Source organism: Oncorhynchus mykiss, chromosome 29, assembly GCF_057628025.1.
Source record: "Oncorhynchus mykiss isolate SJ-2025 chromosome 29, ASM5762802v1, whole genome shotgun sequence".
Taxonomy (NCBI): Eukaryota; Metazoa; Chordata; class Actinopteri; order Salmoniformes; family Salmonidae; genus Oncorhynchus; species Oncorhynchus mykiss.
In genome coordinates, this window is record NC_143050.1 from 32,110,846 (window position 1) to 32,182,934 (window position 72,089).

Below are 72,089 nucleotides of genomic sequence, written 5' to 3' on the forward strand. Positions count from 1 at the left end.
TAACTAGCCCCTCAAAAGTCTTCAAGATGACAGAAGTGAGTGCTCCCTGATGATAGTCATTTAGTTCAGATAGCTTTGCTTTCTTGGGTACAGGAACAATGGTGTATATCTTGAAGCAAGTGGGACAGCAGACTATACATTGATTGTGAGGTATTCTAGATCCGGTGAACAAAAGGACACAATCACACCATGAGTAGTTAATCATGAAACATACACCTTTCTTCTTCCCGGAGAATTCTTTATTCCTGTCTGCGCAATGTACTGAGAACCCAGCTGGCTGTATGGAGGGGGACAGTATATCTGGAGAGCGCCATGAGTCCGTAAAACAGAGTATGTTACAGTCACTGATGTCTCTTTGGAAGGATAAGTCAGTTAAGGTGTTTTGGATGCTAAGCTTATGGTCATGTTGCAGCAGTGTGTAGGAAGGAGATTCCGAGATGTGCGAATCAAATCAAATGTATTTATATAGCCCTTCTTACATCAGCTGATATCTCAAAGTGCTGTACAGAAACCCAGCCTAAAACCCCAAACAGCAAGCAATGCAGGTGTAGAAGCACGACGCAGAAGTGTGCATGAGGGCATGGAAAAATGGAATGTCTAGTATTGGTGGAAAAAACTGTGTGTCAATTGTGTGGGTACTCATGTTGCTGGAGATCAGAAGTTCCCGGTTTGAGAGAGACAGGTTGCCAGGGTCAGAGTAGAACAGAAGGTGTCGTATTCTGAAGAGAGTAGAGGAGGATGGGTCAAGGGTGAGTAGTAGTCCTAGGCCAATACAGAGTGATAAAAATGTGTGCTTCAGTAATGTTGGCTTCTTAGCATTCATTGTCATGGTTATCAACTGTACCACAGCAATGGAACGTAAATCACAGAGAATAGATGTGGTGGTGGCAGCTGCAGAGAAGTACTTGGGTGTAGAGGTTTTACTGCAGAGTTACAAGGTGTGTTAAACAAAAGTGTCCCATTGTCCCAGGCCGTCGGCCTGGTGTAGGATCAGTTAGGGTCAAAGTAGTGGAATGGGGTGTTTTTTTTATTTATTGTATTTTATTTGTAATTATTATATATATTTTTAAATAGTGCTATTATAGGTGTAGGATTGGTTGGTAGTTCATTTTCATTTCACAAAGTGTAACTTGATCAATAGGTGGCGGCATGCACAAACAAATGTGCGAACGCCCTGATACCGAAGAAGAATTATTCTCCTCCACGCCCCCAACCCAACCCCTGGCTCCTTGGATAGTAGTAACGTTACCAACACGGCGATGACCCACGGACCTTACTATAACTTCTTGAATAACTTATTCATTTCTCGATAGCTTCTATTATAAAACAGTAGTCATAGTGCGGGTCTTCTCATTTTTAGGCTACCATTTGTCATAGATTTTCAAGAATCCTTTTGACTTACATGGTAGGTTATTAGAATGTTTTGCCGAAATCAGGTGTCGAGAACCACGGTAGCAAGGGGGTCAGCATTGGATCTGGAAATACGACGACGGGGGCATTTCAACACTCTTACGGACACGGCACAGGTGAGTGGAGAGCTAACGTTTCGCTCCACAAAGTGATCATCCCGGCCTGTGTTATTAATGCGTTATACCATATTTTCCTGTTTTCTGCTGTTGAAGCGGTGTATTTGAGTTCTCTATGATCAATTGGATCACAATATATCAGGCTATTTGAAATAAGTAATGTGCTCTGCTCATAACAACTATAATGTAAAGGGGCAACTCGCATTTGAAACAATAACAAAGGGCACCGCCGACCCCTGTTTGGATTTAAAAAAAGGAAGGGATAAGCCTGGAGAAATGTTAGTCTTAAATTCATAGACAGAGCTATTGATGAAAGGACTGATCATCCAATATATCAAAGTTATAGTTCTAATGGGCTAGGTCAGTTGAACTAAGCTCATGAGTCATTTAGAAGTTATATTCTTCAAGAGTCAATGAGTGTATATCATGTATAAGTCCTGCAAAAAAATGTACGTAGCAAAAGCAGATTGCCCCTTTAACAATATTGCTTAGATTTCTTTTCCCCCTGAGAAAAAAATTATTGTGGCTTTTGGTGATTGATACAATGACATCACATACTGGAAATGACAAAATCCTAAATGGTTCTCAGAACTTGTGAAATGACTCATACCTGAGTAATCTAGTTGGAAGGTACATATTGCTTCCTGGTCTTGAAATGATATTGTTTGTCTTGAGTAACAGTAACTCTTTAAGTCACTAATAAGAGGCGATACGATGCTTGAAATAATTTATAGTTCATATACACATTCATTCTCTCGCTCTCCATTCCTCCCTCCCATGGGAAATGAGACGCTTTTATTCCGACGTTATGTCATTCCCCCCCCCCCCCCCCCCCCCAAGATCTTTGCCCTCTACTCTTTATACCTTGGCACAGCCAGATTTCTTATCAGACTCATTTAACACTTTTATCAGCTGCATAAAAACATGGAATGTTTTTTCAGACTCACAGAATCAACTGATTACATAATAAAGTCAACAACCAAGACTTAGACCAAGGTGCATCTTCAGGTGAATTGAAGAATAGACGGAGGGGAGAAGGAGATATAGAGAGAAGATGGGAGATGAAGAGCTGAAATCCCAACACACAAACACCCACACACCTGACCTAACGCCAGGGAGTGGGAGGAGAGCAGACCAGACTGTGACTCATATCATTGCTCAAGTACCGGAAGACCAGACAGCTCCATTTGTCACAGTGAATGATTGATCCATAACTTCTGTTACCTCTCTAACTATGCGGTCAGTCTCCCACAATGACTGTCAGAGAGCAGCTTGGGGTTTTAGCCTGCAGTATATGATGCTGCCATTGGGGAAACCATCCGGTGTCCTCCTGTGTAGTAAGCCTAATATTGACCTAATCATGACCGTCCATGTGTGATGTCCACAAGTTGGTTAAGACATGGGTCTAGGTTAAAAACATTGGTTGAGTTCAAATCTAGCTTTAAGCTAGCTAATTAGCACAGGTAGTCCACTCTGTCTTCCATCTGTTTTCCATAAACAAATGCTGTAACACCTATTAACGTGTGTATCAATTTAACCTTTAGTTTTTTTATTTATTATTTCTTGCTGATATTAAATATATGGTCCTTATGCATCCAAAACCGTACCACACGCAATGCGTGTTAATGTTCAGACCGAACATTACGGCTCTTAACAAAACTCCCCCATACAGAAGACGCCTTCGTCCTATGACTCTTATGTGTAATGTAATGGAACGGAGTCATGATCAAGGGCTAAAATAATCCATGTCCTGTCCTCCTCTGCAGTTGACTGACCTTAGATCAGTAGGCCAGAGTGAGCTATCTTTACCACCTATTAACATCTCTGCATAGTGCTGCAGTGTAGAGAGCCTTGATAATACTGTGGCAGGTTCCAATATCAGATTGGACAGCATTTCATTGTGTTTTTACTGGCCAGTAACCCACTAGGCAGTCCAAATCCTTTTATACATTATTGGCTACAACCCTCCCCCTCTGGAGTTGAATGGATTTGACAATGCTGTCTCACTGCATTGTCAATGCCTGATGTCTGTAAGCATGTGCTCTATGAACGACGAATAGATTGGCCATTGGATGTAGTACAGAACAGTCCAGGAGAGGGCACTGTTACCTAAAATCAACTCAGTTATATTACAGTATAGTACATGCAAATAGTTTAATACTTTGTCTGAACCATGATGAAAACAGCATGCTAACAATAGGTCAGAGCTGAAGATTGGGGTAAGATATCTGTTTATATGACATATGACTATGGCCTGTATATTACATGTTGTCAGGTAAAGGACATCCAGGTATTAGGTTAGTCTCCCCAGATGTGGGACTAGTCTGGGACTTGAAATAACAAGGCATACTAATCCATGTAAAATCCCCGCCTCCACTCCCTGTTGACTGGACCTTCTCTTGTCTCTCTGGCTGACTGTAGCTTTAACTCAAACTAGACTGGACTGTATATTCTGTATTCTAAAACTGGTGGAGTCATTCACAAAGTAGATGGTGGAGCTCTTTGAAGGATCGAGGAACATGGACATCTTTGAAAATAACCAGGTGAGTGTACAGAACAGTGTTGGTACAGAGGCAGTACCAGACCTTTTTACTATAGCTTGGTCGTTGCGTAGGGATGCTTGTAATATATGGTGTACATGTGTGAATATATTCAGAAAATCTTTCTCAGGAGTGCCCATGATCACGTATTTAGGATCATGTATTTATGTGTGTACAAGATGGCTAGTGAAGAATCTGATTGATGTATTGGAAGGAATATGGACTCTAGTCGGAATTTGGGCTGTGTAGACATCTGTTTCAAGTTGGGCCTGGATAGGAATTCTTATGTTTCTGCACAGATATGGTAATCAGGGACCTCATGTCAGGTGTGCTATATCCTGGTAGGTAACTGGTAGATGTTCGAGGGAAGATACATCAGACATAACACAGTTCATTTGGACATGCTTGGACAATTATTATTATTATTTTGAAACCTTTTTGGCTCCTGAGTGGAGCAGCGGTCTAAGGCACTGCATCTCCGTGCTAGAGGTGTCACTACAGACACCTTGGTTCGAATCCAGGCTTTATCACAACCGGCTGTGATTGGGAGTACTATAGGGCGGCGCACAATTGGCCCAGTGTATTATATTTACTATATTAACTGACTTGCCTAGTTAAATAAAAATGACTGTCACATGGGGATTTGGTTGTTCAGAGTTAAGTACACTGAACTAAAGGTTAATGGGGCTCCCGAGTGGCGCAGCGGTCTAAGGCACTGCATCTAAGTGCTAGAGGTGTCACTACCAACCCTGGTTCGATCCCGGGATGTATTGCAACCAGTGGGTTGTCCCATAGGACGGTGCACAATTGGCCCAGCATCGTGCTGGTTAGGGTTTGGCCGGGGTAGGTCGTCAATGTAAAATAAGAATTTGTTCATAACTAACTTGTTTAGTTTAAAAAAATAAAATAAAAAATCGGATCTATCCATACTTATAGAAACACAACATACCATTGAGGGTAATGGTCAAAATACTATAATTAAATCATGTAGCAGCAGCACAAAGCATGATCATTGATCTCTTCCAATCCTCCAATGACACCCACCATCTCAGATTCTTCTGAAATGGTTTTGGTGGTTAAAATGTAATAAGATTAGCATTCCTGCAACATTATTTTGTTGAAATATAATTAAACTAATTGATTGCACCCAAATTGGCCATTTTTATTTATTTATAGGGTTCGTATAATATTCAGTAAATATAATGCACTAAACAAAAATCTAGATGCAAGATGCAACAATTTCAGAGATTTTACTGAGTCACAGTTCATATAAGGAAATCAGTCAATTGAAATAAATAAATTAGGCCCTAATCTATTTGGAATCGTTTCCAGATCCTTGCGACATGGAGCCGTGCATTATCATGCTGAAACATGAGATGATGGCAGTGGATGAATGGCATGACCATGGGCCTCAGAATCTCGTCACGGTATCTCTGTGCATTCAAATTGCCATCGATAAAATGCAATTGTGTTCATTGTCTGTAGCTTATGCCCATACCATAACCTCACCGCCACCATGACGCACTCTGTTCATAAGGTTGACATCAGCAAACCGCTCGTCCACATGACACCATACACACTGTCTGTCTGCCATCTGTGAAGAGCACATTTTTCCAGTGTGCCAGTGGCCATCGATTTTGAGCATTTTCCCACTGAAGTCGGTTACGACGCTGAACTGCAGTCTGCAAGACCCTGGTGAGGATGAAAAGCACGCAGATGAACTTTCTGACAGTGTGTGCAGAAATTCTTAGGTTGTGCAAACCCACAGTTTCATCAGCTGTCTGGGTGGCTGGTCTCACACGCGCAGGTGAAGAAGCCCAAGGTGCACCTGTGTAATGATCATGCTTTTTAATCAGCCTCTTGATATGCCACACCTGTTAGGTGGATGGATTATCTTGCAGTGACTTTTTCAAATTAAACATGCATGCCGCCTATAGCGAGCGCCAACAACTGGCCGCGCATTCTGAAGGATTGATAGCTTATTAAAGCAATTTAAAAGTAAGTATTACAGCCTACATTTCTATGCCAGAGGAACTGTTCAATATTGTGTTTATCAATCGATGATTGTGATCTATCTCCTGCCTTGGTATAGGCTGTGAAATTAAATAGGAAATTATGTTGTGCTTCTATCACACAGCAACACCATGCTGTAGCCTTGTATTGTTGTCAAATATTTAAAATAGTCTACCGGTCTATTTAATTTTGAACATGCTTGAATAAGGGATGGATGAATGATAATATTTGTTGTCGGCCTAGGCTATAGTAGCGGAAATACTGTAAGTCATGTCAGAAAAGGAGAGAGGTCCTGCAATTTGATTTATATAATGAAATGTACTCAGCTTTTTAAAAAGAAAATGAGGCCCCAGGATTGTGTCTCCTATTTCTGTAGCGTGAGGCAGCTTGATGAACAACTACACCCCCTGGACAGGAAGCTAGTCTTTAGAAGGGCCTTACCTCGACTCTATCCCCTTAATGCGGAGTGCAAACAGTGACGCACCGGGTCCCATTTTTACAGTCTATGGTATGACTCGGCCAGGGATCGAACTCCCAACCATTCAATCTCAGGGCGGTTACTCAAATCACAAGGCCACTGAGTGGTAGGGTAGGATAGGAATTTTAAGTGGGTGGGTGTGTCTCTTTCGGATGTCTGACTGTCCTCTGGTGTTCCTCCTCGTTGTCTGACACTGAAGTGTTTTTTTTGGACATGGTGTTTATTATCTGAGTGGACAGGTTATAGAAGACTGTGAGGAGAGCTCAGAGACTACATCATGACCGAACAGACAGCGTTCTTCTTGACTTGAGTCTTAAGTGCCAAACAACAACAAAGCCAGCACCTCGCCACTGTTTTGGTAAACCGCTGAGGAAAGGGGCTCATGAGGCATTTCTAAGTAATATTCTTCAAGAAACAATGGGTACGAGGTTTATGTACACTGATTGTACCAAACATTAATATTTAGTTCCTCAGAGATGCTGACCCATGTTGACTCCCGTGCTTCACACAGTTGTCAAGTTGGCTGAATGGGCTTTGGGTGGTGGACCATTCTTGATATACACAGCAAACTGTTGAGCATGAGAAACCCAGCAGCGTTGGAGTTCTTGACACACTCATACCGGTGCTCCTGGCACCTACTACCATAGCCCGGTCAAAGGCACTTACATCTTTTGTCTTTCCCATTCACTCTCTGAATGGAACACACACAATCCATGTCTCAAGGCTTAAAAACCATTCTTTAACCGGTCTCCTCCCCTGCATATACACTGATTTTGAAGTGGGTTTAACAGGTTACATCAATAAGGTATCATAGCTTTCACCTGGATTCACCTGGTCAGTCTGTCATGGAAAGAGCAGGTGTTTCTAATGTTTTGTACTCTCCGTGTATAATTAAATTAAAAGTCCAAAAAATGTATGTGTAATCTCACATCACAGTCTGTTTAACCCAAGATGCTATTTTGACCGGGTCTATCAGAGTGGACATTCCTGCAGTCAGCATGCCATTTGCATGCTCCCTCAGCTTGAGACATCTGTAGCATTGTGTTGTGTGACAAAACGGCACATTTTTTAAATTGGCCTTTTATTGTCCCCAGCACAAGGTACACCTGTGTAACGATCATGCTGTTTAATAAGCTTCTTGGTGTGCCACACCTGTCAGGTGGATGGATTATCTTGGAAAAGGAGAAATGCTCATTGACGTGGATGTAAATGAATAGCACAAAATTTAAGAGAAATAAGCTTTTGGTGCATTTCTGGGATCTTTTATTTCAGCTCATGTAACATGGGACCAACACTTTACATGTTGTGTTTATATTGTTGTTCAGTGTAATAATAATAATGATTATTATTATTTGGTGGGTGCCTATTTGTCCTATTTCACACAAGTACAAGTGTGTATTATACACGTGTGAATTGAACATTTGTTTTTTGCATCTGTTTTTTGCATTTGTTTTTTGCATCTCAGGGAGTGGGGGTCACGGCTAATAAATATAGTACCAAACCTCCTAGTTGGACCAAACCTTTTCCTGACAACAAATTATGCTAAATGTTTAAGGGGGAAACTGCTGAAAATGATATTACAATCCAGCTCTTAGTGGGCTGCAGGATGGCACTGATGCAGCAAGCTGGGACAAGATCACTCCTATGACTTAAATGACATTTTTCTCACATTTTACCTAATAGCAGGAATGGCATCACCTAGTGGTCAGAACCTGGTAATGTCAGGATGTCTGGGACATAAAATCTAACAACTTCAGACAAATTTCTCTGAACAGTTGGGAAAGAACCATCACCTAATTCACTGAGAATATATTGTATAATTTGAAGAAACTATACTCGGAGCTGCAGCTCCATACTACTTGTCATACACAGAGAACTAATAATGTATACTTGTTGTTGGGGTGGGATTGGTGGGGGTGTGGGAGGTCTGTGGGAGGATTTTAAATTTTGGGGGGGATTCCTCAAATCTTATTAATTGTAAGGGAAAAAGTTTGGACCACATTGGATGTCAGGTACTATATTTATTGAATACTATATGAATCCTATACATTTTAAATGGCCAATTTGGGCCCAATCAATAATCTTAAATTCTCAAGAGATCAGATTATATTCCATCAAAATGTTGCAGGAATGCTTATTTTATCTGTTTCTAACTACAGACACAATTTCAGAACAAACTGAGATGGTGGGTGTCAACCCTCTTTCTTGTGCTGTTTGAAGTGGAAAGCCCAAGCTGCTTGTTTGTCTAGGGTTTCTGGTAAGCAGGACAGAATATATCCTTACTGCCTTCATCCTTCTGACTCGGCCTGGTCCAAGACCTCTGACTTCTGTTGAGTCGGGTAGTGTTGGGAGCTGTTGTTAGATATGGCATTGTTGAATGTGGAGGAAGGGTCACCTAGCTATACACAAACTAATGAGTAAAGTAGAGCCTCTCCTAAGTTTTCTGTAATCTTTCTCTCCCTATTGCTCTTGCTCTCCTCTGTCACTCAACCACTCAGGATGGTGAGGTGCAGCGTCAGATAGACCGCGAGGTGCGGATGCGTGAGGGGGCCAGTAAGCTGCTGGCTGCGTGCTCCCAGAGAGACCAGGCCCTGGAGGCCTCCAAGAGCCTGCTCACCTGCAACACCCGCATCCTGGCCCTGCTCAGCCAGCTGCAGAGGATGAGGGAGGCCCAGGTCCTGCAGAGAGTAGGCCACAGGTAGGAGAGAGAGGGGGTGGGTGGGAGCAGTTTGCTGTCATAACAATTTAGTAAATAAATAAAACCACTGTGTTCTCCGCTGCAGGTCCTGTATTGGTGGGTCACTGGATGAGAGGCTGCCCTGCATGGGTCATGTGGCCATCTCAGGTGAGCGTGTACACATGCGCACACAGACACCATTGTAAGATGGCGCCGATAGATGGCAGCTTCGCTTCAAGTCCTTAGGAAACTGTGCAGTATTTTTTGTTGTATGTATTATTCTTACATTGTTAGCCCAGAAAACCTTAAGTGTTATTACATATAGCCAGGAAGAACTATTGGATATCAGAGATGTCAACTTACCAGCACAACCAACACTACGACCAGGAATATGACTTTCCCGAAGCGGATCCTTTGTCTGCACCTTCCAGGGCATTTGAACTAATTCCAGAGGCCGACCCAAAATAAAGCCGTCGGAGGAGAGGGTGCCGGAGCGGTCTTCTAGTGGGGCTTCGGATGCGCGTACACCACCCACGGCTTCCGAGTATATTATTCGCTAATGTCCAGTCCCTAGTTAACAAAGTCGACGGAATTAGGGAAAGAGTTGCTTTCCAAAGAGATATCCGGGATTGTAACATACTCTGTTTCACGGAGACATGGCTAGCTGGGGACATGCTCTGAGTCCTTACAGCCAACAGGATTTTCAGTGCATTGCGCCAACAGGAACAAACATCTCTCTGGTAAGAAGTGTGGGTGTAATTGTTACAACATACAAGAACTCACGTCCTTTTCTTCACCTGACATAGAATTCCTCACAATCAAATGCTGACTGTGTTATCTCCCAAGATAACTCTTCTCGGTTATTGTCACAGCCTTGTCCCCCCGCAAGCAGATACCAATACGGCCATCAAGGAACTTCACTGGACTTTATGCAAACTGGAAACCATATATCCTGAGGCTGCATTTATTGTAGCTGGGGATTTTAACAAAGCTAATCTGAGAACAAGGCTATCAGCATATCAATTGCAGTACACGAGCGAGGAACACACGTGACCACTGTTACTCTAACTTCCGCAATGCATACAAGGCCCTCCCCCGCCCTCCTTTTGGCAAATCTGACCATGACTCCATCTGTTAGGTCCACAGACGATGCAATCTCAACCTCACTGCACACTGCCCTAACCCATCTGGACAAGAGGAATACCTACGTGAGAATGCTGTTCACTGACTACAGCTCAGCATTTAACACCATAGTACCGTCCAAACTTGTTATCAAGCTCGAGACCCTGGCCCTGTGCAACTGGGTACTGGACTTCCTGATGGGCCGCCCCCAGGTGGTGAGGGTAGGTAACAACATCTCCACCCCGCTGATCCTCAACACTGGGGTTCCACAAGGGTGCATTCTCAGCCCTCTCCTGTACTCCCTGTTTACCCACGACTGGGTGGCCATGCACGCCTCCAACTCAATCATCAAGTTTGCTGACGACACTACAGTGGTAGGCTCGATTACCAACTATGACGAGACGGCCTACAAGGAGGAAGTGAGGGCCCTCAGTGTGTGCCAGGAAAATAACCTCACATTCAATGTCAGCAAAACAAAGGAGATGATCGTGGAAACAGCAGTGGGAGCACCCCCCTATCCACATCAACGGGACAGCAGTGGAGAAGGTGGTAAGTTCCTCGTTGTACAAATCACCGACAAACTGAAATGCTCCACTCGCACAGACAGTGTGGTGAAGGCGCAACAGTGCCTCTTTAACCTCAGGAAGCTGAAAAAATGTGGCCTGTCACCGAAAAGTCCCACTAACTTTTGCAGGTGCACAATTGAGAGCACCCTGTCGGGCTGTATCATCATCTGGTACGGCAACTGCCCCGCCCACGACCGCAGGGCACTCCAGAGGGTGGTGCGGTCTGCATAACACATCACCGGGGGCAAACTACCTACCCTCCAGGACACCTGCAACACCCGATGTCATAGGAAGGCAAAAAAGATAATCAAGGACAACAACCACCTGAGCCACTGCCTGTTCACGCCGATTCCATCTAGAACAGTACAGGTGCTTCAAAGCTGGGACATAGAGATTGAAAAACTGTTTCTCATCAGATTGTTTAACAGCCACCACAAGCACAGAGAGGCGGCTGTCAACCTTCTGACTTGATATCATTGGCCACTTTAATAAATGGAACACTAGTCACTTTAATAATGCCTCTTTAAGAATGTTTACATATCTCACATTACTCATCTCATATGTATATACTGTATACTGTATCCTTCACTATCTATTCTTTACTGTCTATTGCATCTTAGCCGCTCTGTCACTGCTCATCCATATATTTTATACTTATATATTCTCATCCCATTCCTTTACTAGATGGTGTGTATTAGGGTTTGTTGTGGAATTGTTAGATATTACCTGTTAGATACTGCTGCATTGTCAGATCTACAGTAGAAGCATAAGCATTTCGCTACTCTCGCAATAACATCTGCTAAGCATGTGTATGTGACAATAACATTTGATTTGACCAACAGATACGGGTCGGAGTCCTATATCTTACAGAAATGTCTCATTCTCTCTCTCTCGCTGACCCTCAATCCACCCATTCTGCTCCTCCTCTTCCACTCCAGACCTGCGTATCCCACTCATGTGGAAAGACTCTGAGTACTTCAAGAGCAAAGGAGGTGAGTCCCATATAACCTTAAATGGCGCTGCCACTAACCCTGTCATGACGACGCATCATGTGGCAATGCCTGGAAACGCACCATTTTTGGGGGATTAAATCGGCGCTCCTGAACATCGGCCCTGAACATCTCGCATCCAGTAACAACATTGGGCAGTAATAGCACTTGATAGCATCTAGCTCCTAACAATAATGTTTGAATTGAATGGAACAGCCTACCCGGCCGGTACGTCATCAGTTCATCAGAGTTTAGTTTGAGCCATATCTCTCCCACCACTACCAGAGTGGCCTGAGTTCATACATTCCACTGATGCAGTAAATCTAAGGTCTCAATCTATAATCTTGTCTAAACCAGTTACGTGGCTAATCCATGCAGATTATGACTCGTGCATGTGGGGTAAGCACATTCAATTAACCGCCTCCTGTTTGTTTCTAAAAACACTTTTATTATCGTGGCTCCTCTCAGAGCTACATCTGAAATCAGGTCAGATTTAGAGGTCACACCGGTTAATCCTGTAAAGGTGTAGTTATTAGACTCTTATTTAACCTACTACATTCTCACTATTTTTCTGCCAACTCTGTCCTGTTCTCTTTCTGCTCTCTGCCCATCTTCTTTTCTCTAAAACTCCATCCTCTCCATCTCCCACTCTATTCTATTCTATCTTGCTCTTCTCTCTCTCTTGCTCTCGCTCTCTTTCAGAGCTTCATCGCTGTGCTGTGTTCTGTCTGCTCCAGTGTGGCAGAGAGATCTATGACACAGACCTGGTGATGGCGGACAGGACTTTGACTGACATCTGCTTCGAGGACACCATCATATTGCAAGTGACTGCTCGAGTTGCTCTCATTTTGTCTCCGTAATTTATATGACACTATTAGTGCAGGTGATGTAGCATTTTGTCTGTGGTTTTAATATTTGCTTAGAAACGTATAGAGAGCTTCTGTCCTCTTCAGTTTAATTATGTTTGTGTGTAATTCTGTATTTCATTATGTCCATGTTTCTTTGTTAATATTTGTTGCTATATTCATCTGTGTGCGTGTGTTGGTTCTTGTATATGATCCAGTAAGGAGGCGAGCCCGTGCTTTGAGCTCCGTGTGGAGCTGTACAGTACCTGTGTGGTGGAGGACTTCTCTCCGGGCCCAGGGGCACTAGGACCCAGGAGACATAACCGCCTCAGCAGCTCCCTGGGCTGCACCTCTGGGAGGAGGATCAGGGCAGCTCTAGAGTCTGCAGCCTGTGGTACCATACCCAACGTAGAGGGAGGTGATGGAGGAGGAGGGTCTCCACCACCTCTGCTGCCTGCTCTCTGTACAGAGTGAGTGTTGATGTAACAGCTTGCACACGCATGACACACACACAACTGGAATCAAATGCAACGGCGATGCACATAATGTCAACTCAAACTGGCCACACAAGTCGTCAAATACTCACATGCAGTACATTCCGACTAACTGTTGATTGTGTGTGGTTTCTGTTTGCAGGGGGCCAAAGTATCACCTTCTGGCCCACACCACACTGACAATAGCACATGTTCAGGACAGCTTCAGAACACACGACCTGTCCATATCAGCCACAGGTGAGTGGCGACTCCTCTCCTTTGGCTGTTTACTGTCCTTGAATAGCAAAAGCAACAAACTCATCAACCAACATTGTTCCAGAGGACAGTGCATTCTGGCTGCCTCTCTATGGCAGTGTGTGTTGCCGTCTGGCCGCCCAGCCTCTCTGTATGACCCAGCAGGTTATCAGCGGCAGGATCAAGGTGAGTTCACTCTTTGTCATCGCCCTTAGTATCACACCCACCATCATCATTCGCATCATTTGTTTAATCATTCTCAGTTTTAGTATGATCATTAGAGTCGTAATTACAGTGCCTTCGGAAAGTATTCAGTCACCTTGACTTTTTCCACGTTTTGTTTACGTTACAGCCTTATTTCTAAAATGGATTCAATAAATGTTTTTCTCTCAATCTATGCAGAATACGCCGTAATTACAAAATAAAAATAGTTTTTTAGATTTTTTGGTAAATGCATATAAAAACTGAAATATCACATTCACATAAGTATTCAGACTCTTTACTCAGTACTTTGTTGAAGCTGAAAAGCATCCCCACAGCATGATGCTGCCACCATGGTTTCCTCTAGACGTGACGCTTGGCATTCAGACCAAAGAGTTCAATCTTGGTTTAAACAGACCAGAGCATTTTTTTTGGTTCTCATGGTCTGAGTCCTTTAGGTGCCTTTTCGCAAACTCCAAGCGGGCTGTCATGTGCCTTTTTACTGAAGATTGGCTTCCATCTGGCCATAAAGGCCTGATTGCTGGAGTGCTGCAGAGATGGTTGTCCTTCTGGAAGGTTCTACCATCTCCACAGAGACTCTCGGAAGAGTCTTGGTGGTTCCAGACTTCTTCCATTTAAGAGTGATGGAGGCCACTGTGTTCTTGGGGACCTTCAGTGCTACAGAAATGTTTTGGTACCCTCCCCCAGATCTGTGCCTCCACACAATCCTGTCTTGGAGCTTTACGGACAATTCCGTCGACCTCATGGCTTGGTTTTTGCTCTGACATACACTGTGAACTGTGGGACCTTACATAGACAGGTGTGTGCCTTTCCAAATAATGTCCAATCAATTGAATTTACCACAGATGGACACCAATCAAGTTGTAGAAACATCTCAAGGATGAGCAATGGAAACAGGATGCAACTGAGCTCAATATCGAGTCTCATAGCAATGGGTCTGAATACTTATGTAAATAAGGTATCTGTTTTTAAATTTTTAGACATTTGCAAAAACGTCTAAAAACCTGGCTTTTTTGTCATTATGGGCTATTGTGTGTAGATTGATGAGGAAAACAATTAATGTAATACATTTTAGAATAAGGCTGTACGTAACAAAATGTGAAAAAGTCAAAGGGTCTGAATACTTTCCGAATGCACACTAGTTTAGTCAAAAGCATCGTTATATTCATTCCTACCATTCTCATGATCAGCTTGAGAAGGAGCCTGAGTGCTGGACTGACATCTACGGTGTCCTCAAAGGGACAAGTCTTATCTGTTACCACAGTCAAGAGGGCATGGTTGCCCAAGAGGAGCCGTTATTCACCATCGACATCAACAAGGTTTGTTACTCTTGTAAACACACAAGACATGTTCACACTGTCATCCATACACATGGCCAAAATGCAGAGACTGAGACACATTTGCATAAATACTGAACTATAATCCCATTTAGCACCCACAAAAGGACAATATTGTTTTTATTAGAGGTCTACACCCCTTGTGGCAAGCTATAACAGCACAACACCACTCTGTATACAGTCCAGTACATCACTGGGGCTATTCCAGGTGGTGTAAGAGGAAGTCCCTAAAAATGGTAAAAGACTCCAGCCACGCAAGTCATAGACTGTTTTCTCTGCTACCGCACGGCAAGCGGTACCGGAGCGCCAAGTCTGAGACCAAATGGCTCCTTAACGCTTCTACCCCCAAGCCATAAGACTGCTGAACAGTTAATCAAATGGCCACTGGACTATTTGCATTGACCCCCTTGCACAGGCTCGATGTACACTCACTGGACTCTAACCATACACACACACACATGCATATGGACGCCACACACACATAATATGTGGAGACCTTCAAATTAGTGGATTTAGCTATTTCAGACCGAGCCGTTGCTGACAGGTGTATAAAATCGAGCACACAGCCATGAAATCTCCATAGACATACATTGGCAGTAGAATGGCCACACTGAAGAGCTCAGTGACTTTCAACATGGGACCGTCATAGGATGCCACTTTTCCAACAAGTCAGTTCGTCAGATTTCTTTTCCTGCTAGATCTGCCCTAGTCAACTGTAAGTCCTGTTATTGTGAAGTGGAAACGCCTTGGCGCAACAACGGCTCAGCCACACAAGCTCACAGAACTGGACCGCCGAGTTCTTAAACGCGTAGCCTGTAAAAATCACCTGCCCCCGGTTACAACACTCATTACCGAGTTCCAAACTTCCTCTGGAAAAAACGGCAGCGCAATAACTGTTCGTCGGGAGCTTCATGAAATGGGTTTCCATGGGCAAGCAGACGCACACAAGCCTAGGATCACCATGCGCAATACCAAGCGTTTGGATGGTGTAAAGCTCGCCGCCATTGGACTAGGGAGCAGTGGAAACGCGTTCTCTGGAGTGATGAATCATGCTTTGTCATCTGGCAGTCCAACGGACAAATCTGGGTTTGGCGGATACCAGAAGAATGCTATCTGCCCGACTGCATAGTGCCAACTGTAAAGTTTGGCGGAGAAAGAATAATGGTCTGGGGCTGTTATTCATGGTTCGGGCTAGGTCCCTTAGTTCCAGTGAAGGGACATTTTAATGCTACAGCATACAATGCTATTCTAGATGATTCTGTTCTTTCAACTTTGTGGCAACAGTTTGGGGAAGGCCCTTTCCTGTTGGTACCGAGTCAATGTGCAGGGGTATGGGTTAGTCAAGATAATTGAGGTATGTGTACATGTAGGTAGGGTTAAAGTGACTACGCATACATAAAAAACATCTCATTCCAAAATCATGGACATTAATATGGAGTTGGTCCACCCTTTGCTGATATAACAGCTTCCACTCTTCTGGGACGGCTTTCCACTAGATGTTGGAACATTGCTGCTGGGATTTGATTCCATTCAGCCACAAGAACATTAATTAGGCACTGATGTTGGACGATTAGGCCTGGCTTGCAGTCGGTGTTCCAATTCATCCCAAAGGTGGGTTTGAAGTCAGGGCTCTGTGCAGGCCAGTCAAGTTCTACCACACTGATCTCAACAATCCATTTCTGCATGGACCTCGCTTTGTGCATTGTCATGCTGAAACAGTACACCTTGTATATAGCCTCGTTGTTATTTTGTGTTTCTATTTTTGCTATTTTTGGTTTATTGATCACATTTTTTCTTGCATTATTGGTTAAGAGCTCGTAAGTAAGCATTTCACGGTAAGTTCTATTTGGTGCATGTGACATTGAATTTGATTTCTTTGAAGTCTGCTGCATGATCAGTCCACTAGAGAGCACTGTTGAGGTATAACCCAAAGACACCCCTTGCCTGGAGATTTTTTTATTTTATATCACTTTTATTTAACTAGACATGTCAGTTAAAAAACAAATTCTTATTTAGAATGACAGCCTACCAGTAGGCAAAAGGCCTTCTGCAAGGGAGAGGGGCCTGGGATTAAAACTAAAATAAATATAGGACAAAACACCAACACTACATAGAGACCTAAGATAACTCAGCATGGCAGCAACAAATGACAACAACATGGTAGCATCACAACATTCTGTTTTTTGGGGTCAAGTTTAAGGAGCTCCTTTAGCACCTTGGACTCTGACCGCCTGCAGGAGAGACTTTGTAATGTGGCAGTGGAAAAAGAGGGAGGAGCATCGGGGATAGTCGCATTAGAAGGGGTGGGATTTGAGGAAATGTTGGGTGGGTAATAAGGCATGGCTGAGTCAAATAGGAATACTGACTTAATGAAGTGGTGATTTTAAACTCTGCCAGATCAGTCGAACCAGGGGCTGAACCTGTTTTTTAATTTTCATTATGGGCGCGTATTTGTTAACGATACCACCTGAAAATATCAAAAAAGAAGGTCCAAGTGTCTTCAACAGAGGGGATCAAGCTGATTCTATACCAATTTACAGAGGCCAGATCATGAAGGAAGGCTTGCTAAAGAACTTTAATGAGCACGTGTCTATAACAAATCGGGACAGGTCGTTTCACTGAGCAGCCATTACGAACACAGGCTGTAAAACAGTGATCACTGGTGTTTTCTGTAAGGACCTATCAGTATTATTTGTGAGGATAACATCAAGGAGAGTAGCCTTTTCTGGGTGTTTGGAGTCTAACCTTGTGGGATTGGTAAGTCCCATTGCTTTAGGACTTGGTCAGGTGGTTTAGCATGTCCCACTTTAGGTCACCTAGCAGGACAAATTCAGACTTAGTGGAAGGGGCCAGGAGAGCGCTTAGGGCATTTGGGGTTCAGGCCGGTGCTGATGGTGGCCGACAACACCCAGCAACAGTCAACAAAGAGTTAGATGGAAGTTTAATGTGTAAAACCAGCAAATCAAATTGTTTGGGGACAGACTTGATGGAGACAACTGAGCACTGAAGGTGTTCCTTTGTAAAGATTGCTACTCCCCTACCTTTGGAAGATTTGTCTTGCAGAAAAAGGTTATAACTAGAAAGGATAACCTCAGTGTTTCAAACACTCTTTCTTAACCACGTCTCAGTAACGACCAACACATCTGGATTGGAGCTGTGAACCCACACTTTCAATTGATACATTTTAGGTAATAAGCTTCTAGTGCTAACGTGCAGAAAACCCTGGCTTTTACAAGAGGAGAAATCAGTGAAGCAGATATCAGAGCACAAATCAGTAATGGGGCTAGCAACAGTAGAAGGTCCAGGGTGTACATGCACGTTTCCAGATATAATCAGTAGTAATATAATCAGGACACGGCAGAGGACAGGGAGAGCTCTGCAGTGTTGATTTCTAACATTTGAATGTGCATCAGATGACAAAAAGATAATATTGTATAGCAATTTCATCAGGTAACATGAATACAAAGCTGGCGAGAGTTGGTTAGAATGGGATGGGAGGCCAAAAGACCGTGTAACCAATAGAGAGTCAGAGTCCTGAATGTGGGAACAAACACAGTCTGCCCCACGGTTGGGTAAACAAGCAAGTTTAAAGTCAGATCTTGCTTTGAGCATTACAGGAACTGAATTCTGTTTGCTTGCTGTTTAACCCCTTCACGTTCATTCTCTCACAATGAAGCCAACTATTTCATGCAATGTGGTTGCTAATCAGCCTGACAGCAGCTACAGTACATGCACATCAGCCATGTGCACATCACAGCAGCTATGTGCACTAGTGGTGCGCGGGTCAGCTGTTTGTTCACCCGCACCTGCCCGCGTTTGCTAATAACCCATCCACAACCGCCTGACTAGATGTAAGAAAGTGAAAATCTAAGGCCCTTACCCGCTAATATAGAAAATGGGCTGTAGGCTACAGTCAGACACGCGGAAGGATTTCTTTGTTATTTGGTTATGCAATTTCTTTTGTCAACTTGTCTATAATTAGATACATGCAGCTTCTCTTCTGTCATTAGCCTATATGTTGCCCAAGAAGACTAAATAAAACCTTGCTCACCAGAATGGCAAAAATTGATAGAATGAATGCTTCAATCAAATTGTATTGGTCTCACACACACTCATGGTTAGCAGATGTTAATGTGAGTGTAGCGAAATGCTTGTGTTTCTAGTCCCGACCATGCAGTAATATCTACCTATTTCACAACAACTACCTAATACACACAAGTGTAAAGGAATGATTTAAGAATATGTACATATAAATATATGGATGAGCGATGGCCGAACGGCAAGATGCAGTAGATGGTATAGAGTACAGTATATACATATGAGATGAGTAATGTAGGGTATGTAAACATTTTATTAAGTGGCATTGTTTAAAGTGATTAGTGATACATTTATTACATCCAAGTGGCTAGAGATTTGAGTCCGTATGTTGGCAGCAGCCACTCAATGTTAGTGATGGCTGTTTAACAGTCTGATGACCTTGAGATAGAAGCTGTTTTTCAGTCTCTCGGTCCCAGCTTTGTACTGTACTGACCTCGCCTTCTGGATGATAGCGGGGTGAACAGGCAGTGGCTCGGGTGGTTGTTGTCCTTGATGATCTTTTTGGCCTTCCTGTGACATCGGGTGCTGTAGGTGTCCTGGAGGGCAGGTAGTTTGGCCCCGGTGATGCGTTGTGCAGACCTCGCTCCCCTCTGAAGAGCCTTATGGTTGTGGGCGGAGCAGTTGCCGTACCAGGTTGTGCATCTGTAAAAGCCAAATTTCTTCAACTTCTTGAGATTGAAGAAGCGCTGTTGCGCCTTCTTCACCACGCAGTCTGTGTGGATGGAACATTTCAGTTTGTCCGTGATGTGTATGCCGAGGAACTTAACTTTTCACCTCCACTACTGTCCTGTGGATAGGGGGTGCTCGCACTGCTGTTTCCTGAAGTCCACTATCATCTCCTTTTGTTTTGTTGACGTTGAGTGTGAGGTTGTTTTCCTGACGCCACACTCCAAGGGCCCTGACCACCTCCTTGTAGGCCGTCTCATCGTTGTTGGTAATCAAGCCTACCACTAGTGTCGTCTGCAAACTTGATGATTGAGTTAGAGGCGTGCATGGCCACGCAGTAATGGGTGAACAGGGAGTACAGGAGAGGGCTGAGAACGCACCCTTGTGGGGCCCCAGTGTTAAGAATCAGTGGGGTGGAGATGTTGTTTCCTACCCTCACCACCTGGGGGCGTCCCGTCAGGAAGTCCAGTACCCAGTTGCACAGGGCGGGATCGAGACCCAGAGTCTCAAGCTTAATGACGAGTTTGGAGGGTGCTAAGGTGGTAAATGCTGAGCTGTAATTGATTAACAGCATTCTTACATAGGTATTCCTCTTGTCCAGATAGGTTAGTTGACATCGGTAAAGTTTTAAATGTCATATTTGCTTATTCACGAAGCAAAGACATTTAGGGAACAGGGATCAAATGCAACAACAACATGCCTGTGCAAAATGTCCAACTGACATCGGTTTGACCGGTTGTGAGAAAATAGAAAGCTGTGAAAATGACCCAACCTATAAATGACCTTGACTAACCTGTACCCCACACATTGACTTGGCACCGGTTCCTCCCGTATATAGACTCTTTATTGTGTAACTTTTGAAGTATTTAAAAAAAACTTTATTTAGTAAATATTTACTTAACTCTATTTCTTGAGCTGCATTGTTGGTTAAAGGGCTTGTAAGTAAGCATTTCACACATGTGACAAATACTATTTGATTTGAACATGCTTCTGTTAAGATGTCAGTGTGGATTGTGTGTGTTTCTCTCCTTCTCAGGAGACCCGCATCCATGTGTCCGAGAGAGGGCCTCTGCACCATACCCAGAGTATATCCATCAGTACACACACCCGAGGTGACGAAGCGGTCACACACACTCTGGTCACACACACACCCCAGGACACACAGCGCTGGATGGAGGCCTTCTGGCAGCACTTCTATGACATGAGTGAGTCATACTGATACATTTAGTAACATTTGATTGGATTTGATTAAGTTTGATTAAATTCTACTTGGTTATTTATTTGATTTAATTGAAATACTTATCGATTTGCTGTATACTAGTGGACACAATCCCTGGTCCTGCATACTCACAGGCTGTGCAGGTTTTTGTTTTGACCCATTACACGCTACTAGCCCACCCTTCTTTAATCCGACAGGGACAGATAGAAGTGACATTTCCAGTTAAATGATGATCATTACTGTTGAATTGTAATGTTAGGTTTTATCATTCTTGTCTTCATAAGGAGGTCTACACATATACATACACAGTTGAAGTCATAAGTTTACATACACTTAGGTTAGAGTCATTAAAACTAGTTTTTCAACCACTACACAAATTTATTGTTAACAAACTATAGTTTTAGCAAGTCGGTTAGGACATCTACTTTGTGCCTGACACAAGTAATTTTTCCAACAATTGTTTACAGACCGATTATTTAACTAATAATTCACTCAATCACAATTCCAGTGGGTCAGATGTTTACATACACTAAGTTGACTGTGCCTTTAAACAGCTTGGAAAATTCCAGAAAATTATGTCATGGCTTTAGAAGCTACTGATAGGCTAATTGACATAATTTTAGTCAATTGGAGGTGTACATGTGGATTTATTTCAAGGCCTACCTTCAAACTCAGTGACTTTGCTTGACATCATGGGAAAATCAAAAGACCTCAGAAAAAATATTGTAGACCTCCACAAGTCTGGTTCATCCTTGGGAGCAATTTCCAAATGCCTGAAGGTACCACATTCATCTGTACAAACAATAGTATGCAAGTATAAACACCATGGGACCATGCAGCCGTCACACTGCTCAGGAAGGAGATGTGTTCTGTTTCCTAGAGGTGAACGTACTTTGGTGCCGAAAAGTGCAAATCAATCACAGAACAACGGCAAAGGACCTTGTGAAGATGCTGGAGGAAACAGGTACAAAAGTATCTATATCCACAGTAAAACGAGTCCTATATCCACATAACCACATAACCATCACCAAGGAAGAAACCACTGCTCCAAAACCGCCATAAAAATAGCCAGACTACGGTTTGCAACTGCACATGGGGATAAAGATCGTACTTTTTGGAGAAATGTCCTCTGGTCTGATGAAACAAAAATCGAACTGTTTGGCCATAATGACCATCGTTATGTTTGCAGGAAAAAGGGGGAGGCTTGCAAGCCAAATAACACCATCCCAACCATGAAGCACAGGGGTGGCAGCATCATGTTGTGTGGGTGCTTTGCTGCAGGAGGGACTGGTGCACTTCACAAAATAGATGGCATCATGAGGGAGGAAAATGATGTGGATATATTAAAGCAATATCTCAAGACATCAGTCAGGAAGTTAAAGCTTGGTCGCAAATGGGTCTTCCAAATGGACAATGACCCCAAGCGTACTTCCAAAGTTGTGGCAAAATGGCTTAAGGACAACAAGGTTAAGGTTTTGGAGTGGCCATCACAAAGCCCTGACCTCAATCCTATAGAAAATGTGTGGGCAGAACTGAAAAATTGTGTGCGAGCATGGAGGCCTACAAACCTGACTCAGTTACACCAGATCTGTCAGGAGGTATGGGCCAAAATCCACCCAACTTATTGTGGAAGGCTACCCGAAACGTTTGACCGAAATTAAACAATTTACAAGCAATGCTACCAAATACTAATTGAGTGTATGGAAACTTCTGACCCACTGGGAATGTGATGAAAGAAATAATACCTTAAATAAATAATTCTCTCTACTGTTATTCTGACATTTCACATTCTAAACATAAAGTGGTGATCCTAACTGACCTAAGATAGGGAATTTTTACTAGGATTAAATGTCAGGAATTGTGGAAAAACTAAGTTTAAATGTATTTGGCTGAGGTGTATGTAATCTTCCGACTTCAACTGTATATACACTACTGTTCAAAAGTTGTTCAAAAGTTTGGGGTCATTTAGAAATGCCCTTGTTATTGAAAGAACATTTTTTTTTTGACCATTTGAAATTATGTCAAATTCATCAGAAATACAGTGTAGACAGGTACTGGCGTGGGAATCTGTGGGAGGCCATTATTCCTCATGGAGAATAACATTCAATGATTTGCTTATCAATCAAGCCATTGGAACCAATTAGGATCAATTTGAAAATCCATCTAGCAACGCTTTGATTGGCAGCTCTAATTTGTTACTCATGTCACCACAGTTATGCACCAGTTGCAGGGAGAGACTGATCCGTTTAAGCCGACAGTGAAACTAAGCTCATGTCTGGCTCTACCCAATTCCTTTGTCTCTATAATACCTGCTTTATCTTGTCAGTCTGTGAGGAGACGGAGATGAGACCTGTTTTGCTTTAATCTCCTGCTACACACACACACACACACACACACACACATCTCCTGCTGTGCCGAACCCACCACTGGTGTGCGTGACCAAGAGTGTTATTTTCATGTCATCTGACCATAGCACTGGTTTGAATCCAAGTGGCCACGCACACCAGTGGTAGGTTTGGCGAAAGAAGCATGTACATACAGAAGTGAACCCTGTACCTACTGTAAAATATGGTGGTGGATCTTTGATGTTATTAGGCTATTTTGCTTGCACACGGCACCAGTACCAGGACATTTTTTGCCAACAACCTGGTTGCCTCTGCCAGGAGGCTGAAACTTGGCCACAAGTAGATCTTCCAGCAAAACAATAAACCTAAGCAGACATCAAAATCCACAAAGAAATGATTACTTGACCCCAAAATCAACATTGCAATGACCATCTCAGGCTCCGGACTTGAACCCCATTTAAAACCTGTGGTTTGAATTGAAGAGGGCCGTCCAAAAGCGCAGACAAAGGGTATTAAGAATCTGTAAGGATTTTGTATGGAGGAAGGATCTAAGATCACTCCGAATGTGTTTCCCAATCTCATTAAACATTTTAGAAAAAGTCTCCGTGCCATTACCCTTGCAACGGGAGGGTGGAAAACAGGGGTGGCAATATTCTTTTTAACCTTCATTCATTTTCTTGAAAATATACGAATTGCTAAGCAATCTCTTTCTCCGAGCAATCATTTTATTATATCATATATTTTTAACAATCAATTGAGCATAACATGTCAGTTTTTACTGTACACCGAGCGATTCATTCCCAATGATTTCCCTCAACATCAAGCAACCAAATTATCTCAGGATCCCACTCCTTGTAGTACACACAATCCAGTTACTCACTCACATAATTAACACGATATACAATCCCAGACACTGCACCAAGCGTTTCATTTCTTTCACTTCCTCCGATTCTAGAAGAATGTCTGTGTGGACGACACTGGGAGAATAGAAAACCTGTCGTTGTGATTTGTCCCTTTTGTGTGAACTGTGTGTGTGTGTATTTGTAACGATTGAGAAATGCTATTGTTGAGCCTCAGTCAAATTTATAAAGATGAGTCACCAAACACAACACACACACACTGTTCTGCTGAGAGGGTGAGGTTGGGTAATTAACCTAAATTCCATGTCTATCCTACACACAATTTTCTAAAATTGTGGCCAGATGGCCTGTAGCCGTCTGCAGGTTGATGTTTATTGTCACGAGTCTGCCCTGGAGGCAGAACTGAGCGGTGTCAGCTGCAAAGTCAAAATGGTCTATATCTAAAAATGAAATATGAAAACAAAAATGTAGCTTTTGGGTTAAGCATGAAGGTTAGCAGTGGAGTTAGGTTTAAATTCAGATTTGATTACTTTGGGTCTGTGCCAGCTAGTAACCACTCTGCAGTGCTGCCTCCAGGGCAAGACTCATGACAATAAATGCCAACATGCTAGCCATGTCTGTAAGTCATAGTATACAGTACACACCTATGCCTAGTAAACACACCTTTAGGTATTTTATCAGAGAATACAGTATTAGGGCCCATCGATCAAATATGGGCCCTAATACTGTAATACTGTTGTTTATTGTGCAGTAAGATTGTGGAAAATCCAATCCAATTTTATTTGTCACATAGTCTACACCCGTTTACGAAGTAACGGTGAAATGCTTACGGGCACATCCCAAAAATGCAGAGACATAAAAAAAGAGGCAGTATAATTGAAAAATAATAACTAGCAAAAAATACACAATGAGTAATGATAACGTGGCTATATACAAGGGGTGCTAGTACCGAGTGGATGTGCAGAGCTACAAGGTAATTGAGGTTGACATTGTATGTACATACTGTAGGCTGTGATAAAGTGACTAGGCAACAGGATAGATAATTAACAGTAGCAGCAGCAGCGTATGTGATGAGTCAAAAGAGGTTATTTATTTAACTAACTATTTAACTAACTATTTAGCAGTCTTAGGGCTTTGGGATACAAGCTGTTGAGGGTCCTGTTGGTTCCAGACCTGTTGCATCGGTCTTTGACAATTTTTAGGGCCTTCCTCTGACACTGCCTAGTATGATGTACAGGGCCGTACGAACTACCCTCTGTAGCGTCTTGCGGTCGGGTGGCAAGCAGTTGCCATACCAAGCGGGGATGCAGCAAGTCAAGATGCTCTAAATGGTGCAGCTATAGAACCTTTTGAGTATCTGAGGCCCCATGCCAAATCTTTTCAGACTCCTTAGGGGGTAGAGGCGTTGTCATGCCTTCTTCACGACTGTGTTGGTATGTGTGAACCCTAACAATTCCTTAGTGATTTGGACACCTAGGAACTTAAAACTCTCGACCTGCTCCACTGCAGCCCTGTCGATGTGTGTGGGTGCGTGCTCTGCCCTCCGTTCCTGTAGTGCACGATCAGCGCCTTTGTCTTGCTGATGTTGATGGAAATGTTGTTCTCCTGGCACACTGCCAGGTCACTGACCTCCCTATAGGCTGTTTCATTGTTGTCTGTGATCTGTCGTCTGTCTTTGACCAACATACCATCAAGCACAAGTTTTCTTTTAGATGGTTGCTTATGGGCTTCACATATTTTGGCATAATGGTGGATAGTAACCTGAAGAACCTCTATCTATTTAGTCAGCCACCAATTGTGCAAGTTCTCCCACTTAAAAAGATGAGAGGCCTGTAATTTTCATCATAGTTACACAAAATGAGGGAAAAAAATCCAGAAAATCACATTGTAGGATTTTTAATGAATTTATTTGCAAATTATGGTGGCCCATTCCTCCATGCAGATCTCCTCTAGAGCAGTGATGTTTTGGGGCTGTTGCTGGGCAACACGGACTTTCAACTCCCCCCAAAGATTTTCTATGGGGTTGAGATCTGGAGACTGGCTAGGCCACTCCAGGACCTTGAAATGCTTCTTACGAAGCCACTCCTTCGTTGCCCAGGCGGTGTGTTTGGGATCATTGTCATGCTGAAAGACTCAGCCACGTTTCATATTCAATGCCCTTACTGATGGAAGGACGTTTTCACTCCAAATCTCACAATACATGGCCCCATTCATTCTTTCCTTTACACGGATCAGTCGTCCTGGTCCCTTTGCAGAAAAACAGCCCCAAAGCATGATGTTTCCACCCCCATGCTTCACAGTAGGTATGGTGTTCTTTGGATGCAACTCAGCATTCTTTTTCCTCCAAACACGGCGAGTTGAGTTTTTACCACAAAGTTATATTTTGGTTTCATCTGACCATATGACATTCTCCCAATCTTCTTCTGGATCATCCAAATGCTCTCTAGCAAACTTCAGAGGGGCCTGGACATGTACTGACTTAAGCAGGGGGACACGTCTGGCACTGTAGGATTTGAGTCCCTGGCAGCGTAGTGTGTTACTGATGGTAGGCTTTGTTACTCTGGTCCCAGCTCTCTGCAGGTCATTCACTAGGTCCCCCCGTGTGGTTCTGAGATTTTTGGTCACCGTTCTTGTGATCATTTTGACCCCACGGGGTGAGATCTTGCGTGGAGCCCCAGATCGAGGGAGATTATCAGTGGTCTTGTATGTCTTCCATTTCCTAATAATTGCTCCCATAGTTGATTTCTTCAAACCAAGCTGCTTACCTATTGCAGATTCAGTCTTCCCAGCCTGGTGCAGGTCTACAATTTTGTTTCTGGTGTCCTTTGACAGCTCTTTGGTCTTGGCCATAGTGGAGTTTGGAGTGTGACTGTTTGAGGTTGTGGACAGGTGTCTTTTATACTGATAACAAGTTCAAACAGGTACCATTCATACAGGTAACGAGTGGAGGACAGAGGAGCCTCAAGAAGTTACAGGTCTGCGAGAGCCAGAAATCTTGCTTGTTTGTAGGTGACCAAATACTTATTTTTCCACCATAATTTGCAAATACATTTATTAAAAATCCTACAATGTGATTTTCTGGATTTTATTTTCTCATTTTGTCTGTCATAGTTGAAGTGTACCTATGATGAAAATTACAGGCCTCATCTTTTTAAGTGGGAGAACTTGCACAATTGGTTGCTGACTAAATACTTTTTTTGCCCCACTGTATATAATGTTTAACACGTAATGTATAATATGTAGCTTACGGCAGGTTATTATTATTTTTTATTTTACTCTTTATTATGACTTATTGTATGTTTGTATATATAATCATTTTATTTTTATGCTCGTCTGCTACTGTCACTTTGTCCTATTGCTGTATAAAATAAAAAATATATAAATAAAAAATAAAAAAAGATATATGGGCCACATGATCCGATTTATAGACTATTGATGATCAAACAAAAAAGCTTGCGCTCTGTTCCGTTCCTCAGGCTACACACGCTGTTCTCATCAGGTGATCATATTTTCACACATCAGACTATTCTCAATTTAAGCTGGTCTTTACTAAATATGTACAGTAAAATGTTTTTCGATTTAGGTAGATAAAGTGCATTCTTAAAGTATTCAGACCCCTTCCTGTTTTCCACATTTTGTTACATTACAGCCTTATTCTAAAATGTATTACATACTTTTTTGCCCTCATCAATCTACAAACTATACCCCATAATGACAAAAAAACAGATACCTTATTTATATAAGCATTCAGACCCTTTGCTATGAGACTCGAAATTGAGCTCCTGTACATCCTGTTTCCATTGATCATCCTTGATGTTTCTACAACTTGATTGGAGCCCACCTATTGTACATGCAATTGATTGGACATGATTTGGAAAGGCACACATCTGTCTATATAAGGTCCCACAACTGACAGTGCACGTCAGAGCAAAAACTCAAAGTCATTAGGTCGAAGGAATTGTCTGTAGAGTTCCGAGATAGGACTGTGTCATGGCACAGATCTGGGGAAGAGTACCAAAATATTTCTGCAGCATTAAAGATCCCCAAGGACACAGTAGCCTCCATCATTCTTAAATGGAAGAAGTTTGGAACCACCAACTCTTCCTAGAGCTGGCCGCACAGCCAAACTGAGCAATTGGGGGAGAAGGGCCTTGGTAAGGGAGGTGACCAAGAACCCGATGGTTACTCTGACAGAGCTCCGGAGTTCCTCTGTGGAGATGGGAGGACCTTCCAGAAGGACAACCATCTCTGAAGCACTCCACAAATCTGGCCTTTGTGGTAGAGTGGCCAGACGGAAACCACTCCTCAGTAAAATGCACATGACAGCCTTCTTGAAGTTTTCCAAAAGGCACCTAAAGAACTCAGACCATGAGAAACAAGATTGACTGTCTGGTCTGATATAACCAAGATTGAACTATTTGGCCTGAATGCTAAGTGTCACGTCTGGAGAAAACCTGGCACCATCCCTACAGTGAAGCGTGGTGGTGGCAGCAGCATGCTGTGGGGATGTTTTTCAGCAGCAGGGACTGGGAGACTAGTCCGGATCGAGGGAAAGATGAACGGAGCAAAGTACAGAGAGATACTTGATGAAAACATGCTCCAGAGCGCTCAGGACCTCGGACTGGGATGAAGGTTCACGACAACAACCCTATGCAGCGATGCTCCCCATCCAACCAGACAGAGCTTGAGAGGATCTGCAGACGAGAATGGGAGAAATTCCCCAAGTATAGGTGTGCCAAGCTTGAAGCGTCATACCCAAGAAGACTCAAGTCAGTTATTGGAGTAAATGGAGTCATTAAAACTTGTTTTTCAACCACTCCACAAATTTCTTGTTAATAAACTATAGTTATGGGAAGTCGGTTAGGACATCTACTTTGTGCATGACAAGTAATTTTTCCAACAATTGTTTATAGACAAATTATTTAACTTATAATTCACTGTATCACAATTCCAGTTGGTCAGAAGTTTACTACATACACTAAGTTACGCTAATTTCCGATTTATACGAAATTGTTTGACTACAGAGGTAGCAAAACTGTACTTCAAATCTATGATACTCCCCCACTTAACATACTGCTTGACTAGTTGGGCCCAAGCTTGCTGTACAACATTAAAACCTATTCAGTCTGTCTACAAACAGGCTCTCAAAGTGCTTGATAGGAAGCCCAATAGCCATCATCATTGTCACATCCTTAGAAAGCATGAGCTCTTGAGTTGGGAAAATCTTGTGCAATATAATGGCCTGGCTCCCCCTCCACTCAATATTTTTGTTAAACAGAAAACCCAGACATATGGCAGCAGATCCACAAGGTCTGCCATGAGAGGTGACTGTATAGTTCCCCTAAGGAAAAGCACCTTTAGTAAATCTGCATTCTCTGTGAGAGCTTCCCATGTCTGGAATACACTGCCATCAGACACACATAACTGCACCACATATCACACTTTCACAAAATGCTTGAAGACATGGCTAAAGGTCAATCAGATTTGTGAACATGGTCCCTAGCTGGGTGTTGCCGCTTTCCATGTTGTCTGTTGTCTGTAGCTTGTGAGGTGTGGAAACACTGTTGCTTTTATGAATTTTGTCTTGCTGCTTTTTGTTTTATGTTGCTCTGTCTGTATGCTACGTCTTGCTTGTCCTATGTTGCTCTGTCTGTATGCTATGTCTTGCTTGTCCTATGTTGCTATGTCTTGTTTGTTCTATGTTGCTATTGTCTATATTGTAATTGTTTTTAATAACCTGCCCAGGGACTGCGGTTGAAAATTAGCCGGCTGGCTAAAACCGGCACTTTTACTGAAACGTTGATTAATGTGCACTGTCCCTGTAAAAATAAAAAATAAACTCAAACTCAAGTTGACTGTGCCTTTAGTCAGTTTGGAAAAGTCCAGAAAATAATGACATGGCTTTAGAAGCTTCTGGTAGTCTAACTGTGGATGTATTTCAAGGCTTACCTTCAAACGCAGTGCCTCTTTGCTTGAAATCATGGGAAAATCAAAAGAAATCAGCCAAGACCTCAGAAAAAATATTGTAGACCTCCACAAGTCTGGCTCATCCTTGGGAGCAATTTCCAGACGCCTGAAGGTACCACGTTCATCTGTACAAACAATAGTACGCAAGTATAAACACCATGGGACCACGCAGCCGTCATACCACTCAGGAAGGAGAGGCGTTCTGTCTCCTAGAGATTAATGTACTTTGGTGCGAAAGTTTAAATCAATCCCAGAACAACTTCAAAGGACCTTGTGAAGATGCTGGAGGAAACAGGTACAAAAGTATCAATATCCACATTAAAATGAATCCTATATCGACATAACCTGAAAGGCCGCTCCGCAAGGAAGAAGCCACAGCTCCAAACCGCCATAAAAAAGCCAGACTACGGTTTGCAACTGCACAAGGGGACAAAGATTGTACTTTTTGGAGAAATGTCCTCTGGTCTGATGAAACAAAAATAGAACTGTTTGGCCATAATGACCATCGATATGTTTGAGGGAAAAAGGGGGAGGCTTGAAAACCCCCAAAGAACACCATCCCAACTGTGAAGCACAGGGATGGCAGCATCATGTTGTGGGGGTGCTTTGTTGCAGTAGGGACTGGTGCACTTCACAAAATAGATGGCATGGTGAGGAGGGGAAATGATGTGTATATATTGAAACAACATCTCAAGACATCAGTCAGGAAGTTAAAGATTGGTTGCAAATGGGTCTTCCAAATGGACTATGACCCCAAGCATACTTCCTAAGTTGTGGCAAAATGGCTTAAGGACAACAAAGTCAAGGTATTGCCGTGTGGAAGGGAATTTGCAACACAAACAAACATGGAGAGTGAACGTGACACAGAGCACGGAGACACAGAGCACAGAGACACAGAGCTCGTACCTAAAAGAGGGGCTACTTCGGTAACATGGACGTGGTTCGGATATGAAAAGTTTGACGCGGACCAGAAAATCGTCCTCTGCAAAATATGACGGGCTCAAACACCAATAACCTCTTTTACCACCTACGCAAGAATCATGTGAAACAGTAAGTAGAGAGTCTACGGATGAGACCCAAAAAAGTACAGTCGAGTGCTCAAAAAAGACTCAGACGTTGCAAGAGGCTTTTGCCCGCGGCACACTATATGGCAAAGAATCACAAAGATGGAAGAGATAACAACTGCCGTTACAACATCTGCAAAGACATGGCCCCAATTTACACGGTGGAGAAACGGGGGTTTCGTGAGTTGGTGCTAACACTTGACCCTAGGTACCATATGCAAATTAATATGTGACACGTATTAATGCCAAAATAACATGCAAAACAGGCAAGCCCCCAAAAATAAATATTTATTTATTTTCGGCCTATATTTAGTTTGTTTGCAACTAAAGTTGAAGTGTTTTCTATTTACCTTTTTAGATTTCATACGTTATTTTATATTTTGTTACATGCTTATTTTTAAATTTATACAGAGGTTCAATATAAAAGGAGAAATAATCAAATATGAGTAAGTACCTTTTTATTTGTTGAGTTTAATTCAAAATGTAAACTATTTATTCATTGAATTTACAGAAAATGTGCTGTATCGTGATATGTATTTTTATCGGGATATGAAATGACCTAAATCGGGATATGAGATATTGGCCATATCGCCCAGCCCTGTGCGGCAGGTAGCCTAGTGGTTAGAGCGTTGGACTAGTAACCGAAAGGTTACAAGATCATATTCCCAATCTGACAAGATAAAAATCTGTCATTCTGCCCCTGAACAAGGCAGTTAACCCACCGTTCCTGACTTGCCTAGTTAAATAAAGGTAAAATAAAAAATAAACATGCTGCTTATAGCGAGTGCCCAACACTGGCCGCACATTCTGTAAGATTGATTGCTAATTCAAGCAATTTAAAAGTAAGTATTACAGCCTACATTTCTATGCCAGAGGAACTGTTCAATATTTTGTTTATCAATCGACGATTGTGATCTATCTCCTGCCTTGGTATAGGCTGTGAAATTAAATAGGAAATTATGTTGTGCTTCTATCACACAGCAACACCATGCTGTAGCCTTGTATTGTTGTCAAATATTTAAAATAGTCTACCGGTCTATTTAATTTTGAACATGCTTGAATAAGGGATGGATGAATGATAATATTTGTTGTCGGCCTAGGTTATAGTAGCATAAATACTTAAATATAGTCATGTTCTACACGCCCAGTTATGCGATCTCTTACAAACAGCGAATGTATCTTTTTTTAACATGCTGAGAGAGGCCTGACTTCTGGAATACAGGGCAATGCATGCACAAGGCCATGCCGATGCATATTAATTAGAAAAACCTGGCTGGAGAATGTGGCTTGATTTGGCATTATACTGAAATTAAATAATCTTGCCATACTACTCACTTTTTTCTACCTTCTTGGACAAAGGGATGGATTGTGTGGGGTAAAGAACAAGTAAAGAACACGCAAATTAACTATATTTAAATTGACGTGGGTTAGGGTTACATTTCACCAAGAAGCTGAACATAATAATAGTAACATTTCAATAAATCTATTTTTACAAAGACATGTCGACTTTTCACTCTACAGGTCAGTGGAAACAGTGTTGTAATGACCTGATGAAGATCGAGGTACCCTCTCCCAGGAAATCCCATTTGGTCACAGCGAAGCAGGGGTCGCTTTACCACGAAATAGGTAACTATTCAATAACACACACCACCATCACATAGGTCTATACGCTCACCTACACTTACACAGTTTGAATGATTCTAATATTAGTTTGCAGACCTGCTAGAATTCTCTCTAAATTATTAGACAAATTGGATGCTTTCGCAACTGTCGGGAAATAAGATTGCTCTCAAAGGATTATATTGTTGTCATCAATACTGTAAGTAGTCCTTCTGCAACAGCGCAGCAGTGCGACCTCTTAGTAAATAGATATTTTGCGACTCATCTAAACTAACTTTCCCCACACACTCTAAATAAGTGAAAATAGCATTGATCACCATTACCACAAATTTCGGGCTTTAAGATAAAGGGATAGAATAATCATAAAAACAGATGAAAGTCTCCATATCTCCTCTGTCTACCCTTTAAGGAAGATGGACTGAACAAAACCTGCTCTGACACACACACACACACACAGACAGCATACATAGAAGCACAATGGTGGCATTATCACCAACACCTGTTATGTATACCACAATGACTCAGATGGATCAAGGCACTATTCAGGAATTTGAGAGCGAGACGGAAATAGAGATAAGAAAAAAACGAGGAGAGGAACCAGATGTGAAAGATGATGGGTAGAGAAGAATGCAGGAAAGAGGAGTTATTGCAAGGAAATGGTCGAGGGGGAAAATGGATCAGAATTTCTTTGTTCCTTACGCATGCCTGCGTCGAACCAGAAGAAAGTGATAATAAGTTTGGGGCTATTTTACTTCTTCTCTCCTTTCTTTCACAATAATCCATCTATCCCTTTTTTTATACAACTCTACTATACCTCATCACACACTCCCACTCTACTCATCATCCCCTTCTTCCTTCCTCTCCTCCTTTTCCCCAGTCACTCCATCTTCCCCAGGTGAGAGTGTGGTAATCCAGGATAACTCTGTGTCTGCTGAAGTGTGGGCCTGATCTCCTCTTACTGTAACCACAGGTAGAGTACCACCAACTGTAACAGCCCCCCCCCCCCCCCCCCCCCCCCCCCCCCCCACACACACACACACACACACACAGACAGAGGAAACCGGCACTTCAACTTCACAACATGAGTCACAGTGGTAGTGTAAATGATGTCCCCGGAACAATACACCATTTTCACCTGCCATGCCAACCAGTCTTGGCATGGCAACCACAGACATACTAGAATCAAACCACAAAGGACTAATGGGGTGATTATAGTTGGGACTTGTGCCCATGTGGAATATGTAAGGTAAGGGAACCTGCCAAAGCCAGGCCTCATTAGAACACTCCATTGACACTCAAATCATATTGATATGATCATAAATGTTTCTTCAACTGTCTGATCTGTCAGCCTAGCAGATTGACACTAATCTCTAGAATATTACTACCGCTTTGTGAGACAGCTACTGCACTGGGTAGGTTCATAGTTCAGTTGGAGTTCTACTGTAGGCTTGTGTTCTGACCTGCTAGTCCTGGAGAGCTTTTATTTCAGCCCAGCGGTAATACCCCTGATTCAGCTAATCAAAGTATTGGTGATCAGCTGAATCAGTTAGTGTAGAATATTGACCTGTAAACTGGCGTACACTTTTGACCCGCATTGAAACAGGTCAGGTCAGTAGCAGCTGTGGTTTCCTACATTCATCTGACAGGAGCCTTAACAAATAGCTCTACGGTCAACAAACCCCTGACACACTGTCCCTGGGAGACTGTACAACATCAAATGTCAACTGTTCTGTTGGCAGAGTGTTTGACTGACTCAGTCATGGTAAACACTAATTAAGCCAGGGTATAATCCAAGTCAATGTGCCAAACTCTCAAAATATCTCACTGATGAATAGCTGATGGATGTTTATAGAGAAAAGCCAGGGTTGGGTCAAAATGTTTACCAAGTAAAGGTCGACCGATTAATCGGAATGGCCGATTTAATTAGGGCCGATTTCAAGTTTTCATAACAATAGGAAATCAGTATTTTTGGACACCGATTTGGCAGATAATTTTTTTTAAATTTACACCTTTATTTAATCTTTATTTAACTAGGCAAGTCAGTTAAGAACACATTCTTATTTTCAATGACGGCCTAGGAACGGTGGGTTAACTTCCTCGTTCAGGGGCAGATTTTCACCTTGTCAGCTAGAGGGATTCAATCTTGCAACCTTACAGTTAACTAGTCCAACGCTCAAACCACCTGCCTCTCATTGCACTGCCTGTTATGCGAATGCAGTAAGCCAAGGTAAGTTGCTAGCTAGCATTAAACGTATCTTATAAAAATCAATCAATCAATCATAATCACTAGTTATAACTACACATGGTTGATGATATTACTAGTTTATCTAGCGTGTCCTGCGTTGCATATAATCGATGCGGTGCGTATCGTTGCTCCAATGTGTACCTAACCATGAACATCAATGCCTTTCTTAAAATCAATACACAGAAGTATATATTTTTAAACCTACTTATTTAGCTAAAAGAAATCCAGATTAGCAGGCAATATTAACCAGGTGAAATTGTGTCACTTCTCTTGCGTTCATTGCATAGTGTATATGCAACAGTTTGGGCCGCATAATTTGCCAGAATTTTACGTAATTATGACATAACATTGAAGGTTGTGTAATGTAACAGGAATATTTAGACTAATGGATGCCACCCCTTAGATAAAATACGGAACGGTTACGTATTTCACTGAAATAATAAATGTATTGTTTCCGGATTCGACCATATTAATGACCTAAGGCTTGTATTTATGTGTGTTATGTTAGAATTAAGTCTAGGATTTGATAGAGCAGTCTGACTGAGCGGTGGTAGGCAGCAGCAGGCTCGTAAGCATTCATTCAAACAGCACTTTCGTGCGTTTTGCCAACAGCTCTTTGCTGTACGTCAAGCATTGCGCTGTTTATGACTTCAAGCCTATCAACTCCTGAGATTAGGCTCGTGTAACCGATGTGAAATGGCTAGCTAGTTAGCGGGGTGTGCGCTAATAGCGTTTCAAACGTCACTCATTCTGAGACTTGGAGTAGTTATTCCCCTTACTCTGCATGGGTAAAACGCTGCTTCGAGGGTGGCTGTTGTCGTTGTGTTCCTGTTTCGAGCCCAGGGAGGAGCGAGGAGAGGGACGGAAGCTATACTGTTACACTGGCAATACTAAAGTGCCTATAAGAACATCCAATAGTCAAAGGTTAATGAAATACAAATGGTATAGAGAGAAATAGTCCTATAATTTCTACAATAACTACAACCTAAAACTTCTTACCTGGGAATATTGAAGACTCATGTTAAAAGGAACCACCAGCTTTCATATTTTCACATGTTCTGAGCAAGGAACTTAAACTTTAGCTTTCTTACATGGCACATATTGCACTTTTACTTTCTTCTCCCACACTTTGTTTTTGCAGTATTTAAACCAAATTGAACATGTTTCATTATTTATTTGAGGCTTAATTGATTTTATTGATGTATTATATTAAGTTAAAATAAGTGTTCATTCAGTATTGTTGTAATTGTCATTATTACAAATACATTTAAAAAAATCTGCCGATTTTAATCGGTATCGGCTTTTTTAGGTCCTCCAATAATCTGTATCGGCGTTGAAAAATCATAATCGGTCAACCTCTATTACCAAGTCTTAATTATGTCATAGTTCATAGCGTCTGTTGCATTGGTGTGTTGTACAGGAGTTGATGTAGTGCATACGAGTGGCTGTGTGTAGGCTGTGCGTTCTTTATATTGCATCATGGAGTTCAATAGTGTCAAATGGTGCCTTTATTGTTATGATGGATTAAAGTTAACATATACAAATATTGGATTCAATACACTTCTTAATTCCTTAATCTTGATCGAATCACATTAACTATAGTTCTGAGCTTTGTTTTACTTGTCTGTCATCTAATTATTTATGTACTACCTTGTCCCACACATTACCCCTGAGATGTGCCATCTACTCTGCCTATCTGGCAGATTGCTTGGCATGTTGGCTGTTTCTCAACATCAGTAATCACTGTAACTGGGAGAGTCAAAAGAATGCTGCTGGTCTGAAATCTTACACAAGTACTCCACTGTGTGTGGTAGCAGTTGTGTTGCGCAACGTTCCCATGAAGCCGTTTGGCGAGGTATGCGTTGGGCAGAGTGGGGAGTTGGGCGAGGGCGTGCTTGTGGGTGTATGGAGTGTTTTTGGAGTTGGGGGATTTTTGAGATTGTGATATTCTCAGCTGGATTTAGAGCTCTCAACATGAAGAAATACTAAATAATTTTGTGGAATTGAAACACCACCACTTTCTGAAGTTGAATTTTTAACGAGTCAGCAGACATTCAAATTATCTTTCTGCATCACTCAGAGGAGGTTATATGAAATGGGAGCTAAATTTGTACCATCACGAAATATGATAATATTTATGTAACAGTTATAAGACAGGTGACATCTAATAGAAAGCTGTTTATCATTTGATTGTTACTATATTTAGAAATAATTTTTGTTGCACAATCCAAGTGTAGAATGCTCTTTGAGACTTACCCAGAAAGACTCACAGCTGTAATCGCTGCCAAAGTTGCTTCTACAAAGTATTGACCTAGGGGTGTGAATACTTATGGAAATGAGATATTTCTGTATTTAATTTTTATTACATTTGGGTGAGAAAAAAAATCTATTTGATCCATTTTGAATTCAGGCCTCTAACACAACGAAATGTGGAACACGTCAAGGGGTAGGTATAGTTTCTGAAGGGACTGTATGTTTAATAAAATATATATATGTTTTCATAATATTTGTACTATGTATTTGAGCTTGTGTCCTCAAATGTGAAGTACACCTCAGCAATGTATAACTATTTTTACCAGAAAGGGGAGTTCCAAAACTGTATAGAACTATGCAGCTTTACTAGTCTACTTAGGCAAAAATCTCAATTTTGAAGTAACGTTCAAGAGTTTAACGTCAGACAGAGATGTTTAGCCTTCTGTTTGTGTTATTCTTTCTTACATGTAATTGAATATTGGCGTGCAGCCACCCTCAGAGCTGCACCTGCTATTGTGATAAAGCATGAACCTGTACTCTCCACAGGGCTGGCGTTATGGGTGGGACTTGGGGGTACTGGCCCGTCCTACCGTACCTCCTGCCTGTCCAAATAAAATATTTTAATATTGATAATTTATTTGTCCGAGATGCGCACCGGCAGAAAGACGCATCAATCTCTGATAAAGCATCTGAGCGAACAAAACAGTGCCCATGTATCTGATTCTGTCTGGCCCAAAAAAGTATGGCAATGTGCACACACAGGCGGACCCGTGAAAATAAATTGTCACCCCTATCGATGTCAAATGCCCGTGCAACTGATTTGTTCTGGCACCAGCCCTGACTCTCTGTGAAGACCCTTCACAGGTCCCCCTTGGCACGTGAAGCTAGATGAATCAGTTGGCCAGCCAATAGTTCTTCTCGATGGTATAACTATACTGTTACACATTAAATGGAGTAGAATAATAGGATTTTGATCTTTTTGTTGGTATAACGGATGTCTTTCTCTTTGTCTCTCTCTCTATCTATATATATTAATTCGGTATAGTTGAAGGACCCTCCATGATTGCCAGGTTGTCCAGGTCAAGGGGACCAACATCAGGAAACTGCATCATCCAAGACAGGATCCACCTCTTACCAAACTCCAGCACCCCCCCACCACCCAATTGTACTCCTGCTCTTGGGAGTGACGTGCAGTGACACCCACCTCTCCCATGACACAGTGTCTCTGTACTGTACCTATCCCTGTCCTGTAATTGCACGAAACAGCCACAAGAGCTAGCCATTCCCCTCCAGGAACACATACAGGAACGCCACAAATTGGGGGCTTCAATCACACACTTTTGCTAATTGTAGCATTCCACACTCTTGAGTTATTCTGGTAATGCAGCCTTGAACTTTTCTAGTCCAGGCTCAATGTTTTATAGGACATTTGGCTCTTCTCTTTACTTGTCCATGTCCAAACCCAATTGGCTTTTAACTGCAGTTAATTGATTTTAAAGTTTAAAAATATGTTGGTATGATTTTGGTACTTAGTCGTACTTTTATTCTTTAGCCTTCTCTCTTCCTATTTAAATGAGACCGTTTTGTTTCGGACACAAAAATTCAGGACAAGATAATCAATATGATTGCAATGCGGAGCATGTAACTCAAACTTGAGGATGGCAATAAAAACCTAAAAACCTTTATTTGTATGTCTTCCGGTCATGATTGTTGTCATGAACTGTCATCTCCTTCAGTGGCATGTCAACGCTGTCATTGATGGCTACCCAAATTGTTGTCAATATTCACTGTTCTGCAGTTCATGCATAAACTAATTAAGGACCAGTGCAGTCATAACGTGACTTTCACAGAGAGTGTGCAAAGCTGTCATCAAAGCAAAGGGTGACTACTTTGAAGAATCTCAAATATAAAATATATTTAGAAATGCTTTACACTTTTTTTGGGTTACAACATGATTCCATATGTGTTATTTCATGGTTTTGATGTCTTCACTCTTATTCTACAATGTAGAAAATAATAAAAAAAAATAAAGAAATACCCTGGAATGAGTAGGTGTGTCCAAACTTGACTGGTACTGTAATTCATAACTATGAGGTTGGAATCATACTGTGGAATTGTGAAAATGATAATGCCCTTTTAGGGTAAGAGCTGTCTGAAAAGACAGACATTTCAACCTGTTTTGGTGCGATGGAGTTTTGGCCTGCATGGTAACTTTAATAGACCAATAAGAAAGAGTTCCAAACCTCTCTGCCAATAACGGCAAATATTACATTTTCTCCTACTCACTCAGAACACTCCCAGACGGTCCTGCCAAAATTCTTGCCGGAGAAAATAAATGTGTTTATTTTTGACCATTTGAATTGAAAACAATCACTAATGTATTTCATTATTACCTGGAAATGATTTGATACTGAGGATAAAAAAGCTGCATTGGATCTTAAAAGTATTTACTGTGTTTGACCTAGGGATACTCTTTGCTATATACAGTGCAATCGGAAAGTATTCAGACCCCTTCACTTTTTCCGTACAGCTCAGAGACATGATTGTGTCGAGGCACAGATCTGGGGGGTGGTACCAAAAAATGTCTGCCGCATGGAAGGTCCCCAAGAACACATTGCCTTGTATCATTCTTAATTGTAAGAAGTTTGGAGCCACCAAGAGACTTCCTAGAGCTGGCCGCCCGGCCAAATTGAGCAATCGGGGGAAAAGGGTCTTGGTCAAGGAGGTGACCAAGAACCCGATGGTCACTCTGACAGAGCCTTCCAGGTGGGGGAGCCTTCCAGAAGGACAACCATCTCTGCAGTGCTCCACCAATCAGGCCTTTATAGTAGTGTGGCCAGATAGAAGCCACTCCTCAGTAAAAGGCACGAGGCAGCCTGCTTGGAGTTTGCCAAAAGGCACCTAAAGGACTCTGAACATGAGAAACATGATTGAACTCTTCGGCCTGAATGCCAAGTGTCACGTCTGGAGGAAACCAGGCACCACCTGGCCAATACCATCACTACGGTGAAACATGGTAATGGCAGCATTATGTTGTGGGGATGTTTTTCAGGATCGAGGGAAAGATGAATGGAGCAAAGTACACAGATCCTTGATGAAAACCTGCTCAGGACCTCAGACTGGGACTAAGATTCACTTTCCAACAGGACAAGGACCCTAAGCACACAGCCAATACAATGCAAGAGTGGCTTTGGGACAAGTCTCTGAATGTCCTTGAGTGGTCCGGCCAGAGCCCGAACTTGAACCCAATCGAACATCTCTGGGGAGACACTCCCAATGTAACCTGACAGCTTGAGAGGATCTGCAGAGAAGAATGGGAGAAACTCCCCAAAAACAGGTGTGCCAAGCTTGTAATGTCATACCCAAGAAGAATTAAGGCTGTAATTGCGGCCAAAGGTGCTTCAACAAAGTACTTAGTAAAGGGTCTGAATATATGCAAACATTTCTAAAAACCTGTTTTTGCTTTGTCATTATGGGGTATTATTGTGTGTCGATGTATTATTTTTTTTGTCCATTTTAGAAGAAGGCTATAACATAACAAAATGTGGAACAATTGAAAGGGTCTGAGTACTTTCCCAAACCTGTTGTTAGTGGTATCGTAGTGGATACCAAATTAGCGCTGGAGCATTATATTTTGTTTTTTTTAAACAAATACATTTTGAGATTTGCTTTACATATTTGAACTTTGTGTTGGAATTAAACAATCAAGGCCTTTAAACACTGGTTGGACAATATATCAAAATCCCTTTTATCGAGTCTTACAGAGTTGACATATTTCCAGTTAAGTGCATTTTAATATAAAGCTTTTTTTTTTAATTAACTTGTTGCTCCTTTACATGATGTGGTAGCTGATACTTTGGTCAATAAAAATATCAAATAAAATGCAAATATTTCACATTTTGTTAATAAATGAAATGTGGTTTTTGTCCCGGCTTTCAAGAATGTCTATAGTCTAACATTGCGTGTATGTCAGTTGTTTGTGTTCATATGATTGGCATAAGTGTTCTAGGAGGCAGGTTAACCAGTCATTCCTGCTAAAACTGTAAAGTCCTGAGGGGGGGGGGGGGGGGGGGGGGGGATTATTTAAAATACTCTTTGAATAGTTAAGGTTTCAGATGTTTTCTTAAGCTGGGCGGGGACTCTACTGTCCTAGCTTCAGGGGGAAGCTCGTTCCACCATTGGGGTGCTAGGGTAGCGAAGAGCTTGGACTGCGCTGAGCAGGTGCCAAGAAACCAGAGGTGACAGAACAGAGTGCTCGGCTTGGGGTGTATTGTGTGAGCAAAGCCAGAAGGTAGGGAGGGGCAGTTCCTCTTGCTGCTCTGTAGGCAAGTACCATGGTCTTGCAGTGACTGCGAGCTTCGACTGGAAGCCAGTGGAGTGGGCGGAGGAGCTGGGTGACATGGGCTGGAATTTTCACAATGTTTGGTATCTGAAACTGGTGTACCTTAATATGACCGCATGGTTAATATGGATAGACATGGGATTGACTATAAACCGGTCTGTCTTCTTGCAGTCAGAGGACTGTGTGTAGATCTGTGATGCTGTTTGGTGGTTTTGCTCAGTAAGACTTACTGGCAATGATGATGTTATGTGCCTAGACCTTACTTCCAGTAATAAGGCTACTCACTTGTTTGTGTGTGCATGCACAACTACACATGTACAGTTGAAGTCAGAACTTTACATACACTTAGGTTGGAGTCATTAAAACTAATTTTTCAACCACCTCACAAATTTCTTGTTAACAAGTTTTTGCAAGTTGTTTAGGACATCTACTTTGCATGACACAAGTCATTTTTCCAACAATTGTTTACATACAGATTATTTCACTTACAATTCACTGGGTAATAAATTGCAATGTCTGTACTGTGAGACGCCTAAGACAGCGCTACAGGGAGACAGGACGGACAGCTGATCGACCTTGCAGTGGCAGACCGAGTGTAACAACACCTGCACAGGATCAGGATGGCAACAACTACCCGATTCACACCAGGAATGCACAATCCCTCCATCAGTGCTCAGACTGTCCGCAATAGGCTGAGAGAGGATGGACTGAGGGCTTGTAGGCCTGTTGTAAGGCAGGTCCTCATCAGACATCACCGGCAACAACGTTGCCTATGGGCACAAACCCACCATCGCTGGACCAGACAGGACTGGTAAAAAGTGCTCATCACAGACGAGTCACGGTTTTGTCTCACCAGGGGTGATGGTCGGATTCATGTTTATCGTCGAATGAATGAGCGTTACACCGAGGCCTGTACTCTGGAGCTTGATCGATTTGGAGGTGGCGAATCCGTCATGGTCTGGGGCAGTGTGTCACAGCATCATCGGACTGAGCATGTTGTCATTGCAGGCAATCTCAACACTGTGCATTACAGGGAAGACGACATCCTCCCTCATGTGTTACCCTTCCTGCAGGCTCATCCTGACATGACTCTCCAGCATGACAATACCACCAGCCATATTGCTCGTTCTGTGCGTGATTTCCTGCAAGAGGAATGTCAGTGTTCTGCCATGGCCAGCGAAGAGCCCGGATCTCAATCCCATTGAGCACATCTGGGACCTGTTGGATCGGAACATGAGGGCTAGGGCCATTCCCCCCAGATATGTCCGGGAATGTGCAGGTGCCTTGGTGGAAGAGTGGGGTAACATCTCACAGCAAGAACTGGCAAATCTGGTGCAGTCCATGAGGAGGAGATGCACTGCAGTACTTAATGCAGCTGGTGGCCACACCAGATACGGACTACTTTTGATGATGATGACTCCTTTGTTCAGGGACACATTATTCAATTTCTGTTAGTCACATGTCTGTGGAACTTGTTCAGTTTATGTCTCAGTTGTTGAGTCTTATGTTCATAGAAGTATTTACACATGTTAAGTTGTAATGTTGTTTTTTTGTACCCCTTTTTCTCCCCAATTTCATGATATCCAATTGGTTGTTCTTGTCCCATCGCTGCAACTCCCATACAGACTAGAGAGAGGCGACGGTCGAGAGCTATGCATCCTCCGAAACACGACCCTGCCAAGCCGCACCAATATGTCAGAGGAAACACTGTACAACTGGCGTCACGAGTTAGCGTGCATGCGCCCGGCCTGCCACAAGGATTCGCTAGAGAGCAATGTGACAAGGACATCCCGGCCAGCCAAACCCTCCCATAAACCGGACGACACTCAGTCAATTGTGCGCCCGTCTCAGGAGGCAGGATTTATGACCACAGATGTCAAATCTGTGATCATGGGCAAATTTATATAGAATGATAGGTATACTTACACCTACATTCGGATAGGATTAGTTTTACTGGGGGAAGTCAGGTAATGTAATTATGTGCACAAGCACAAAACACCACATCTGTCATTTTAGTCCCATCCGCCATTTCAGTCATTATTAATATGTGTCACATATCAGTTTGCAAACCATGTTAAAAAAAAAGAAGAAGAGTAATTGAGTTAATAAAGCCGCATTTTTGCTTGCTGCCGTATAGTTACATTAGAAGTGCCCATCCAAGAAGGTTTAAGGTCATTGGCCACAGATAAAAGGACGTCAAATCATGTTATATCTACAGTAGCTTTGATTGGACTGATCATGTCAACATCATACTTTCAAAAGCTTAGCTAGCAGTCATCATCATGAATCAAGTCGACAATCTTTTTAGTCATTGTCATATGAAAATAAACCAGGAAGAGACGTCTAGAAATGGATGACTAGAAAAAGCTGAAACCAAGTATATTCATACAGCTGCGAACACGAGGTATGATTACACAAGCACATATATTTATAACATTCTAATAGGGTGGTCAACTCCTTACACATTTACATAGCCAATACTGTACATATCTTGCTAGGCAGGAACGTAATCGGTTTCTCTCACTGGTGTAGTCATAGCCCTGCCTGATACACGTATGTGTGAGATAGGACTGTAGTGGGAGAGTAGTTGTGGTGGGCCCCTCTGGCCCCCCTACCAAAGGTTTCCAGAGGTTTCTTCTCACTTCTTCTGTTGACTTGACCTCGAGACGCATTACTCGCTGGCTTATCAGAGACTAGCTATCGCCCTTCGCATCCCTCTTTTTAGGAAAATGGAACAGAAATCTGTACATGTAATCAATAACTTATTGTATGGTAACACAAATAAGAATATTTCAAGCTAGAATCCAACAGTGGGAATGAATTGAACATTGCCAAATGCATCATAAAACAAATATTTAATGCAAACCTTCAATGCAAATACATTGGAAAGCAGCATACAACGGAGCTAAACTTTCGGAAATGACAAGTTCACTTAATCATTCGTAGCCTAAAAATGCATATCAGGTGCAAGTGCGCTGTTAACTCACATCTGATGGATGGGGGGTAATTCTGGACTTCTTCTTCTGCGGATCGCGAAAATCGAATGATTATGATCCCACTTCCTCAATTCAAATATTATGGCGACACTATACCAAAGATGGTTTAGAAACTTGGGAATCAAGCTCGAGTTATCAGTGTAGCCCGTTATTGTTTCAGTATGATATGTTGGATAAAGGATTAAAGACAGACACCAATGTCAGGTTCAATAGCCTTGTTTGTGCATTGTACAAATCCCTTCAACTGGAGTCCCGGGGAACAGTCCGGCTAGTCGAATGCCTATCAACTAGACTCCGTAACATCATCCTTTTCAATAGAAAGTGCAAACATAAAGGCATAACATTAAGTTCTTAACAGTCAGGTCATGACAATAGAAAAAGCATGACATTTTCTTTTTACTTCAGTTGTCATCTTCCTTTTTAATTGAATTTAATTATTTAAGAAAATATATATATTTTAATTAAATGAGGGCAAGTTAACAGTCCCTTGCTTACAGAGTAAGCCTGTCCGGTGGCTTGCACAGCCGACCCACCCGTGAGTAAGTATTGGCTCTGACAGGAGGAGGATTAGGGGCACGAGCTGAAGATCTTGGTGGGGTAGAAGCCTCACCTTCAGTTGGCCCATGTCTCAATTCTGCGCCCCTTACCCTTAGGCCTGGACTGTGATCCAGCTCATCTAGGTGAGTGTATGGCGTGTTCTGGTTTGTCTGCTCTGCTACACGCAGATCCACCCGATTGCGACGATAGAGGGAGCCACCAACATCCACCAGGTAAGAACGTGGTGCAACTCTCTGCAGGCATGTGCCCAGCCTCCAAAGTCCTGTGTGGTCTCCCGGCAGCGGTTTCATCCTTATCGTTTCACCTCCAGCTCTGGTAGGTCTCGAGCAGTCCGGTCATAGAAGCACTTAGCGAGCTGCTTTCTGTGACGCAGTTTGTCCATAACGCCAACCATGACGCAGGGCTCAAGTAGCTTGTTAGCTACGGGGATGGTAGTCTTCAGACGTCTGGACAGAAGGCGTTGTGCTGGGCTGCTGTCCATGTTTTCGGTGGGTGTGTTCCTCCACTGTAAGATCGCTTTCCATGGGTCGTTGTTGTCACGCAGGTTTTTTGCAATCTTGACAGCTGATTCTGCCTTGTCATTTGCTTTTGGGTGTCTTGGAGAGGAGGTCACGTGGTCAAACTCCCATTCTGAGGCGAAACGCTTGAACTGTGCAGTGAATTGTGGGCCATTGTCCGTGATTACCTTGTCAGGCTGACCTTGCCTTGCAAACTGCGCCTTGCAGTGCTTTATGACCGTCTCTGCAGACAAGTCAGGGAGCAGTTCAATTTCCCAAAAGTCAGAGTAGTGATCAACGATGAGAAGATAGTCCTTTTTGTCTGTGGCTGAATAAGTCCATGCTGACGATTTGCCAGACCCTTGTGGGCAGTTCATGTGACATCATGGTTTCCTTTTGCTGTTCATGAGCGTACTCGTTGCATGTGGTACAGTTGCTGACAAAGTCTTTAATTTCTGCTTGCATGTTTGGCCAGTATAATGTTTCACGAGCCTGGCGGTAGCATGTGTCACCTACAACGTGACTGGAGTGTATGCGGGTAAGCATCTCTGGACGTAGTGATTTGGGAATAATGACCTTCTGACCTCTGAACAAGACGCCATTTTGCACGCTGATCTCATCTCGAAAGGTCCAGTATTCTCTCACTGTGAAAGTTGTCTCCTCTTTCAGGTATTGCCAACCTGCGAGAGCCATGGACTTCAGTGACTGTAGGTGTTCGTCCTTGTCAGTGTGTTGCCTTATCTGGGCTAGGCGGTGATCTGTGACGTTTAAGTAGTCTGCCTGATTGATCTGTTGAACATCTTGTTGTTCCTGCTGTAGCGAACAGATGGCCTGCCGCTGATAGACAGTGCCTCTGCCTGTACATTGTGTTGTTGCCCTGCTCAGTGTGTCGCTGATGTACATCTCTGGTCCTGGCTTGTAAATGACCTTCAGGCTGTAGTTTTGCAGAGTCAGGAGCATGCTTTGAAGCCTATTGGGCGCGTTGAGGAGAGGTTTACTGAATATGGCAATGAGTGGTCAGTTTCAGCGGTGACCAGCTCTCGCCCATATAAGTAGTGATGGAATCGCTGGCAGGAGAAGACGATGCTGAGGCACTCTTTCTCAATTTGTGCATAGCTTTGTTCGGTGGGGTGAGCGCTCTCGAGGCAAACGCAACGGGCTGGCCTTCCTGCATAAGGCAGCATCCAAGTCCCCTTTGGCTGGAGTCGCTCTGGATTGTGACAGGCTTCATGACGTCATAGTAGCGCAACACTGGCATGGATGAAGCCAGAGATTTAATCTCCTGCACTGCGACCTCGTGCTTGGGTAGCCAGTGCCATGGTGTGTCTTTGTCCAGCAACCGGCTCAGAGGCTCACAGACTGCTGATAGGTGTGGCATGAACTTTGCAAGATAGTTTGCAAAGCCGATGAGAAGCTGTACTCCTTTTGCATCAGACGGGTTTGGCATGTCGAGGATCGCTCTGACCTTGTCTGGGTCCGGCTTCAGGCCTTTTGCCGAGAGAATGTGGCCATGGAAGTGGACGTCTTTCACCTTGAACTGCAGCTTCTTCAGGCCAAGGCGAAGCTTAACTGATTGCGCTGCCTCGCTCCATCAGTGCCAGGAGCTTCACATCGTGGTCGCATTCTGCTTCTTCGTCTGTGTCACTACAGCCTACAATCAGGACATCATCGGCGATGGGTTCAATGCCCTTGAGCCCAGCCAGTAACTTGTGCTGCTTGCGTTGGTATATCTCAGGCGCCACTGAGACACCAAACGGGAGCTTGAGCCAGCGTTTCCGACCCCAGGGGGTTCAGAAGGTAGTCATGAAGCTGCTTTCTTCGTCCAGCTTGCATTGAAGGAATGCATCTCGGGCATCCACCAAGGTGAAAATCCTGGCCTTGGGAAGCTTATAGAGGACATCCTCTAGTGTCGGCATGATGTAGTGGGATCGTTTCAGTGCTTGGTTCAGATGCTTTGGGTCGATGCAGACCCTCAGCTTCTCTGTTTTTTTCACTATGACCATATTGCTGATCCAGTCAGTTGGTTCAGTCACAGATGTCATGTGGCCATCGGCCTCATACTTGCCCAGCTGGGCCTTCACAGCCACTTTCATTGCGAGGAGCACACTGGACTGGAGTGATGCTCTCATCCACTTCAAAGTGTACCTCCCCAGGCACAGATTCAACGGGCATGTTGAATACATCGTCATATCTGCTGAGTAGTTGTTCTTTGGATAGGGGTCCATGCTGGACATGATCCACAATGTGCAGGTCATTTGGTACAGTGAACTGCATTAGTCCCAGGCGTTCGCATGTAGAGCCTGAGAGGAGAGGATGTTGACTGGTTTTTACAATCTCAAACTCCAGCTTGTGTTTGCATCCCCGAATAACACATTCGGTCTCAAAGGTGCCCATAGAGCTCATTAGCTCTCCTGAGTACAGCTTTAGTCTAGTATCGCTGGGCAATAGATGTGTGTCAGGTGCCAGATTGATTTTGTCTTTGTAGCTCATTACGTTGCATGTAGCACCGGAATCCAGTTGACATTATTGTTGCTTGTTGTGTAATCGTAGTGTCACAAACCATTTCTTCCCTCTTGAGTGTACAGCCCCAATGGATTCATGCATGTAAATATCACTTTCACTGTTCAGCTCTGAACATTGAGTGACATCATCAACACAGTGAATCTTGCCCTCACTCACCCTTCTTTTGCTTTTGAGACACACTTTTGCAAAATGATTATTAGTTCCACTGCCCTGCCTTTTCCGTAGGCAGGGCAGTGCTCTTTGCCACGTGTGTGTGTATTCCCACAGTATTTACATGCTACGGGGCTCTCTGTGTTCACCGTTCGTGGTGAATTGCTCTGCCACGATTGGTTTAGTCTGAATGTCTGCCTAGCAACAGCATGAAGAGTATCAACGTCGGAGCGTGGGGTTTCGATTTCCATTGCTCTCATTCTCATGTCAGTGACTTCAGCAGTGCGGCACATTTCGATGGCAGTTACTAATGTTAAGCCTCTCTCTCTCAGTAGACGCCGGCGTGTATCCTCATTTGCAATTCCCAGTACTATTTTGTCACAAATCAATTCATCTTTCAATCCCCCGTATTCACAAGTGGCGGTTTTCTCTCTCAAACAGGTTACAAAGTTGTGTACTGACTCACACTCTTCCTGTTTGCAGCTTCCGAAAATGAACCGCTCGTAAATGAAGTTTCTGGCGGGTTTGAAGTAATTCTCCAATGCATCCAATATAGCCTTTGCATCACACTATTGTCGTGCTGTGAGGGTGAGATTGTGCCAGTAGATATGCCTGCATTCGCTGCCCATTAAACTCCTCAGCTTGTACCTTGTTGGGTTTCTCATGTAGACTGGTCGCCAGCGCATAGTCCTCGAATTCATCCCTGAAGTTGTCCCAATTAGTATTCCAGTCCCCTGTGAGAACCATGGGATTTGGTGGCGGAATGTTCGCTGCCATAGCAATGGAATATGAGATTTATTTGCCTTCAGTCATCGAAGTAGGTAGTGATGCTAGCTAGCCAGCCAACAACGAGGTGATCAGTGTTGTGAGTAGGAAACGGCGGGTGTTCGCATATGGAACGTAACTGCGCCTATACTGTACTTAGCTACAAAAATAACAAACGGGTGTTTTCCGAGCCACTTCTGATACCATGTTTCAGTATGATATGTTGGATAAAGGAATAAAGACAGACACCAATGTCAAGTTCAATAGCCTTATATAAATATATATACACTGCTCAAAAAAATAAAGGGAACACTAAAATAACACATCCTAGATCTGAATGAATTAAATATTCTTATTAAATGCTTTTTTCTTTACATAGTTGAATGTGCTGACAACAAAATTACACAAAAATGATCAATGGAAATCAAATTTATCAACCCATGGAGGTCTGGATTTGGAGTCACACTCAAAATTAAAGTGGAAAACCACACTACAGGCTGGACCAACCTTGATGTAATGTCCTTAAAACAAGTCAAAATGAGGCTCAGTAGTGTGTGTGGCCTCCACGTGCCTGTATGACCTCCCTACAATGCCTGGGCATGCTCCTGATGAGGTGGCGGATGGTCTCCTGAGGGATCTCCTCCCAGACCTGGACTAAAGCATCCGCCAACTCCTGGACAGTCTGTGGTGCAACGTGGCGTTGGTGTATGGAGCGAGACATGATGTCCCAGATGTGCTCAATTGGATTCAGGTCTGGGGAACGGGCGGGCCAGTCCATAGCATCAATGCCTTCCTCTTGCAGGAACTGCTGACACACTCCAGCCACATGAGGTCTAGCATTGTCTTGCATTAGGAGGAACCCAGGGCCAACCGCACCAGCATATGGTCTCACAAGGGGTCTGAGGATCTCATCTCGGTACCTAATGGCAGTCAGGCTACCTCTGGCGAGCACATGGAGGGCTGTGCGGTCCCCCAAAGAAATGCCACCCCACACCATGACTGACCTACCGCCAAACCGGTCATGCTGGAGGATGTTGCAGGCAGCAGAACGTTCTCCACGACGTCTCCAGAATATGTCACGTCTGTCACATGTGCTCTGTGAACCTGCTTTCATCTTTTAAGAGCACAGGGCGCCAGTGGCGAATTTGCCAATCTTGGTGTTCTCTGGCAAATGTCAAACGTCCTGCACGGTGTTGGGCTGTAAGCACAACCCCCACCTGTGGACGCCGGGCCCTCATACAACCCTCATGGAGTCTGTTTCTGACCATTTGACCATGACACATGCACATTTGTGGCCTGCTGTAGGTCATTTTGCAGGGCTCTGGCAGTGCTCCTCCTGCTCCTCCTTGCACAAAAGCGGAGGTAGCGGTCCTGCTGCTGGGTTGTTGCCCGCCTACGGCCTCCTCCACGTCCCCTGATGTTCTGGTCTGTCTCCTGGTAGCGCCTCCATGCTCTGGACACTACACTGACAGACACAGCAAACCTTCTTGCTACAGCTCGCATTGATGTGCGATCCTGGATGAGCTGCACTACCTGAGCCACTTGTGTGGGTTGTAGACTCAGTCTCATGCTACCACTAGAGTGAAAGCACTGCCGGCATTCAAAAGTGACCAAAACATCAGCCAGGAAGCATAGGAACTGAGAAGTGGTCTGTGGTCACCACCTGCAGAACCACTCCTTTATTGTGGGTCTTGCTAATTGCCTATAATTTCCACCTGTTGTCTGTTCCATTTGCACAACAGCATGTGAAATTTATTGTCAATCAGTGTTGCTTCCTAAGTGGACAGTTTGATTTCACAGAAGTGTGATTGACTTGGAGTTACATTGTGTTGTTTAAGTGTTCCCTTTATTTTTTTGAGCAGTGTATATAAAAGAGAGTTACCGGGCGAAGTTTGGGTAAAAAACAAATCCTGTCCAAATCGTCCTCTGGACTAACGGACATTCTGGGGTAATAAATACATAACCAACGTTCTCTGGGTAAAACTTGTCCCGTGCGAATAGGGCTATAGACTAACCAGGTGAAAGTCACAGTACGATCCTTTATTGATGTCACCTGTTAAATCCACTTCAAACCGTGTGGATGAAGGGGAGGAGACAGGTTAAAGAAGGATTTTTAAGCCTTGAGACATTTGAGACATTTATTTTATTTATTTATTTTATTTTTTATTTCACCTTTATTTAACCAGGTAGGCTAGTTGAGAACAAGTTCTCATTTGCAACTGCGACCTGGCCAAGATAAAGCGTAGCAATTCGACACATACAACAACACAGAGTTACACATGGAATAAACAAAACATACAGTCAATAATACAGTAGAACAAAAGAAAACAAAAAGTCTATATACAGTGAGTGCAAATGAGGTAAGTTAAGGAAATAAATAGGCCATGGTGGCGAAGTAATTACAATATAGCAATTAAACACTGGAATGGCAGATCGGCAGAAGATGAATGTGCAGGTAGAGATACTGGGGTGCAAAGGAGCAAAATAAATACATAAATATCAGTATGAGGATGAGGTAGGTAGATAGATGGGCTGTTTACAGATAGACTAAGTACAGGTGCAGTGATCTGTAAACTGCTCTGACAGCTGGTGCTTAAAGCTAGTGAGGGAGATGTGAGTCTCCAGCTTCAGGGATTTTTGCAATTCGTTCCAGTCATGGGCAGCAGAGAACTGGAAGGAAAGACGACCAAAGGAGGAATTGGCTTTGGGGGTGACCAGTGAGATATACCTGCTGGAGCGCGTGCTACGAGTGGGTGCTGCTATGGTGACCAGTGAGCTGAGATAAGGCGGGGCTATACCTAGCAGAGACTTAGATAACCTGTAGCCAGTGGGTTTTTGGCGACGAGTATGAAGCGAGGGCCAACCAACGAGAGCGTACAGGTCGCAAAAGTGGGTAGTGTATGGTGCTTTGGTGACAAAACGGATGGCACTGTGATAGACTGCATCCAGTTTGTTGAGTAGAGTGTTGGAGGCTATTTTATAGATGACATCACCGAAGTCGAGGATCGGTAGGATGGTCCGTTTTACGAGGGTATGTTTGGCAGCATGAGTGAAGGATGCTTTGTTGCAATATAGGAAGCCGATTCTAGATTTAATTTTGGATTGGACATGCTTAATGTGAGTCTGGAAGGAGAGTTTACAGTCTAACTAGACACCCAGGTATTTGTAGTTGTCCACGTGTTCTAAGTCAGAGCCGTCCAGAGTAGTGCTGGACAGGCGAGCAGGTGCGGGCAGCGATCGATTGAAAAGCATGCATTTAGTTTTACTTACGTTTAAGAGCAGTTGGAGGCCACGGAAGGAGAGTTGTATGGCATTGAAGCTCGTCTGGAGGTTAGTTAACACAGTGTCCAAGGAGGGGACAGAAGTATACAGAATGGTGTCGTCTGCGTAGAGGTGGATCAGAGAATCACCAGCAGAAAGAGCAACATCATTGATGTATACAGTAAAGAGAGTCGGCCCGAGAATTGAACCCTGTGGCACACCCATAGAGACTGTCAGAGGTCCAGACAACAGGCCCTCCGTTTTGACACACTGAACTCTATCAGAGAAGTAGTTGGTGAACCAGGCGAGGCAATCATTTGAGAAACCAAGGCTGTCATGTCTGCCAATAAGAATGTTGTGATTGACAGAGTCGAAAGCCTTAGCCAGGTTGATGAATAAGGCTGCACAGTACTGTCTCTTATCGATGGCAGTTATGATGTCGTTTAGAACCTTGAGCGTGGCTGAGGTGCACCCATGACCAGCTCTGAAACCAGATTGCATAGAGGAGAAGGTACGGTGGGATTCGAAATGGTCGGTAATTTGTTTGTTAACTTGGCTTTCGAAGACCTTAGAAAGACAGGGTAGGATAGATATTGGTCTGTAGCAGTTCTCAATTATAGTGGATTTATCGGTGGTGACAATGTTTCCTAGCCTCAGAGCAGTGGGCAGCTGGGAGGAGGTGTTCTTATTCTCCATGGACTTTACAGTATCCCAGAACTTTTTTGAGTTAGTACTACAGGATGCAAATTTCGTTTTGAAAAAGTTTGCCTTAGCTTTTCTACCTGCCTGTGTATATTTGTTCCTAACTTCCCTGAAAATGTGCATATCACGGGGGCTATTCGATGCTAATGCAGAACGCCACAGGATGTTTTTGTGCTGGTCAGGGGCAGACAGGTCTGGCGTGAACCAAGGACTATATCTGTTCCTAGTTCAACATTTTTTGAGAGGGGCAAGCTTATTTAAGATGGTGAGGAAGGCACTTTTAAAGAATAACAAGGCATCATCTACTGACGGGATGAGGTCAATGTCATTCCAGGATACCCCGGCCAGGTCGATTAGAAAGGCCTGCTCGCAGAAGTGTTTCAGGGAGCTTTTGACAGTGATGAGGGGTGGTCGTTTGGTCGCAGACCCATTACGGATGCAGGCAATGAGGCAGTGATCGCTGAGTTCTTGATTGAAAACAGCAGAGGTGTATTTGGAGGGTGAATTAGTTAGGATGACATCTATGAGGGTGCCCGTGTTTACTGATTTGGGGTTGTACCTGGTAGGTTCATTGATAATTTGTGTGAGATTGAGGGCATCAAGCTTAGTTTGTAGGATGGCCGGGGTGTTAAGCATGTCCCAGTTTAGGTCACCTAGTAGCACGATGGATTGTGTATGTGTGCCATTCAGAGGGTGAATGGGCAAGACAAAAGATTTGAGTGCCTTTGAACGGGGTATGGAGGTAGGTGCCAGTCGCACCGATTTGAGTGTGTCAAGAATTGTAATGCTGCTGGTTTTTTCATGCTCAACAGTTTCCCGTGTGTATCAAGAATGGTCCACCACCCAATGGACATTCAGCCAACTTGACACAACTGTGGGAAGCATTGGAGTCAACATGGGCCAGCATCCCTGTGGAATGGTTTCGACACCTTGTAGAATCCATGCCCTGATGAATTGAGGCTGTTCTGAGGGGAAAAGAGAGTGCAACTCAATATTAGGAAGATGTTTCTAATAGTTTGTACACTCAGTGTACATGTACTGTGTGTTGTGATGTATGTGACCCACCGTCTCTTTTCAGTCTTATGTTCCTAGATGTTTTACGTTGGGTAAAAGTACAGAATCAGAGCTTCAAAATGGCATGTAGTTGGAGAGAAAAAAATGGGGAAGTAATGCGGCTTTATAAGTTGATAAATGTATAATCCAATTTAAGAGAAAAAGGAATTCAAACATTTGCTGTGATTTTCACAATTGCTCTACATGTATCCTTGAGAAACATATTTAGAAAAGGAATGCTTTCACCAAATTTCCACAATGGATTCTCTGAACATTATTTCACAAAGTTACCTCATTAGGCAAACCATGAAAAATATGAAATGGCCTATTGTTGTATAATAAAGATAACCTTTCACAGTTACAGTGCTGTTCTTTGTTTAAGCCCATTAATCATCGTTTTACACCGTCTAATGCCTTAGACCCACCCATCACTTAAAGAATTCACATTTGAACACATCTGACCAATATTAAAGAAAATATTAAAGCAATAAAATACTTTATTTACTTCAAGTGCTAAAGGTAGTAGCCTATAATTAGGAAAAACTTTTAAAAATCACAAAGTAAAAATAATATCTAGGCCTATATCATGAGTTCCTTTGAGTAACTTTGGTTCCGGTCATGTTATGATATACAGTGCCTTGAAAAAGTATTCATCCCCCTTGGCGTTTGTCCTATTGTGTTGCATTACAACCTGTAATTTAAATGGATTTTTATTTGGATTGCATGTAATGGACATACACAAAATAGTCAAAATTGGTCAAGTGAAATTAAAAATATAACTTGTTTCAAAAAATGTAAAAACGGAAAAGTGGTGCGTGCCTATGTATTCACTATGCTCTATGCCTATGCTCTGAATCCCAAAATAAGATCTGGTGCAACCAATTACCTTCAGAAGTCACATAATGAGTTAAATAAAGTCCACCTGTGTGCAATCTATGTGTCACATGATCTGTCACATTATCTAAGTATATACAGTGCCTTGCGAAAGTATTCGGCCCCCTTGAACTTTGCGACCTTTTGCCACATTTCAGGCTTCAAACATAAAGATATAAAACTGTATTTTTTGTGAATAATCAACAACAAGTGAGACACAATCATGAAGTGGAACGACATTTATTGGATATTTCAAACTTTTTTAACAAATCAAAATCTGAAAAATTGGGCGTGCAAAATTATTCAGCCCCTTTACTTTCAGTGCAGCAAACTCTCTCCAGAAGTTCAGTGAGGATCTCTGAATGATCCAATGTTGACCTAAATGACTAATGATGATAAATACAATCCACCTGTGTGTAATCAAGTCTCCGTATAAATGCACCTGCACTGTGATAGTCTCAGAGGTCCGTTAAAAGTGCAGAGAGCATCATGAAGAACAAGGAACACACCAGGCAGGTCCGAGATACTGTTGTGAAGACGTTTAAAGCCGGATTTGGATACAAAAATATTTCCCAAGCTTTAAACATCCCAAGGAGCACTGTGCAAGCGATAATATTGAAATGGAAGGAGTATCAGACCACTGCAAATCTACCAAGACCTGGCCGTCCCTCTAAACTTTCAGCTCATACAAGGAGAAGACTGATCAGAGATGCAGCCAAGAGGCCCATGATCACTCTGGATGAACTGCAGAGATCTACAGCTGAGGTGGGAGACTCTGTCCATAGGACAACAATCAGTCGTATATTGCACAAATCTGGCCTTTATGGAAGAGTGGCAAGAAGAAAGCCATTTCGTGAAGATATCCATAAAAAGTGTCGTTTAAAGTTTGCCACAAGCCACCTGGGAGACACACCAAACATGTGGAAGAAGGTGCTTTGGTCAGATGAAACCAACATTTAACTTTTTGGCAACAATGCAAAACGTTATGTTTGGCGTAAAAGCAACACAGCTGAACACACCATCCCCACTGTCAAACATGGTGGTGGCAGCATCATGGTTTGGGCCTGCTTTTCTTCAGCAGGGACAGGGAAGATGGTTAAAATTGATGGGAAGATGGATGGAGCCAAATACAGGACCATTCTGGAAGAAAACCTGATGGAGTCTGCAAAAGACCTGAGACTGGGACGGAGATTTGTCTTCCAACAAGACAATGATCCAAAACATAAAGCAAAATCTACAATGGAATGGTTAAAAAATAGAATGTGTTAGAATGGCCAAGTCAAAGTCCAGACCTGAATCCAATCGAGAATCTGTGGAAAGAACTGAAAACTGCTGTTCACAAATGCTCTCCATCCAACCTCACTGAGCTCGAGCTGTTTTGCAAGGAGGAATGGGAAAAAATGTCAATCTCTCGATGTGCAAAACTGATAGAGACATACCCCAAGCGACTTACAGCTGTAATCGCAGCAAAAGGTGGCGCTACAAAGTATTAACTTAAGGGGGCTGAATAATTTTGCACGCCCAATTTTTCAGTTTTTGATTTGTTAAAAAAGTTTGAAATATCCAATAAATGTTGTTCCACTTCATGATTGTGTCCCACTTGTTGTTGATTCTTCACAAAAAAATACAGTTTTATATCTTTATGTTTGAAGCCTGAAATGTGGCAAAAGGTCGCAAAGTTCAAGGGGGCCGAATACTTTCGCAAGGCACTGTATACGCCTGTTCTGAAAGGCCCCAGAGTCTGCAACACCACTAAGCAAACGGCAACACCAAGCAAGCGGCACCATGAAGACAAAGGACAGGGACAGGTCAGGGACAGAGTTGTGGAGAAGTACAGATCAGGGTTGAGTTATAAAAAAATATCTGAAACTTTTGAACATCCTCACGAAGCACCATTAAATCCATTTTAAAAAACTGAAAGAATATGGCACCAGAACATACCTTCCAAGAGAGGGCCGCCCACCAAAACTCACGGACCAGGCAAGGAGGGCATTAATCAGAGAGGCAACAAAGAGACCAAAGATAACCCTGAAGGAGCTGCAAAGCTCCACAACGGAGATGGGAGTATCTGTCCATAGGACCACTTTAAGTCGTACTCCACAGAGCTGTGCTTTACGGAAGAGTGGCCAGACAAAAGCCGTTGATTATAGAAAAAAATAAGCAAACATGTTTGGGAGACTCCCCAAACATATTGAAGAAGGTACTCTGGTCAGATGAGACTAAAATCAAGCTTTTTGGCCATCATGGAAAATGCTATGTCTGCCGCAAATCCAACACCTCTCATCACCCCGAGAACTAGCATCATGCTGTGGGGATGGGAAACGGCAGAATGGAAGGAATGATGGATGCTGCTAAATACAGAGAAATTCTTGAGGGAGACCTGTTTCAGTCTTCCAGAGATTTGAGAATGGGACAGAGGTTTACTTTCCAGCAGGACAATGACCTTAAGCATACTGCTAAAGCAACACTCGTGTGGTTTAAGGGGAAACATTTAAATGTCTTGGAATGGCCTAGTCAAAGCCCAGACCTCAATCCAATTGAGAATCTGTGGTATGACTTAAAGATTGCTGTACACCACGTAACCCATCCAACTTGAAGGAGCTGTAGACGTTTTGCCTTGAATGGGAAAAAATCCCAGTGGCTAGATGTGCCAAGCTTATTGTCACGTTCTGACCTTTATTTCCTTTTGTTTTGTCATTATTTAGTATGGTCAGGGCGTGAGTTGGGGTGGGCAGTCTATGTTTGTTTTTCTATGATTTGGGTATTTCTATGTTTCGGCCTAGAATGGTTCTCAATCAGAGGCAGGTGTCATTAGTTGTCTCTGATTGAGAATCATACTTAGGTAGCCTGGGTTTCACTGTGTGTTTGTGGGTGATTGTTCCTGTCTCTGTGTTTTGCACCAGATAGGGCTGTTTTGGGTTTTCACATTTCTTGTTTTGTTAGTTTGTTAATGTGAAGTGATTTATTAAAACATGAGTCAAAATAACCACGCTGCGCTTTGGTCCGCCTCTCCGTCAATGGAAGAAATCCCTTACACTTATAGAGACATACCCCAAGAGACTTGCAGCTGTAATTGCTGCAAAAGGTGGCTCAATGCATGCTCAAGTTATTATTTTTTTTTTAATTTCTTGCATGTTTCACAATTAAACATTTTTTACATCTTCAAAGTGGTAGGCATGTTTGGTAAATCAAATGATAGTAAGGCAACAAAATAGGAAAAATGCCAAAGGGGGTGAATACTTTTGCAAGCCACTGTAAACAAAGAGATCTAGCCTGAGAGCATATTTATGTCCAGCCCTTTAGAGCAGGACATGCGATGTCCATGGCCTTTTCATTGCAAAAGTCCTGATCTTCTCAAAAATATGTTTTCTGGGTTGTGTCCAGTCTGGGGGATGGTTTCACATCTCTGGGAGGAAGGACTGCACAGCACCTGAAACCTGGTTCCATCTGAGTGAAAGCTCATTGACCACAACAACAGGCTCCAGAAAATAAAAGCTGTAGAGGAGGAAAGCAGACAAAAATAAACAAGACATTAAAACCTTGCATACCAGCAATAACATTCATTGACCCCCAAGTCAAAGAAATAAGCTCAAAGTACAAAGACAAAATATCTGAAGTGTTGCTTTTTCACCCTTGATCACAGGGTTGCCATGTCTATTATTTGTCAACTAATAAGGCTACTTTGAAAATAATGTTGCTGGTGAAAATGTTCTAAATTCTATTTCACCTTGTCCTGGTGCTGTTGATTTCTAGACAGTGAACAGGCTGTTTGAGTGAGTGGGTGAGTGAGTGAGTGAGTGAGTGGGTGGGTGGGTGGGTGGGTGCTGTGTGTGTTGAGAGCACTGGATAAGAGAGCAGCTGAGTCATGGAGACAGCAGCATGCGCGTACATCTGACAACTTTTTACCAGTTGTAGGTAGGCTATTTAGATTGTCATTATGGAGACACCTATTTCCAACCCTTTTTCCTTAAAATATATTAACATGCTAGAACTGATATAATGGCGACAAAGCACTGGAAAACAACTTTAGGCACACTAGAACGCTTTAGATAAATTCGCTCAGAGGTGGATTCAAATCAAATTTGATTTATCACATGCTCACTTACAAGCCCTAAATCAACAATGCAGTTTTAAGAAAATACTGCATTCCAATGTTGACTTTTGAAACCTGTATCAAGCAAAGGGTTTCACACATGCTCAGTTCTTGGGTCTCGAGCGCTGCAAGAGTGGAAATTTGAAATGGAAGTTATGGAACTCCCTTGGGTGCTTCTGTTATGGGAAATGGTTCACAATGATACTGACATTAAATGTGGAGAATGATACATTTGCATCTGTTGGCCAGTAGGATTCATTTCAATGCCATTGTAGGCTATTGTAGTCGACCATTTGATACAATAAATATGTTGAAATGGTGGTATCACTGGAGTCATTGCAAATCAATTTGTGTTACTTGTGTTAATAACTAGCCTATAACTTCAGTTTGTTGTTGTAGCCTTGTGTTATTATGCAATTATTATTAAATTGGAGGTTATCAATTGTGATCATGGTCACAGCTCTACCACAAAGGTATCATTCTCCACATCTAATGTCAGTTACATTGTGGACTTTTCCCTGAAATGAGATGGCCTATCAGGGGCTATATGCAACCTGCATCTATCTCAGCAAACCATGGCAAAGTTGAATTGCAATTCTTAACCAAGACTTTAGTCAGTCGCCTATTCCTATTGAAATTACCAGTAAATCTCACAAATAAGTCAGTCATTTACAGTGCCTTCGTAAAATATTCAGACACCTTGACTTTTTCCACATTTTGTTATGTTAGGTAAAACAATTTCCTCAGCAATCTACACACAATACTCCATAATGACACAGCGGGGAAAAAAATGTAAATTTTTGCAAATTTAATAAAAACAAAAAAGATACCCTATTTACATAAGTATTCCAGACTCTTTGCTATGAGACTCAAAACTGAGCTCAGGTACATCCTGTTTCCATTGATCATCCTTAAGCTGATCTACAAATTGATTGGAGTCCATCTGTGGTAAATTCAATTGATTGGACATGAATTGGAAAGGCACACACCTGTCTATATAAGATCCCACAGTTGACAGTGCATGTCATAGCAAAAACAAAGCCACGAGGTCGAAGGAATTGTATGTAGAACTCCGAGACAGAATTGTGACGAGGCACAGATCTGGGAAAGGGTACCAAAACATTTCTGCAGCATTGAAGGTCCCCAAGAACACAGTGGCCTCCATCATTCTTAAATGGAAGAAGTTTGGAACCACTAAGACTCTTCCTAGAGCTGAACGGTGAGGTGACCAAGAACCAGATGGTCACTCTGACAGAGCTCCAGAATTCTTCTGTGTAGATGGGAAAAACTTCCAGAAGGACAACCATCTCTGCAGCACTCCACCAATTAGACCTTTATGGTAGAGTGGCAAGACAGAATCCACTCCTCAGTAACATGCACATGACAGCCCGCTATGATTTGCCAAAAGGCACGTAAAGACTCTCAGACCATGAGAAACAAGATTCTCTGGTCTGATGAAACCAAGATTGACCTCTTTGGCCTGAATGGCAAGTGTCACATCTGGAGGAAACCTGGCACAATTCCTACGGTGATGCATGGTGGTGGCAGCATCATGCTGTGGTGATGTTTTTCAGCGGCAGGGACTGCGAGACTAGTCAGGATTGAAGCAAAGATGAACAGAGCAAAGTACAGAGAGATCCTTGATGAAAACCTGCTCCAGAGCACTCAGGACCAGACTGGGGTAAAGGTTCACCTTCCAACAGGACAACATCCCTAAGCACACAACCAAGACAACGCAGGATTGGCTTCAGGACAAGTCCCTGAATGTTCTTGAGTGGCCCAGCCAGAGCCTGGACTTGAACCCAATCTAACATCTCTGGAGAGACCTGAAAATAGCTGTACAGCAACGCTCCTCATCTAACCTGACAGTGCTTGAGAGGATCTGCAGAGAAGAATGGGAGAAACTCCCCAAATACAGCTGTGCCAAGCTTGTCGCGTCATACTCAAGAAGACTCGAGGCTGTAATCGCTGCCAAAAGTGTTTCAACAAAGTACTGTGTAAACGGTCAAATAAAATAAACCCGTTTTTGCTTTGTCATTAAGGGGTGTGTAGATTGATGAGGAAAAAATACAATTGAATCCATGTTTGAATATGGCTGTAACATAACAAAATGTGGAAAAAGTCAAAGGGTCTGAATACTTTCCGAAGGCACTTTATAACGGTTTGTAGTCTTAACATCTGGCACATAATAACGATACAATTGCCAGAAAAAATAGATTTATTTACAATTATAAACTGAGTGGTTGGAGCCCTGAATGCTGATTGGTTGAAACCTATGGTATATCAGACCGTGTACCAGGGGTATGACAAAACCTTTTTCTTTTGCTGTTTTAATTGCATTGGTAACCAGTTTATAATAGCAATAAGGCACCTAAGAAGGTTTGTTGTATTTGGCCATGGCTGAGGGTTGTGTCCTAAGAACAGTCCTTAGTCATGGTCGATTGGCCATATAACACATTTCCTTGGGTCTTATTTCATAATCATAGCAGTCAAAACAAGTTAAATCGACATCCCATTGATGGAAAATTATCTGCCGAGTTTAAGGGCTAAATATCTTTTCTCTTGTGACATTCTTAAACTCACAATAATTTTTATTTTGATTAGAAACCTAATTTAGCTTCTTAGCCTACGTTGTTAGAAATTACGCCGATATTCCTTCTTAATTCACTCAATAACATTTTGGAAAAAGGGTTTATTGGATAAATGTAACAACTGTTCTCTTGCTGAGCCCCAATAAAATGGGGCTAGGTTTTCTGGCATTGTGGGCTGGTTTTGAGAGGTCATTGGTCTAGAAATTTTTGCTTAACCTGGCAACCCTGCTCAATCATCTTGTACTGGTTGCGGAGAGAAGGTTTATGCTGAAAGACAAATTCCAGTGTAAAAAAAAATGAAGGGGGAGGGGTGTCAATGTAAATAGTCCGGTGGCCTTTTGATTAATTGTTCAGCAGTCTTATGGCTTGGGGGTAGAAGATGTTGAGGAGCCTTTTGGTCCTAGACTTGGCACTCTGGTACTGCTTGCCGTACGGTAGCAGAGAGAACAGTCTATGACTTGGGTGACTAGAGTCTATGACAATTTTTTGGACTTTCCTCCAACACCGCCTAGTTTATAGGTTCTGGATGGCAGGATGCACATTTATCTTCTGCACATTTATCACTCCAGTGTTTAATTGCTATATTGTAATTATTTTGCCACTATGGCCTATTTATTGCCTTACCTCCCTTATCTTACCTCATTTGCACACACTGTATATAGACTTTTATGTTGTGTTATTGACTGTATGTTTGTTTATTCCATGTGTAACTCTGTGTTGTCGTTTGTGTCGCACTGCTTTGCTTTATCTTCGCCAGGTCTCAGTTGTAAATGAGAACCTGTTCTCAACTGGCCTACCTGGTTAAATAAAGGTCAAATAAAACAAATTAAAAAGCTTGGCCCCAGTGAGGTACTGGGCCATACGCACTACCCTCTGTAGCGGTAATGCAGATGCAAAATAACTACGTAGATTTAGCTGCATAATTACCAGCTGGCTAGATGTACGGTAGCGGTCAAAAGTTTGGACACAACTTGTTTATTTAAAAAATGTTTTACATTATAAAACTATGAAATAACACATATGGAATCATAACACATTTGCAATCATTCTTCAAAGTAGCCACCCTTTGCCTTGATGACAGCTTTGATGACCGCGGTCCAACTCATCCCAAACCATCTCAGGTGGGTTGAGGTCAGGTGATTGTGGAGGCCAGTTCATCTGATACAGCACTCCATCACTTTCCTTGATCAAATAGTCCTTACACAGCCTGGAGGTGTGGTTTGGGTCATTGTCCTGTTGAAAAACAAATGATAGTCCCACTAAGCGCAAACCAGATGGGATGGTGTGTCGCTGCAGAATGCTGTGTGCCTTGAATTCGGAATAAATCACAGACAGTGTCACCAGCAAAGACCATGTCACCATCACACCTCCTCCTTCATGCTTTGCGGTGGGAACCACACATGTGGAGATCCTCCGTTCACCTACTCTGCATTTCACAAAGACGCAGCGGTTGGAACCAGAAATCTCAAATTTGGACTCATCAGACCAAAGGACAGATTTCCACCGGTCTAATGTCCAATGCTTCTGTTTCTTGGCCCAAGCATGTCTATTCTTCCCATTGATCTCCTTTAGTAATTGTTTATTTGCAGCAATTTGACCATGAAGGCCTGATTCACGCTGTCTCCTCTGAACAGTTGATGTTGAGATGTGTCTGTTACTTGAACTCTGTGAAGCATTTATTTGGGCTTCAATCTGAGGTGCAAGTAACTAATGAATTTATCCTCTGCAGCAGAGGTAACTCTGGATCTTCCTTTCCATTGGCGGTCCTCATTGGAGGCAGTTTCATCATAGTGCTTGATGGTTTTTGCGACTGCACTTGAAGAAACTTTAAAAGTTCTTGAAATTTTCCGGATTGACTAACCTTCATGTCTTAACCTCTAGCGTCGAGCAATCCCTTATCCGGGAGTGTAATCATAGCCTCAAGCTCATTACCATAACGCAACGTTTCCTATTCATGAAAATCGCAAATGAAATGAAATAAATATATTGAAACACAAGCTTAGCCTTTTGTTAACAACACTGTCATCTCAGATTTTCAAAATATGCTTTAACCAAAGCTACACAAGCATTTGTGTCAGAGTATTGATAGCCTAGCATAGCATTAAGCCTACTATTCAGCAGGCAACATTTTCACAAAAACAAGAAAAGCATTCAAATAAAATAATTTACCTTTGAAGAACTTCGGATGTTTTCAATGACGAGACTGTCAGTTAGATAGCAAATGTTAATTTTTTCCAAAAATATTATTTGTGTAAGAGAAATAGTTCCGTTTTGTTCTTCACGTTTGGCTAAGAAAAAAAAATGAAAATGCAGTCAACATAACGCCTAACTTTTTTCCAAATTAGCTCCATAATATCGACAGAAACATGGCAAACGTTGTTTAGAATCAAACCTCAAGGTGTTTTTCACAATTCTATTCGACGAAAAATCATTCCTGGCAGTCGGTTTTTCATCAAAGGCAAACGGAAAAATACTGCAGCTGGAGATTACGCAATAATTGTGACGGAGGACACCAAGTGACCACCTGGTAGATGTAGTCTCTTATGGTCAATCTTCCAATGATATGCCTCCAAATACGTCACAATGCTGCAGACACCTTGGGGAAAACGTGGAAAATGTAAGCTGACTCCTAGCTCCTCCACAGCCATATAAGGAGTCATTGGAATGAGGCGGTTTTCAAAAAATTTGGCACTTCCTGATTGGATTTTTATCTGGGTTTCGCCTGTAACATCAGTTCTGTGGCACTCACAGACAATATCTTTGCAGTTTTGGAAACGTCAGAGTGTTTTCTTTCCAAAGCTGTCAATTGTATGCATAGTCGAGCATCTTTTCGTGACAAAATATCTTGTTTAAAACGGGAACGTTTTTCATCCAAATATTAAAAGAGCGCCCCCTATATCGAAGAAGTTAAAGTAATGATGGACTGTCATTTCTCTTTGCTTATTTTAGCTGTTCTTGCCATAATATGGACTTGGTCTTTTACCAAATAGGACTATCTTCTGTATACCACCCCTACCTTGTCACAACACAACTGATTGGCTCAAACGCAAACAAATGAACTTTTAACAAAGCACACCTGTTAATTGAAATGCATTCCAGGTGACTACCTCATGAAGCGGGTTGAGAGAATGCCAAGTTGTCATCAATGCAACGGGTGGCTACTTGAAGTCTCTCAAATATAAAATATATTTAGATTTGTTTAACACTTTTTTGGTTACTACATGATTCCATATGTGTTATTTCATAGTTTTGATGTCTTCACTATTATTATATAATGTAAACAATAGTAAAAATGTAAGAATAACCCTGTGAGTTGTGTCCAAACTTTTGACTGGTTCTGTAAATGGTATTATTCATCTAATCTTGAAATCTATAATCCAATAGCTAGCTAGCTAATTAGCTATTATTTCATAGTGTCTAGCTAGCTAGCCAATTTAGCATGTGTCCCTATAACGTAACATGGGGTTTGTTTAGCTTTCTAATTGATTAGCAGTAGCTCCGCAGTGGCTATTTTTGGTAGCTAGCTAGTTATGCATGACAAACTGGCAAACTGGGCGCTCCGTCTGCTGTTTCCTGAAGTCCACGATCAGCTCCTTTATTTTGTTGACTTTGAGTGAGAGGTTATTTTCCTGGCACCACACTCCCAGGGCCCTCACCTTCTCCCTGTAGGCTGTCTTGTCATTGTTGGTAATCAGGCCTACTACTGTTATGTTTTCTGCAAACGTAATGATTGAGTTGAAGGCGTGCAGGAGGGGGCTAAGTACTCACCCTTGTGGGGCCCCAGTGTTGAGGATCAGCAAAGTGGAAGTGTTGTTTCCTACCTTCATCACCTGGGGGCGGCCCGTCAGGTAGTCCAGGATCCAGTTGCACAGGGCGGGGTTCAGACCCAAGCCCCCGAGCTTAGTGATGAGCTTGGAGGGTACTATGGTGTTGGTTCTGGTTCTGGATTCTGTTCCTCAAATAATTGAGTTATTTTTCCTCTTTTCAGTTGTTTTCCCTGATCCGGTTCCAACCTTTGTGTGCGACAAGGACTATATCATGTTAGTCACATCATTTCATTGGTCAATCATCAATGCTGATGTCACAGTGGCTATCTAACCAGGAAAGAACATCTAATCGCTATCTCTTAGCATGGTAAGGACACCACCATACCCCCATTGCATTCCTCTCACCATGGACAATGACCCTGTGGTAAACAAAAGATGCTATGTCAGACAAAACACAACAAACAGCAGAAAGTTGGATTATTTACAAGCTTGATGGTTTCTACTGACTGTGGACATTTTGACCCCAGAGACACATTTTTGATCATAGCCCAAAGGTGGTTTAATTAAATTCTTCAAATTGTTCATGACTTTGTCAATCAACTTGTTCTTAACAAAGCAAAATCATTGTTTAGTGTTTCTGTATCAATATGAACTTTTTTTAAAATTAAAGTCCTTTGGGGTTATTTGGACTCCAACCAAAAACACATTCTGCTAATAGTAATTTGATAGAAAGTTAGTTTATTTTAATTTCGGTTTCTCTGGAGACATAACAATACGTTATCCATGCCACCAGAGGGATGAGGGGGACCTTTATCAGTGATTTTGACGAGATAGATAGATCCACATGTACCCGTCCAATATTGTACTTTTTTCTATATTTTATGTATATACTCACTACTGTTCAAAAGTTTGGGGTCACTTAGAAATGTCCTTGTTTTCCATGAAAACATACATTAAATGACTTTTAAAATGAATAGGAAATATAGTCAAGACGTTGACAATTTTTTATTGAAATAACAATTGTGTCCTTCAAACTTTGCTTTTGTCAAATAATCTTCTATTTGCTGCAATTGCAGCCTTGCAGACCTTTGGCATTCTAGTTGTCAATTTGTTGAGGTAATCTGAAGCATCTCTCACAAGTTGGATTGGCTTGGATCTGCTCCCACAACAGCTCAATAGAGTTGAGATCCGGTGACTGTGCTGGCCACTCCATTACAGACAGAATACCAGATGACTGTGGCTGATTCTTCCCTAAATAGTTATTGCATAGTTTAGAACTGTGCTTTGTGTCACTGTCCTGTTGTAGGAGGAAATTGGCTCAAATTAAGTGTCGTCCACAGGGTATGGCATGGCGGTGCAAAATGTAGTGATAGCCTTCCTTCTTCAAGATCCCTTTTACCCTGTACAAATCTCCCACTTTACCAACACCAAAGCACCCCCAGACCATCACATTGCCTCCACCATGCTTGACAGATGGCATCAAGCACTCCTCCAGCATCTTTTCATTTTTTCTGGGTCTCACGAATGTTCTTCTTTGTGATCGGAACACCTCTAACTTAGATTTGTCTGTCCATAACACTTTTTTCCAATCTTCATCTGTCCAATGTCTGTGTTCTTTTGCCCATCTTAATTTTTTATTTTTATTGGCCAGTCTGAGATGGCTTTTTCTTTGCAACTCTGCCTAGATGGCCATCATCCCGGAGTTGCCTCTTCACTATTGACATTGAGACTGGTGTTTTGCAGGTACTATTTAGTGAAGATGCCAGTTGAGGACTTGTGAGGTGTCTGTTTTTCAAACTAGACACTCTCATGTACTTGTCCTCTTGCTCAGTTGTGCACTGAGGCTTCCCACTCCTCTTTCTATTCTGGTTAGAGACAGTTTGAGCTGTTCTGTGAAGGGAGTAGTACACAGTGTTGTCCGAGATCTTCAGTTTCTTAGCAATTTCTCGCATGGAATTGCCTTCATTTCTCAGAACAATAACAGGCTGACGAATTTCAGAAGAAAGTTCTTGGTTTCTGGCCATTGTGACCCTGTAATCGAACCCACAAATGCTGATGCTCCAGATAATCAACTTGTCTAAAGAAGGACAGTTTTATTGCTTCTTTAATTAGAACACCAGTTTTCAGCTTTGCTAACATAATTGCAAAAGGGTTTTCTAATGATCAATTGGCCTTTTAAAATGATAAACTTGGATTAGCTAACACAACGTGCCATTGGAACACAGCAGTGATGGTTGCTGATAATGGGCTTCTGTACATCTATGTAGATATTCCATTTAAAATCAGCCGTTTCCAGCAACAAAAGTAATTTTCAACATTAACATTGTCTACACTGTATTTCTGATCAATTTGATGTTATTTTAATAGACAAATGAGATTTTCTTTAAAACTAAGTGTGTAAATAAATACAGTTGAAGTCAGAAGTTTACATACACCTCAGCCAAATACATTTAAACTCAGTTTTTCACAATTCCTGACATTTAATCCTATTAAAAATTCAGATTAGGACCGCTTTATTTTAAGAATGTGAAATGTCAGAATAATAGTAGAGAGAATGATTTATTTCAGCTTTTATTTCTTTCATCACATTCCCAGTGGGTCAGAAGTTTACATACACTCAATTAGTATTTGGTAGCATTGCCTTTAAATGGTTTAACTTGGGTCAAACATTTTGGGTAGCAATCCACAAGCTTCCCAGAATAAGTTGGGTGAATTTTGGCCCATTCCTCCTGACAGAGCTGGTGTAACTGAGTCAGGTTTGTAGGCCTCCTTGCTCACACACACTTTTTTAGTTCTGCCTACTAATTTTCTATAGGATTGAGGTCAGGGCTTTGTGATGGCCACTCCAATACCTTGAATTTGTTGTCCTTAAGCCATTTTGCCACAACTTTGGACGTATGCTTGGGGTCATTGTCCATTTGGAAGACCCATTTGCGACCAAGCTTTAACTTCCTGACTGATGTCTTGACATGTTGCTTCAATATATCCACATACTTTTCCTTATCATGATGCCATCTATTTTGTGAAGTGCACCAGTCCCTGCTGCAGCAAAGCACCCCCACATCATGATGCTGCCACACCCGGGCTTCACGGTTGGGATGGTGTTCTTCGGCTTGCAAGCCTCCCCCTTTTTCCTCCAAACATAACAATGGTCATTATAGCCAAACAGTTCTATTTTTGTTTCATCTGACCAGAGGACATTTATCCAAAAAGTACAATCTTTGTCCCCATGTGCAGTTGCAAACCGTAGTCTGGCTTTTTTTATTTGCGGTTTTGGAACAGTGGCTTCATCATTGCTGAGCGGCCTTTCAGGTTATGTCGATATAGGACTCGTTTTACTGTGGTACTTTTGTACCTGTTTCCTCCAGCATCTTCACAAGGTCCTTGCTGTTGTTCTGGGATTGATTTGCACTTTTTGCACCAAAGTACATTAATCTCTAGGAGACAGAATGCGTCTCCTCCCTGAGCGTTATGACGGCTGCATGGTCCCATGGTGTTTATACTTGCGTACTGTTGTTTGTACAGATGAACGTGGTACCTTCAGGCATTTGGAAATTGCTCCCAAGGATGAACCAGACTTGTGTAGGTCTACAATATTTTTTCTGAAGTCTTGGCTGATTTCTTTTGATTTTCCCATGATGTCAAGCAAAGAGGCACTGAGTTTGAAGGTATGCCTTGAAATACATCCACAGGTACATCTCAAATTGACTCACATGATGTCAATTAGCCCATCAGAAGCTTCTAAAGTCATGACATTATGACAACCCTTCCACTCTGTCTGCCGAATTCTTTCTCTTTGCTCTTGTTTTCCTTAATAGGATGTCGGTGGGCGGAGCCGGGAGGGTCGTCAGCGAAATGGGGCACACCTGGGCTCGGGTGTCTCCCAGGATAAATGCACCTCTTCCCCATTCATTAAGGAGATGCTCTCCGTGCAGACACAGATTTCGGTTGTGGCTGTTTTCGGTTGTTTGCGTCTGCACCGTTCAACACCCCTCATTATCACATTTATGCACGCAACCTCTCCCTTATATTACTGACTGCTCACACCATTGTTAACTATATTTTGGTTACTTTAGTTAAAATATATTTTGTTATTCTATATCTCCACGTTTCCTTTTTTTGTTACGCACTTTGATCCGGTTCGTGACAAGTGGGGTAAGCTTGGTTCCTAGACATTTTGGCGTATAGCACTTTGTTGCATTATGAAGGACTACTACTCGTGTCATTTGGCTTACTAGTATGTGTGATGTGTTTGGGAGAGAACTTGGAGTTAATGTTAAACTCTGTACGTGCGTTGTTTGCATCTTTTGTTACAGCTTGTTTGAGATGTAATGTTTGGTGCCCAGTACTAGTTGCCTTTGTTTGTTTGGGAAACTTGCAACTGCAGTGGATAGTTCGTTGTGTGCTGCGTTGGAGAAAGTACATTGGTTAGTTTCCAGGCCCATGCCCAGGCTGGAGACTCTTGCTCTACTCGCTGTTGGGACATTGGTTTGAGGAGGTGAGTACAATTGGCTGTGTACCTCAGTGAGAGATTTCCTCTGTTAGGCTTAGTGACATGTTTCACTTTGGAATATGTTGGGCATGGTTATTTTGTTTATTTTTTGTGTGTTGTCTGTGGACTGAGCAGTTGTCTCGGGGGCACATCCGTGACTTGGGGGAATCTGCTAGCGTGCTGGGTGGTTTATTTCCTTGCCAGTGGGCTAGTGTGTAATTACCCACCTCAAATCCGCATAAAGACTAGGGTTGAGTTATTGTAGGTTTTGGGGAAGCTCCATATATATCTCATCTCTCTTCTGTGGTGCCCAGTGGGATTGTCATTTCTCTGGTTGTGATCTGGTGTGCTCAGAGGGGAAGAGCCCTCCCACTCTGTCTGCCGAATTCTTTCTCTTTGCTCTTGTTTTCCTTAATAGGATGTTGGTGGGCGGAACCGGGAAGGTCGTCAGCGAAATGGGACACCTGGGCTCGGCTGTGTCCCAGAATAAATGCACCTCTTTCCCATTCATTGAAGAGACTCTCTCCATGCAGACACAGATTTTGGTTGGGGCTGTTTTTGGTTGTTTGCGTTTGCACATTTCAACACCCCTCATTTATCACATTTATGCACGCAACCACTCACTTACACAACTGGTTACTGACTACACACACCATTGTTAATTGTACACTGCTCAAAAAAATTAAGGGAACACTAAAATAAAACATCCTAGATCTGAAAGAATTAAATATTCTTATTAAATACTTTTTTCTTTACATAGTTGAATTTGCTGACAACAAAATCACACAAATTATCAATGGAAATCGAATTTATCAACCCATGTAGGTCTGGATTTGGAGTCACACTCAAAATTAAAGTGGAAAACCACACTACAGGCTGATCCAACTTTGATGTAATGTCCTTAAAACAAGTCAAAATGAGGCTCAGTAGTGTGTGTGGCCTCCACGTGCCTGTATGACCTCCCTACAACGCCTGGGCATGCTCCTGATGAGGTGGCGGATGGTCTCCTGAGGGATCTCCTCCCAGACCTGGACTAAAGCATCCGCCAACTCCTGGACAGTCTGTGGTGCAACGTGGCGTTGGTGGATGGAGCGAGACATGATGTCCCAGATGTGCTCAATTGGATTCAGGTCTGGGGAACGAGCGGGCCAGTCCATAGCATCAATGCCTTCCTCTTGCAGGAACCGCTGACACACTCCAGCCACATGAGGTCTAGCATTGTATTGCATTAGGAGGAACCCAGGGCCAACCGCACCAGCATATGGTCTCACAGGGGGTCTGAGGATCTCATCTCGGTACCTAATGACAGTCAGGCTACCTCTGGCGACCACATGGAGGGCTGTGCGGCCCCCCAAAGAAATGCCACCCCACACCATGACTGACCCATCGCCAAACCGGTCATGCTGGAGGATGTTGCAGGCAGCACAACGTTCTCCACGGCGTCTCCAGACTCTGTCACATGTGCTCAGTGTGAACCTGCTTTCATCTGTGAAGACCACAGGGCGACAGTGGCGAATTTGCCAATCTTGGTGTTCTCTGGCAAATGCCAAACGTCCTGCACGGTGTTGGGCTGTAAGCACAACCCCCACCTGTGGAAGTTGGGCCCTCATACCACCCTCATGGAGTCTGTTTCTGACCGTTTGAGCATGACACATGCACATTTGTCGCCTGCTGGAGGTCATTTTGCAGGGCTCTGGCAGTGCTCCTCCTTGTACAAAGGCGGAGGTAGCGGTCCTGCTGCTGGGTTGTTGCCCTCCTACGGCCTCCTCCACGTCTCCTGATGTACTGGCCTGTCTCCTGGTAGCGCCTCCATGCTCTGGACACTACACTGACAGATACAGCAAACCTTCTTGCCACAGCTCGCATTGATGTTCCATCCTGGATGAGCTGCACTCCCTGAGCCACTTGTGTGGGTTGTAGACATCATCTCATGCTACCACTAGAGTGAAAGCACCGCCAGCATTCAAAAGTGACCAAAACATCAGCCAGGAAGCATGGGAACTGAGAAGTGGTCTGTGGTCACCACCTGTAGAAACACTCCTTTGC

General features: G+C 42.7%; 1 protein-coding gene across 3 annotated transcripts; it reads left to right on the plus strand.

Moving 5' to 3' along the window:
- The first annotated feature begins 1,205 nt into the window (after window positions 1-1,205).
- Window positions 1,206-39,429, plus strand: LOC110509706 (rhotekin). 3 transcript variants are annotated; one of them, XR_016493350.1, is made up of 13 exons: window positions 1,206-1,526; window positions 9,056-9,255; window positions 9,341-9,402; window positions 11,861-11,914; window positions 12,614-12,735; window positions 12,975-13,226; window positions 13,393-13,487; window positions 13,570-13,670; window positions 14,897-15,025; window positions 20,844-21,012; window positions 32,784-32,888; window positions 33,760-33,852; window positions 38,426-39,429. XR_016493350.1 is itself a non-coding variant. In XM_090227044.1 (13 exons), exons 1-12 carry the CDS (start codon window positions 1,419-1,421, stop codon window positions 33,828-33,830), a joined length of 1,464 nt encoding a protein of 487 aa, XP_090083170.1. In that variant the 5' UTR covers window positions 1,206-1,418; the 3' UTR covers window positions 33,831-33,852; window positions 38,426-39,429. The 3 variants fall into 3 exon arrangements, 2 of the variants coding, with proteins under 2 accessions (XP_090083170.1, XP_090083171.1); XM_090227044.1 differs by having other exon boundaries at window positions 12,979-13,226; XM_090227045.1 differs by lacking the exons at window positions 1,206-1,526; window positions 9,056-9,255 and having other exon boundaries at window positions 9,349-9,402; window positions 11,765-11,914; window positions 12,979-13,226.
- Window positions 39,430-72,089: the final 32,660 nt, after the last annotated feature.

Excerpts from the sequence above, each read along its gene's own strand:
- LOC110509706 (XM_090227044.1), top strand. The coding sequence starts at position 1,419 with ATGTTTTGCCGAAATCAGGTGTCGAGAACCACGGTAGCAAGGGGGTCA. Across the intron at positions 13,227-13,392 it reads CTGCCTGCTCTCTGTACAGA|GGGGCCAAAGTATCACCTTC; the intron begins GTGAGTGTTGAT and ends TTCTGTTTGCAG. Across the intron at positions 21,013-32,783 it reads GCAGCACTTCTATGACATGA|GTCAGTGGAAACAGTGTTGT; the intron begins GTGAGTCATACT and ends TTCACTCTACAG.